Here is a 72,089-nt window from a genome sequence, read left to right as displayed (position 1 = left end):
GTGAAATGAGAGAGTTAAGACTATACCTGGGGATAAGTCATCAGTGTTCCAAGAGAAGCTGGAGCAAAAGAGTAGAATAAGACCAATTTAGATTGAGAACATGAGAAGGCTATTATTACTATGCAGCTGGTAGGTTCAGCAGAGCTATTCTGAAGGTGAGAGAGCTGAATATTGCTTCAGTTTTCCTGGAACTGAGAGGTTTCTGAGACTTCTGACCTTTGGAGCTAAAATTGGCAACCCCAGAACAAACCAGGATGGTTGATCACCCTAGGAGATCCTGAAGTAAATAATGAAGCAAGGAAGTCAGACTTTCCATAGATGTACTTGCAATTGACAGGAATTGGTAGGTAAGGTGATGCCTAGAGATATCCATAAGTATGAGTTGAAAAGAGGTGGGGATGCAGAGGACCCTCTGAACTTAACATCTGAAAGTAGAACCAGGGTTTGGCATCCAAGGTGGCTGTAAGTGATCTCCACCAGTAACATCCATTTAGCAAATATTCTATGCAGTATTTAGTTCTAGCTTCGGAGGGTAATGCTAAGGTAGTCAATGGCAGTCCCTGCATTCAAGGAAAGGCTGAACTATCTATCTAGCCAGAGTCATCTCCCAACTTCCCACCACCACACCACACCCCCAAACAGTTTTTCCCCCAGACTACCCTATTTTGGACAATGTTATCACCATTTTCCTGGTTGCCCAGGCTCAAAAACATGGGTTTCATATTTCAGTCTTCCCTATTCTTCACCTCAACATATGTATCCACTCACCAAGTCCTAACAATTGTACTATTGCAGTATCTATAAAATGTGTCACTTCCAGTCACAGTCCTGAGTCATTAGCACATGCCTCCTGGCTCTTTCAGTACTCTTCTAGCTGCTCCAGCCCCTATTCTCCATTCTCTTCTGTCACTGTTCTCCACTTAAAGGCTCAACTTAAGCCAGGCTCCACTTCTATCCATTCCCTCAGAGGCCCCTTTCATCATCCCACCTTGGCACCTCTTCTGAGAGAGCCTTAGACCCCTGGGCCACCCTCCTCTCTCTTACTAAAATCTGCCCAAGCCCCAAACCCCCAACAAGTCATCCATCATGCAGGAAACCTTTCCTGATCTTATGACCCCACAGTGATGGCTCTTACTTCTTACTCTGTAACACTACAAAACTCCTTTATGTTCTTCTCCCAGAAAGACTATGAAATCCTGGAAGGTGAAGGCTCTGCATGTATAAGCTCCTCAGAACCTCAAGCCTCAAACATTTTCCTACATACATAGAATGCAACCAATATACTTATTGGTTAATGAAATTGAAAAATCACACAACTATGATTACCTAAAGGAAAACAGATGAGGGTAGGGGTAGAGAAGACTTTATTTTATATTCCCTTTGTTCCTTTCTGTATGGTTAGAATTTTCTTTTTTTATTTTTATTTTTATTTATTTATTTATTTTTTGAGGCAGAGTCTCACTCTGTTGCCCAGACTGTAGTGCAGTAGTGCGATCTTGGCTCACTGCAACCTCTGCCTCCAAGGTTCAAGCGATTCTCCTGCCTCAGCCTCCCAAGTAGCTGGGATTACAGGCATGTGCCACCACAGGAAGACAGGGAGGACGCCATGTAAGTGTCTGGGAAAAGAATATTGTTCTGAGACAGTGTATTTCAGAAACAGCAAGGAGGCCAGTGTGACTGGAGAGGAGCAGGCAAGGGGGAGAATGATACATTTTTGTTTATTTGAGAAAATCTTACTTAGTACCTACCATGTACCTGACACTGTTCTAGGTACTTTACATGTATAAATTCATTTACTTCTTGCAACAACCCTATGAGACAGATATTATTATCCTAATTTGGTAGATGAGAAAACAGAGGCACAGAGAGGTTAGGTTGCTTGCCCTAGGTCACACAGCTGGTAAATGGTAGAACCAGGATTTGAATCCAGGTCATACGGCTCCAAAGTCTGCACTCTTAACCTCTATACACAGGATAAGTTGAGGTAAGGAGAACAGATCAAACATGGTCATGTTGGGTACTGGCTTCGGAATTTACTCAATGTGAGATAGGGAGTCACCAAAGAACTTTGATCTGATGTACATTTTAGTAGGTTCACCTTAGCTGCTGTGTAGATAACAGACCAGGGAGTGGGCAGGGGATGCCTACAGTAGAAGCAGGAAGACCAGTTTGGAAGCTCTACAATAAATCAGACGACGGATGATGGTGATTTGTCTCCAGGTGACAGCAAAGAAGATGGTGTTCCATGCCGGTATTGTTCCAAACTGAAAAAATATTGTATTTTTAAATAAAAATAAATAAGAACACACATGACACCAACATAAAGGCACATCCTGTGTTTGTCAGTGCTCAGACACTGGCCTTGATGCTGGGGATACTATAGTGAACAAGACCACAAGACCCAGTCCCTGCCCTTGAGCAGCTCACAGTGTTACAAGATAGTTACAGATATAAATAAGCACTTTGTATTCCAGGTGATGAATGTCATATTGAATGTATGAGTGAAATGCCTTTAGAACCAGCTGAGTGATAATTAATTCTGATGTTGGGGGTCAGAGGAAGCTGGGGGTGGAAAGTAGATTGTCAGGGAAAGTCACATAGAGTCATGTGACTGTTGAGCTGGGCCTTGAAGGCAGTCACATGTAGATGGAAGATGCAGGATGGGTACCACACAGAAACAGCATTTCAAGCAGTGGAAACACCAGAGGCAAGAGCATCAAAGTGTGGAAAGCATATGATGTGACAAGGTGATGGGATGGGGCAGAGTGGTAATGGCTGAAGATAAGGATGGAAGAGTTCTGGCCATTTTGTGAAGGGCCTTGTAGAAGAAGCCAAGAAGTTCTGATTCTAGCTAGTAGACAATGAGAAGTGATCGTATAGCTTAATCATTCAGTCATTCAACCAGTCAACCAGCTGACCACTTTTGTTGAGGACTTGCTATAGGCAGATACTGCTTTAGGTTCTGAGAATATAAAGGTGAACATGTTCAGCCTATAAGAAAAACATATATGTGGGGACAAAAACATAATCTGAGCATGTTTCTTTGAGCCTGGGAGTGACATGGTCAATTTTCTCTTTGATCACTTTGGAACCAGTGTGGGGGATGGATTGAAGACATGCAAGCCTTGATACTGGGAGATCAGTTGGGATACCTGTTGGCTGTGATGAGCAGGAGCAAACAAAGCCAACAGGTTTCATAGCCACAACATGCTGATTCAAGTAGATGTGGGTAGTGAGGAAACATCTAAGGATGACGCTTAGGTTTCCAGCTTGAGACACTAGTTGGGTGTGACACACTTTGCTAAGGTAAAACAGGCAAGAAGACTGGTTTGGAAGAAAACTAATGAATTCAATTGGTAAATTGTTAAAAATACCTGAGGAGTCAACAAAGGAGACTGAGAAGGAGGATGACAGAGAAAGATGAAAAAGCAGGAGAACGTGTATTCCAAAAGAAAAGGGGCACTGAACAATGAGATCACCTGGACTCGGGAAGGGGAACATCACACACCGGGGCCTATCATGGGGAGGGGGGAGGGGGGAGGGATTGCATTGGGAGTTATACCTGATGTAAATGACGAGTTGATGGGTGCTGACGAGTTGATGGGTGCAGCACACCAACATGGCACAAGTATACATATGTAACAAACCTGCACGTTATGCACATGTACCCTAGAACTTAAAGTATAATAATAATAAATAAAAAATAAATAAATAAAAAAGAAAAGGGGAGGGACCCGGTTGTTCACATCTGTAATCCCAACACTTTGAGAGGCCAAGGTGGGAGGATTGCTTGAGGCTAGGAATTCGGGACCAACCTGGGCAACATAGTGAGGCCCCCATTTCTACAAAAAATAAAAAATCCAGGCGTGGTGGTGTGAGCCTATGCTTGTTCCCAGCAATCTGATGCTTATGTAGACTCTTGAGGGATTGGAAAAAGAATCCCAAACTCTTCAGGAGGAGGAGGCCAAGTTGCCTCCAGGGGTGAGTATACCTTCTAAAAGACACACAAGAGATGTCCTTTTCCCGCCTGCCTGTCATCGTTCACCTTTCCTCCATGCCTAAGCCAATGCAGCAATTTTCCATACCTCAAGCAGCACAACTTTCAGAAGCTGCCAAGATTCTCGATGTGCTGATTAAAAAGCAGAATCTAGTTCCAGGGAAGAAAGGGAGAAAGTAGAGGGAAAAAGTGCTGGGGGAGCATATGACTCTAGTTCTAGTAGAACCCACCTGTAATCACAAATCACATTTACTCTAAATTCGTAATGTGAATTTCCCTTTGGCATGCAGGCCTAAAGGGCATGCTAGCTGGACTGAATCAAATGGGACGATCAGACCCAGTGGGAGGAGAAGTAGCACTGGGCAGATCTAACTGGAGCTGAATGTAAAAGTATTTTTCAGGGATAACAGGAACTTACCTAGAGCAGGAGTTCCCAGATGGTCATCACAATTTCACCTAGGCAGGTCAGTCGCCCCAAGCTAATGACTAGAGCCCACTCCCTGTTCTCCAAAAGATTCCTTGCATGGGCAGCTTTTACCCTCCTCTTATTCATTTTCACTATTTTGAGCCACAGTTTTCCTGGGGTGCTCTGTTGCCTGAGGTGAAGAAGGCAGTTACCGGGAGTGCTAGATGAAACACTGATCCAGGGTATAGGAGATGGTATACAGATTAGGGAAAGGAATGAGTGGGCCACAGCTCAAAGAAGCCAGATCACAGACACATGACACTGTAAAGACCAGAGCACATGAGTGCTCTGGGACAAGCTGATGGACAATACTAAGCTTCTAGAGAAGAAGCGCAGGATGGGTCTGTCTTGGCTCAGTTCACAATGATGTTGCATGAAGACTGTCAGCTTTCTACCCTGGAGTGGCAGGAGGTGGCATCCTTCTTGAGGGTGGATGCAGGTTTTCAAGGCTATAGGATGATGCTACACAGCTTGCATTCCATCTCTGGTCAGCAACTTACATTCTGGAGAGAACAGGTGGGACACATAGAGCTTGGCAGACCTGGGTTCAAATCCCAGTTCTTCCACTTGCTAACTGTAGAAAATTGGGCAATTTAATTACCTTCAATTAACTTTTTTGTGGTAGCCTTCCCAAGTTATGAAATGGTGATAATATCACCTCTTAGAGATCTTGCAAGGATTGTGATAAGAGGTATTACTAATATTAATAATAATATTATATTCTTTTCACATTCTAAATACTCCCAGCCATTGTTACAACCCCCCTGACCCCTTCTGCAACCCACAAATCTTACCCCCTAGTGAACTAAACCAGTTCTTCCTTAGGAAAAAGGTGGAAATCGCTTTCTGAGAGTTGGAGGGCTGCTATATAAAACTCAGCATGACCCCCTGACTAGTGTCTTGAAGAATGGACTTCAAGAAAGATTTTCAATGAAAAAAGCTAGAAACATTAATTGAATATATATTTTCTCCCCTCACCCCACCCCATTCCACAAGCCATAGACATTGACCAAAAAGGTATGTGTTTTTTTTACTCAACTCCTCTTCTGCAGGGGAAGGAAGGATTTCAGCCTACTAGTTGTAACTATGAGTCCTTTTTTTAATGGGGCAAGAAGGTTCTGAGTCCTGAGTGACAAATGAAAATGTCTTCAGGGACCATACTATGTCCCTGAAGAGCTCCTCTGGCTTGCATGAATCACACCTAAAATACAACAAAGTCGGAGCAATCCAGAAGTGTGAAGTGTCCTATTTATCCAGCTCGACAGGAGCAGAGCCTTTCCAAGGATTGCTTTCTCCCTGCAGAGTGCCCTCTGCTGGGCTTCCTGGCCACTGGCATTTTGGCATCTCAGGCCAACAATGATGCTCTTTCCTGGCTATGTAGGAACCAAATTGCAACCAAATGCCTCTTGGGCAGTAGCCACATTCAAGCAGCAATATAACCAGGACCCAGTTTTTGAATTGTCTCCACATACTAACCCTTGAAACCAATGTATTACTTTCCTGTTGCCGCTGTAACAAATTACCACAAACTTGGTGGCTTAAAACAACACAAATCTATTATCTTCTAGTTCTCGAGGTCAGAAGTCTGAAATCAGCTTCACCGGGCTAAAGTCAGAGTGTCGGCAGGGCTGATTCCTTCTGGAGGCTCTAGGAGAGGATTCCTTGCCTCGCCTTTTCTGACTTCCAGAGGCCTCTTGAATCCTTGACATGTGATCCCTTCCTTGCATCACTCCAACCACTGGCCTCTGTCATCACATCTCCAAAACTGCCTACTCTGATCTCCTGACTCCCTGTTGTAAGGACCCTTACAACACTGGGCTCACAGGGAAAATCCAGGATATTCTCTCCATCTCAAGATCCTTAGCTTAATCGTATCTGCAAACTAGATTTTGCCAAGTAAGGTCATATATTCATAGGTTCCAGGGATTCACATGTGGACATCTATGCGGGGGGCATTATTCAGCCTACCACACCCAGGGCTTCTGCAACATGGAATAGCAAAAAGACCATTGCACCAGGAGTAAGGAGAACTGGATTCCAAATCCCAGCTCTGCCGTCCCTTTCTAGTTTGGTAACCTGGGGCAGGTCCCTTTATCTCTCCAAGCCTCAACTTTTTTTTTTTTTTTTTTTTTTTTTTTTTTTTTTTTTTTTGAGAGGGAGTCTCACTCTGTCGCCCAGCCTGGAGTGCAGTGGCTCGATCTCGACTCACTGCAAGCTCTGCCTCCCTGGTTCATGCCATTCTCCTGCCTCAGTCACCCGAGTGGTTGGGACTACAGGCGCCTGCCACCACACCCGGCTAATATTTTTTGTATTTTTAGTAGAGACAGGGTTTCACCATGTTCGCCAGGATTGTCTCCATCTCCTGACCTTGTGATCTGCCTGCCTCGGCCTCCCAAAGTGCTGGGATTACAGGCGTGAGCCACCGCACCCGGTCCCAAGCCTCAGCTTCTTTACTTATGAAATGGAGATGAGATAATAACTCATAGTTCACAACATGTTATTGAATGTATGAAAAGCTCTTTCCTAGCATAGTAACTAACATAGAGTAGGCACTCCATAAACGTGCTGTATAGGCAATGTTTGTGTGGGGAGACAGAATGAGTAGTTAGAAGGCTACAGTAATAGTGCAGATGAAAGATAATAAAGTACTGAATGAAAAAGGCAATAGCAAGAATGGAAAGCAGGAGTGATAAGATAAATAGAGAGGTGCACATGAGTCCAGATTTATACATTTCCTTGGGCTTAGGATAAAATAGGCCTCATTTTCCATGATCATTGGACTTTATCAACAAAGAAAGGCTTCTACTACTTCTCAGCCTAACGACCTTAAAAAAACCCCAAAGTATAAAAGTGTCAACTTGAAGGCCAGCGGTGGTAGAATGTGCAAAGGCACAGAGACACAAACTGGTAACAAAAGGGGACAAGATGTAATCTCTATGGTTGACATGAGACGGGATGAACTCTTGGTGGCTGTCCACAGGTCTCACACAAGCTGCTGGCCTGTATGTCGATTTCCAACATCTTCCACTTACAAGTGGTGTAGCCCTGGGCAAATAAGTCACCCTCTCTGTGTGCCTTGATTTCCTCACCTGTAAAATCAAGGTATGAATAGTACCTACCTTACAGAATTGTCATGAAGGTTAAATGAAAATCCATGTTGTATATTTAGCACAGTACCTGGCACTTAAAGGCCCCATAAATGTTAGCTGGTATCATCCATTGCTGCAAGAAGAATCAGATGCCCCAGAAGGATAGGGTTATTTCCTCAAAGCACCTCCTACTCCAAGAAGAGCCTCAAATACTGATTCTTCCACCCTGTCATGTCCTACATTTCTTTCAATCCACACACACCTCTCTCTCTACAGTTGTACCCCAGGCCAGTAAAAGCAATATGAATAAAAGGAAACACAAATCCTCTCTATCTCTCTCTCGCTCTTTCTCTTTCATGTATGTATGTGTTATTTTAATATATGTAATGTGTGTACTATATAGTGTACATATGTATCTGTGTATTTTGTATATAACATATACATTACATATATAAAATAGTGTATATATGTATGTGTATATATAAATATATACAGTTCTGTGGCACATAATGATGTTTCAGTCAACAATGGACCACATATATGATGGTGGTCCCATAAGATTATAATACTGTATTCTTACTGTACCTTTCCTGTGTTTAGATATGTTTAGATACACAAATACTTACTATTGTATAATAATTACAGTATCCAGTACAGTAATAAGCTATAGGTTTGTAGCCTAGGAGCAATAGGCCATACCATATAGCCTAGATGTACAGTAGGCTATACCATCTAGGTTTGTGTAAGTACACTGTGATGTTCACACAATGACGAATTGCCTAATGATGCATTTCTTAGAACATATCTCTATCATTAAGAGATGTGTGACTATATATATTTGCATGGGTGTGCACTCACACACATATGCACTTTTGTGTTGTTTGGAAAATCCCTTTGCAAAATGGTGTCTGGGCTGGAACAGGGAGAGGTAGTTAAGGGGCATGTTTGTTTCTTTTGAAATTACATAGATACATTCTCACTGTGAAAATATATGACAAGTTATCCAGGTGCAGTGGCTCATGCCTGTAATCCCAGCACTTTGGGAGGCCGAGGCAGGCAGATCATCTGAGGTCAGGAGTTCGAGACCAGCTTGGCCAACATGGTGAAACCCCGTCTCTACTAAAAATATGAAAATTGGCCAGGCATGGTGGCGGGTGCCTGTAATCCCAGCTATTTGGGAGGCTGAGGCAGGAGAATTGCTTGAATCCGGGAAGCGGAGGCTGCAGTGAGCCAAGATTGTGCCACTGCACTGCAGCCTAAGTGACAGAATGAGACCCTGTCTCAAAATAATAATATAAAATATATATTTATATATATATTATATGACAAGTAAAAAGTATTCAAAGCAAATCGTGACTCTTCAGCCCCCAACAATCCCATTCCCCTCCTCAAAGTTATTCACTGTTTGTTAACAGTCTCTTTTCTATGCATTCTGTGCATTTACATTCACATATATTTGAGTTCGGGGGTTTTTTCATAAGTGAGCCAAGACTCTAGAAACTGATTTGTGATTTGTCAATCAACAACATATCTTGGAAGTCTCTTTATATCCATACATATAAACCTGTCCCATTATTTTCACACTGCTGCATAATATTTTATAGTAATATATGTACCAGTCTAGTCACTCAGGAAGAGGTATTTATTAAATGTCACTACACCTTTGTCCTTAGGCAAGATGCAGCTAAATCATCACAAGCAGATGGCTGGTCTAGGCACCATGAGAAATCAGGCCTGGCTTATCCTGACTACCTTCCTAGAGCTCCTCTCCTAGGAGCCTGGTTCCAATGGCAGACTCTGTTGAAGGGGGATTTGGGAGGGAAGAGATCCATGCAGCAGAGAATACCAGTGTGATAGATAGAAAAATGTCCCCCAACAAGGATGTCCATGTCTTAATCTTGGGAACCTGTGAATATGTGACTTCACATGGCAAAAGGTACTTGCAGATGTGATTAGGTTAAGGATCCTGAAATGGAGGAGTTATCCTGGATTGTCCAGGTGGACCCAATGTCATCACAAGGGTCCTTTAAAAAGGGAAACAGGGGGCTGAGTGCAGTGGCTCATGCCTGTAATCCCAGCACTTTGGGAGGCCATGGCGGGTGGATCACGAGGTCAGGAGTTCGAGACCAGCCTGACCAACATGGTGAAACCCCGTCTCTACTAAAAATACAAAAAAAAGTAGCTGAGCGTGGTGGCACACGCCTCTAATCCCAGCTACTCAGGAGGCTGAGGCAGGAGAATCGCTTGAACCCGGGAGGCGGAGGTTGCAGTGAACCAAGATGGCACCACTGCACTACAGTCTGGGCAACAGAGCGAGACTTTGTCTCAAAAAAAAGGTGGGGGCGGGGGGGAAAGAGAAAGGTCAGAGAAGAAGACGTGGCCATGGAGTGATGTGTCCAGGAGCCTAGGAGTGCAAGCAGCCTCTGGAAACTGAAAAAGATAAGGAAATGGACTCTTCCCTAGAGCCTCCCGAAGGAACACAGCTCAGCTGACACCTTGACTTCAGCCCTGTAAGACCCACTTTGGACTTCTGACCTTGAGAATTGTAAGATACTACATTCGTGTTAAGTCAGTTTGTGGTAGTTCATTACAGCAGCAAAGGAAAACTAATACAGCTAGACACCTGAGAGTAGGAGAGAGGCAAAGATAACTTAAATGTGCATGCAGATCACCTGGAGATCTTGTTAAACTGCAGACTGCTTCACTAGGTCTTGAATAAAGCCTGAGATTCTGCATTTCTTCTTTTCTGTCTTTCCTTTTTTTTTTTTTTTTTTTTTTTTGAGACATAGTATCACTCTATTACCCAGGCTGGAGTGCAGTGGTGCGATCTCGGCTCACGGCAACCTCTGCCTCCCAGGTTGAAGCAATTCTCCTGCCTCAGCCTGCCGAGTAGCTGGGATTACAGATGCCCACCACCATGCCCAGCTCATTTTCATATTTTTAGTAGAGACAGGGTTTCGCCATGTTGGCCAGGCTGGTCTTGAACTCCTGACCTCAGGTGATCTGACCGCCTCAGCCTCCCAAAGTGCTGGGATTACAGGCATGAGCCAGCGGGCCCGGCCGAGCCTCCGCATTTCTAAAAAGCTCTCGGGTCAGCCGGGCGCTGTGGCTCAAGCCTGTAATCCCAGCACTTTGGGAGGCCGAGACGGGTAGATCACAAGGTCAGGAGATCGAGACCATCCTGGCTAACATGGTGAAACCCCGTCTCTACTAAAAAATACAAAAAAAAAAAAAAAAAAAAAAAAAAAACTAGCCGGGTGAGGTGGCGTGCACCTGTAGTCCCAGCTACTCGGGAGGCTGAGGCAGGAGAATGGTGTGAACCCGGGAGGCGGAGCTTGCAGCGAGCTGAGATCCAGCCACTGCACTCCAGCCTGGGAGACAGAGCAAGACTCCGTCTCAAAAAAAAAAAAAAAACCTCTCAGGTCATACCAATGCTTCTGATACACACTTCGATTAACAGTGTGTTAATTTGATTAGCAGAGACTAGAAGACACTCAATACCCATGTAACATTTTACACTTTGTGAAGCCTTTTCATATCTATCACACCTCATTTTTTAAAATTTACTTTTATTATACTTTAAGTTCTGGAATACATATGCAGAACGTGCACGTTTGTTACATAGGTATACATGTGCCATGGTGGTTTGCTGCACCCATCAATCCATCATCTACGTTAGGCATTTCTCCTAATGCTATCCCTTCCCTTGCCCCCTACCCGCCCAATAGGCCCCTGGTGTGTGATGTTCCCCTCCCTGTGCCCATATGTTCTCATCATTGTTCAGCTCCCACTTATGAGTGAGAACATGTGGTGTTTGGTTTTCTGTTCCTGTGTTAGTTTGCTGAGAATGATGATTTCCAGCTTCATCCATGTCCCTGCAAAGGACATGAACTCATTCTTTTTTATGGCTGCACAGTATTCCATGGTGTATATGTGCCACATTTTCTTTATCCAGTCTAACATTGATGGGCATTTGGGTTGGTTCCAAGTCTTTGCTATTGTGAATAGTGCTGCAATAAACATGTGTGCACGTGTCTCTAGAGTAGAATGATTTATAATCCTTTGGGTATATACCCAGTAATGGAATTGCTGGGTCAAATGGTATTTCTAGTTCTAGATCCTTGAGGAATCGCCACACTGTCTTCCACAATGGCTGAACTAATTTACACTCCCACCAACAGTGTAAAAACATTCCTATTTCTCCGCATCCTCTCCAGCATCTGTTGTTTCCTGACTTTTTAATGATTGCCATTCTAACTGGCATGAGATGGTATCTCATTGTGGTTTTTATTTGCATTTCTCTAATGACCAGTGATGATGAGCCTTTTTTCATATGTTTGTTGGCTGCATAAATGTCTTCTTTTGAGAAGTGTCTTTTCATATCCTTTGCCCACTTTTTGATGGGGTTGTTTTATTCTTGTAAATTTGTTGAAGTTCCTTGTAGATTCTGGATATTAGCCCTTTGTCAGATGAATAGATTGTAAAAATTTTCTCCCATTCTGTAGGTTGCCTGTTCACTCTGATGATAGTTTCTTTTACTGTGCAGAAGCTCTTTAGTTTAATTAGATCCCATTTGTCAATTTTGGCTTTTGTTGCCATTGCTTTTTGTGTTTTAGTCATGAAGTCTTTGCCCATATCATACCTCATTTTATCATCCTCACAACCTTGTGATATAACTATGACTGTCTCCATGTTACACATGAGGAAACCAAGGACAGTGGTTCTCAACCCTGGCTGAATATTAGAATCACCCAAGGAACTTTTAAAACTCCCAGTGCACAGGTACCACCCCAGAATAGTTATGTTAGAATCTCTTGGTGTGTGGCCCAAACAGCAGTATTTTTTGGAATCACCAGGTGATTCCAATGCACAGCTAAGGGTAAGAATCATTACAGTACAGCAGTGCTTCTCAAAGTGTGGTCCCTAAGCAAGTAACAGCAGCATCTGGGAACTTGTTAGAAATGCAGATCTGGCCAGGCGCGGTGGCTCACGCCTGTAATCCCAGCACTTTGGGAGGCCGACACAGGTGGATCACCTGAGGCCAGGAGTTCGAGACCAGCTGGCCAACACAGTGAAACACCATCTCTACTGAAAATACAAAATTAGCTGGGCGTGGTGGCTGCACACCTGTAATCCCAGCTACTTGGGAAGCTGAGGCAGGAGAATTGCTTGAACCTGGGGGGTGGAGGTTGCAATGAGTCGAGATCACACCATTGCACTCCAGCCTGGGTGACAAGAGCGAAACTCCTTCTAAATAATATTAATAATAATAAAAGGAAGAAAGAAGGAAAGAAAGAAAGGAAGGAAGGAGGGAGGGAGGGAGGGAAAAAAAGAAAGAAAGAAAGAGAAAGAAAGAGAGAAAGAGAGAAAGAGAGAAAGAGAGAGAGAGAGAGAAAGAAAAAAAAGAAAGAAAGAAAGAAAAAGAAAGAAAGAAAGAAAGAAAGAAAGAAAGAAAGAAAGAAAGAAAGAAAGAAAAAGAAAGAAAGAAAGAAAGAAAGAAAAAGAAATGCAGATTCTCAGACTCACCAATGACCTGAAACTCTGGGAGTAGGGCCCAAGAACCTGGGTTTTAAGACACCCTCCAGGTGATTCTGATACACTCTCAAGTTTGAACATGGGCTTGAAAAGGGCTAACTTGACTCTGTGGAGTCAAGAGCTGGGGAAACCCAAGCACACCTTAGGTCCAGGTATAAAATTAGGCTAGGTTCTAAGCAGCTGGAATCAATCTCCCAATGGGCGTACACAAGAATAAGAACTGTTTTCAGGCTGGCAACTAGAATACTGAGTCCCCACAACACAGTCTTTCTGATCCTTTTTTAGGAGAGACATCTGCCAAAGGCCCTCTCAGACTGTCAAAACGTCCTGAAATATATTTGCGTCCAACTCTGCACCTTGCTCTCTACTCCCTCACTTCAAACACTAACCTTCCCCATTTGTGCTCTCACCTGAACTGAGTAAATAAGCTTCTAACCACTCTTCTCCCCACCCCTCTCTTCTTGGTATCCAAGATGAGAGTGGCAGGCGAAAGGTTAGTTCTAATGTACCCAAGCAAATAGATACACATCCTAAAACAGGAGTGACTTATGCAGCTGCCCCTCTGGAGTGCATCTTACCTGCTTCAGCAACACAGTCGCCCTTTGGTCTAACCTTCCCCCCTCAACCACCCCCACGTTCCTATTCCTGGAAAGTGGAAAATTCCATAGCCAAACATCAAACAGACACTTCCCAGAATGCAGCTCATCTCCTCTTCTCCTCCTCCCACAGAGGTACCTTGGGTCTATAGGATTAAGAAAGGCAAGCCCAGCAGCCACTATTCACTGACCAGAGACCTGGCCCAACATGCTGCAGAAATAATTATCAATGAGTATACTTGAGAGACAGCAGCGCAAGGTGGCGAATGGGCTCTAAACTGAATGACAGCTGTTAACAGTTTTTGGCCCTGTTTTTCCTGTCCTGAATCCTCAAATGGGTTCCAAGGGATGAGAAACGGGGGAACAGCACGCCCTACTTGAGAGAATTGGAATTTGAGGAGCTAGGAAGCAAAAGGAAAGAAACAGCTTAAATGTGTGGTAGCACTCTTGAAAGTATGCTGGGGCCCCTCAAAAAGCTCACCTGCCCTCACTTCCCACTTCAACTGATTGTGAGCATCTTGCTTGATTAAAAGCAATTCATAATAGTAACTGAGAATTAATTATTAAGAAAAAGTTTAATTAAGCTGAGATTAGTTATTTAAGCTGGTACTTGAGGTTTTGGAAGGAAAGTAGAAATTTAATGTCAAGATATAGAGGAAGAAAAAAGTATGATTGGAGTCAATTATATCTTTTGACAGACAGGAGACCTGATGAATGTCCCTGTCCCTCCAGAGTCCCTGAAGCACCATTGAAGGGAGAGGGCCTGGCGAGACAGCATGTACAGGTACTTGGGAGTTGTCTAGTAACTTGGTGGTTGGAGGGGGAGGGACTAGTTCAGGGACCAGGGGGAGGTCTGTACTGAGGTTGCTGCCTTTAGAGAGCTGGAGAGGCAGGAGGCTGAGGACTGAAAAGAGAGGGTGAGTAATTCTTCATGACCTGTAGGATCCCAAAGATGGCGAGCTGCCAGCCTGGACTGCCAGTGAAGGCTGGAATCGTGTTGTAGCTCTGAACCCACAGCTCTTCTTCTCCTGGCCCATGAGAATTTCGGCTGGAAAGACAGCATGCCCTGGTAAGTGAAGTCCTGCCACTTCAAGACATGGAGTCATCTTTCTCATTTGGAGTGATCCTTGCTGTCCTGGCCTCCCTCATCATTGCTACTAACACACTAGTGGCTGTGGCTGTGCTGCTGTTGATCCACAAGAGTGATGGTGTCAATCTCTGCTTCACCTTGAATCTGGCTGTGGCTGACACCTTGATTGGTGTGGCCATCTCAGGCCTACTCACAGAACAGCTCTCCAGCCCTTCTCGGCCCACACAGAAGACCCTGTGCAGCTTGCGGATGGCATTTGTCACTTCCTCTGCGGCTGCCTCTGTCCTCACAGTCATGCTGATCACCTTTGACAGGTACCTTGCCATCAAGCAGCCCCTCCGCTACTTGAAGATCATGAGTGGGTTCGTGGCCGGGGCCTGCATTGCCGGGCTGTGGTTGGTGTCTTACCTCATTGGCTTCCTCCCACTTGGAATCCCCATGTTCCAGCAGACCGCCTACAAAGGGTCCTGCAGCTTCTTTGCTGTATTTCACCCTTACTTCGTGCTGACCCTCTCCTGCGTTGGCTTCTTCCCAGCCATGCTCCTCTTTGTCTTCTTCTACTGCGACATGCTCAAGATTGCCTCCATGCACAGTCAGCAGATCCGAAAGATGGAACATGCAGGAGCCATGGCTGGAGGTTATCGACCCCCACGGACTCCCAGCGACTTCAAAGCTGTCCGCACTGTGTCTGTTCTCATTGGGAGCTTCACTCTATCCTGGACCCCCTTCCTTATCACTGGCATTGTGCAGGTGGCCTGCCAGGAGTGTCACCTCTACCTAGTGCTGGAACGGTACCTGTGGCTGCTTGGTGTGGGCAACTCCCTGCTCAACCCACTCATCTATGCCTATCGGCAGAAGGAGGTGCGACTGCAGCTCTATCACATGGCCCTGGGAGTGAAGAAGGCGCTCACCTCATTCCTCCTCTTTCTCTCGGCCAGGAATGGTGGCCCAGAGAGGCCCAGGGAAAGTTCCTGTCACATCGTCACTATCTCCAACTCAGAGTTTGATGGCTAAGACGGTAAGGGCAGAGAAGTTTCAAAGTGCCTTTCTCCTCCCCACTCTGGAGCCCCAACTAGATCAACAGGAGTTACGGGGATGAGAGCACTTGCTTCAGGCAACTGACCCCTGTCACAGCATCCCCCACCCCCAGACTGAGAGGTAACTGAGGCAGGGTCCTGACTTTCTTCTATAATTGGTTTCCCCATTTTCAAATCGCCACTCCTCCCTGTCCTTCTTTTGAAATGAGCCTGTCTCTGATGTATAGGTACACTTACTCAAAGCAAGAAATGTACTGCTAAAAAGATGCTTATAGATCAAATTCTATTTTTTAGTATACCAGAGCAGCACTGTCCAACAGAAATATAATGTGAGCCACATGCATAATTTTAAATGTTCTAGTAACCGTGTTATAAAGGTAAAAAGAAACAGGCAAAACTAATACTTTATTTATCCCAATGTAACCAATATATTGTTTTCAACATGTCATCAATATAAAAATTATGCTGTTTTTTTTTTTCATACTAAGTCCTTGAGATATGGTGTGTATTTTGCCCTTACAAAAAAATCTCAATTTAAACTAGCCATATTTCAAATGCTCAGTAGCCACATGTGGCTCGTGGCTCCCATACTGAACAGCACTAGAGAAATGAGTTTCTGTTATTTTTAACTGTTTACTATAGTGATTTACTACAGTAATTGCTTTGGCAAGGTTAGGAGTCCCTCCTCCTCCTGCCCTTACTGATATTAATCAGATATTTTATATGGTGAATGTGCCTAAAAGGTAGAAACCTCAATTCATCTAAAGCTTGTGTTTTCCCACACCTCATGATGTTCAAAATAGGCTATTTGCCAAAGAAACACTATCTTGTGATTACTTCTGCTGTTAACGGTCCCAATCCATCACCTTTTAACCCTCTGCTGCCCCTTCCCTTAAGATGGCCTCATATGTCACTTGTAGCTACTTGCTGATGACAATGCTGGATCACAAATTCTGAGGCACTGGGAGGGAAAGGGAGAGAATAAAGGTGGGTACCAAGACAGGCACAGCCAAGCTCTCCAGACTGGAGCCACTTTGCTCCTCGGGGCTCCTTCCACTTACTCCCCAATTTACATTTTCCTAAGAAACTGTTGCACGGGAGACCAGCTGAGGAGCAGGTGCCTCATCCTCCTTTCTGTGGGGTACAGAAAATGACAAGGTTGGCAGAGGGAAATTATGCTCAGTTTCCCTCTGGGCAACCTGGCAGCAAAAATTCAAGAACAGAATGGCGAAGACACTCAGAAACCGCTCTCTGCTTTCCTGAGCTTCCCTGTAACCCTCTCCAAAACCTCCTGGTCTCCACAGTGGATTGCTAGAGAGTTTGGCTCTCAAGACCTTAAACTGTAATACTGCCCCAGAAAGCTGCCAAGTTGACAGCAAAAGAAGGCAAGAAGAAACCAAACCAGTATGAATTAACTTGTCTAGGATTTGATACCGAAACAACCTTAGGTTGGTTAATCCCTCAATATCCCTAAATTAATGACTTGAGGATGCATTTGAATCCAACGTGTAATGGCTAACTCCAAGAGGCCCTTGAAAATTTTCATTCTAATCACAAATTATAATGTTTAGACCTGGATGGAATCCAGCCACCCTCCTTTCAAAGGATGTCACCACACCACTATGCTTTGCACTCGGATTTTCTTAATCCCCCATTCGTCTTAGATTAACTCTCAGCTTTCTTTCCTCAGTCATTCAGAGGATAATGATCATCCCTTTCGGTTTCCCTACTCTTGAAAATTTCCTTCTCCCTACCTTCACCCTGTATCTTCTTCAGCCCAAATGGTCTGTTTCTCATTGATCTATTCTACTACATACACATCAACCCACCTTTGGTAAATTTTTTGCAGTCGCTTTGCTTACCAGTCTGGCCCAGAGGAGAAACATACTTTCTTTCACCATAGCAAGCATCGTGTTCCTACAACTGAAGAACTTTTTGGCTCTCAAGTGGATGATGGAACCCAATATGCTTTGAAATGCTGAGCATCCAGCAAGTACCAGGCCAGCAATAAGGCACATTCTTGGATTGTATTATGAGTTACTGGGAACTAGGTAAAATATGAATAACTGGATTTTGGACAAAATTGAAAGCAGGCTCAAACCAATGTCCTCCTTACTGGTGGTTCAAAGCTTAAATCCTGGCCTTGCTACAAAGGACTGATCTTGTCAAGGTAATATAAGCAAAATGGAATGAAAATTAAAGTTAATTCTGAAGCCAAGGTCCTTTTAGGAAAAAAAAAAAAAAAGGCCAGACGCAGTGGCTCACGCCTGTAATCCCAGAACTTTGGGAGGCCAAGGCGGGCGGATCATGAGGTCAGGAGATCAAGACCATCCTGGCTAACATGGTGAAACCCTGTCTCTACTAAAAATACAAAAAAAAAAAAAAAATTAACCGGGCGTGGTGGCAGGCACCTGTAGTCCCAGCTACTCGGGAGGCTGAGGCAGAAGAATGGCGTGAACCCGGGAGGCAGAGCTTGCAGTGAGCCGAGATCGTGCCACTGTGGTCCAGCCTGGGTGACAGAGCGAGACTCTGTCTCAAAAAAAAAAAAAAGTAAATTAGTCTGATTTAATCATTCCACATTTTAAACATATATATATCAACATCACATTGTACCCCATGTAATATATACAATTATTTATCAATTAAAAATAAAAAATATATATATTTTTAAATACAGAAAAGCAGGAGGGGAGGGGAGGGGAGGTGATTAGTGTGTTGTTAGGTTCAATCTAAGAAACTCTGCTACCCCTGGGAGTCAGTATGTGCAGTGGAAAAATCACAGGTCTTGAAATCCAACAGACCAGTGTTCAAATGATAATTCAGTCATTTAAATTCTCAAACTAGATCCCTCATTCATCAAACTGGGGTAATAATGCCTACTTTACATGGTTATATTGAAGATTAACTCAGATAATATATATGTAAATATCTAGTAAACTACAGCACACTGTTAGTGCTCAAAAATGTCAGTTCTCTTCCTCTTCCTTAAACACCCTGAACTAAACAGTCAGTTGACCCATTTAAGGGAGTCCCTCATATTCAGATATTATGACATATAGAACAAGGACAATTGGACTCAGAACTATGAATTCCTCAACCCCTGAATAAGATTTTTAAAAATGAGTAATGAGAGGTGATTCAGGTTTAAAAAGACAAACAATAAATCTAATACCTTAGCAGTATCAAGACAGAGCAGATACAAACAAGGCATTGGCACTAGTATGGTAATTGGATTTAAGAGTAATCATAATTTAAAACACTGTGTTTCACCAGGCACGGTGGCTCACGCCTGTAATCCCAGCATGTTGGGAGGCTGAGGCAGGTGGATCATGAGGTCAGGAGCTCAAGACCAGCCTGACCAATATGGTGAAGCAGCCCATCTCTACTAAAAATACAAGAATTAGCCAGGCGCAATGGCAGGCGCCTGTAATCCCAGTTACTCAAGAGGCTAAGGCAGGAGAATCACTTGAACCTGGGCGGCCGAGGTTGCAGTGAGCCGAGATCACGCCACTGCACTCCAGCCTGGGTGACAGAGTGAGACTCCGTCTCAAAACACTGTGTTTAATAAGTCACCAAGAGCAGACATACAGGATGCTACGCAAAAGTCTAATGGCTTTCTTTGATGCAGGCTCCTTCACAGACAAGGGAATGTACTGAAAACATTTAGATTTCATTCACACATCTACTGTTATCTCCTGATGGGCTTACCAAGAAGCCAGATTTAGTTCAGCAAGGTGATCAAAACATCCCAGATATTAATACCTTGTAGGATGCAATGTAGGCCAATCAGTCCCATTTATTATTTCCATGAACAGCTTACTGTGAATTTGTGGTGTTTTTGTTTTAAGAGACAGGGTCTCACTCATCACCCAGGCTGGAGTGCAGTGTTGTGATCATGGCTCCCTATAGCTTCAACTTCCCAGACTCAAGCGATCCTCCCACCTCAGCTTCCTTAGTAACTGGGAACACAGGCACATGCCAGCATGCCCAGCTAATTTATTTATATTTTGTAGAGACAGGGTCTTCCTATGTTGTTCATGATCGTCTTGAGTGATCCTCCCACCTCAGCCTCTGAATGTGCTGTGATTACAGGAGGAAGCCACTGCACCAGGCTGAATTTGTAATAAAAATTGTAACATGACTAAGTTTTATATTAATTCCTTAGGTAGGAAATGTTATACATATCAACACCTCAATTTCAGAGGACTATTCTCGAAGAACATAAGGACACTATAGCCCTCTGTACAGAGGTGTTTCAAGTGGTTTCAGAAGTGTTAGAGGCAGGTTGCCCTGACCACCATATCCCTGCTTGTCCATATGTCCAGTGTGAGCCAGAGATAACCTTGGGATATCTCCTCCCTAGAAGGAGAAGTGTTAACTAGTTCAAATGGGAATTGAACTCATGACCTTGATTTCATTCTCACCATGCTCAGTCACTGGCCAAACTGAATAGAGACCAGTGAAAACAGCAGGCACAAGATACTTAAGGACACACATAGAATCAGCAGAAACAAGAATAGCAATGGACCCAATGACAGACCACAATTCCTCGGCTACTGTCAGTCACTCAATTTTGTGGTTCCTTCAGTACTTTCCACGTCATCCTTCAAACTGCTGAGTGGTCTGGAATTTTCTCCTTTTAATTAACAAATCTTCACTTGTTATTTCTGCAATCTTATAAATCAATGGTGGTGCCTACAAATGCCAATTGTCATTCATTCATTCATCTGTCTGTCCATCCACTTACCTATCTCACAAACATTTATTGAGAGCTATGTGCTAAAATTGCCCCAGCTTTGCTGGGATATCTTCTAGAGGTATAGATTGATATATAAATGATGTTTACTATTTCTTTTACAATTATAAAAACTTTTGTTCATTAAAAAAATTTTGCAAACATAGGAAATCACAAAAGTACCCATAATTATACTATCCAGAGATGACCACTGTTATTCTCCTTCATCTGTTTTTTTTCACTTAACATTATATTGTGTATATTTTCCTATGTCATCAAGTCTTTTTCAAAAACACAACTTGTAATGGTTGCATGCTTTTTCAACAAATGATACAATACTTTAACTATTTCCCTATAGTGTGCTAAAACTTAGGTTATTTCTAATTTCTGTTATAATACCATGATAAATATCTTTGTGTATAAATCATTGGCATGTCTCTGTCCCATTCCTTAGAATAAATTCACCAAGCAGTATTACTAGATCAAGGAGCATTAAATATTTATAAGTAATTTTTTTTGAGATGGAGTCTCACTCTGTTGCCCAGGCTGGAGTGCAGTGGCACGATCTTGGCTCACTGCAACCTCCACCTCTCAGGTTCAAGTGATTCTCCTGCCTCAGCCTCCTGTGTAGCTCTGACTACAGGTGCACACCACCACTCCCAGCTAATTTTTTGTATTTTTTTAGTAGAGACAACATTTCACCATATTGGCCAGGCTGGTCTTGAACTCCTAACCTCGTGATCTGCCCACTTCAGCCCCCCAAAGTGCTGGGATTACACGCATGAGCCACTGCACCGGGCCAAGAATTTTGATTCACATTTCTGCTGGCATTTCTTGAAGTATAACATTTCCCTGAGATATCTGCTAAGAGAAGTCATTAGTGAGCCATAAATGAACAGACCACACTGATAGGAATATCCCAAAGAGATAAAAGCACATGGCTTCCTGAAAGAATAAACCATACTAAGGAATTTAACCAGTTGCTTTTATTATTATTATTATTATTATTATTTTTACAAAAGAAAACTTTTTGATATGGCCTACTGCTAGGGTTCATCTGCCTTCTGCAAATTCAGAAATCTGAACTAACAGAACACAGTAGTTTAAGAATGCCTCTCACAGAGTACAACTTCATCATCAATACAGCACAGTGTGATATCCAGATATCGACTTCAGTGCTTTGGTTCTTAAAATTTTCGGACGTAGTTGCTCCATAAAATGCTAAGTAGACATGAGAATAAGAAAACATTTTCACACAGAGCTAGGAAACCATTCTTGAATTTGCTGAATGAAGCCTTGAAGCCATAGTCTTGCAGTTTGCTGAAAGGGCAAGATATGCTTCACCTAATGGATCAACCATGGCAGGGTAAAGTGCATGAGAGCTTAACATGCTACTACTCAGCCATATGTTCCCTGGATTTACAAGCTGTTGGGACCATAATCAGCCACTGGGCTCAAAGAGCCCTCTCATGAGGAGTCCTAGAAACGACTGATGCAGCTGCTAAGAGTCTAAGAGTCTGTTTTAATGCACAAAGCAGTTCCTGTTTGTTTCAAAGCGCCTTGTACACAATGGGGCAGACGGGATTCACTTGCTATCAAGCACTGGGGAAACTAAAACCCCGTAGGGCCAAGAGCCTGAGGGGCTCTCTTCATCTGCTTAGGTTTGTTTTTATTTGGTATATGTTGCCCAACAATCCCATGATTGAATCACAGTTCTCATTTACCATGATACATCCGTATCAGTTCCAGTTCTATCTCAATTGTGTTGACATTAAGCCACTAAAAAGCTGATAAACTTGCTGAGATAACACAGTCACAGGCCCAGTAAAATGCCATGCTGTCTAACAAAACTGTTCAATGTGCTTTTACTCACCAATCCCTCCTTAGTATTTTTGCAGATGTGTCCATTGAGCCATTCAACAAATATGAAAGCATTTCCTATAGAAAAGCAAATGGGTATTATATCATCTCAGAAGTAGTTAAAAAAAAAAAAAAAGGTGAGAAAACTAAACCAAGAAATCATAGCTGAATGGCTCTGAGATCATTTCAAATGTGAAAAACAGACTCATAATCCAAACATTTCTTATCCAAAATTCCAACCACCACTTTAATATTACCAGGTCCCTTAGTAATCTTATACAATGAAAGTGTTAAATGGTTTTTCTTATTTACAAAATAAATGGGAGACAAGGATGCATGAAGTGTTTATAGTAAGTAAAGCACAGCCCAAAATACAACTGAATTCTGATGCTGAGACACTGAATAGAGAGAAGAAATATCCGTTAACAGTGAAACCTCAGAAATAAGAATTATTGGCCAGGTGAAGTGGCTCACACCTGTAATCCTAGCACTTTTGGAGGGCGAGGTGGGTGGATCACCTGAGGTCAGGAGTTCAAGACCAGCCTGGCCAACATAGCGAAACCCCGTCTCTACTAAAAATACAAAAATTAGCCGAGTGTGGTGGCGCATGCCTGTAATCTCAGTTACTTGAGAGGCTGAGTGAGACAGGAGAATCATTTGAACCCAGGAGGCGGAGGGTGCAGTGAGCCAAGGTTGCACCACTGCACTCCAGCCTGGGCAACAGAGGGAGACTCCATCTCAAAAAAAAATATATATATATATATACACACACACACACACACACACACACACACACACACACACACATAGAGAGAGAGAGAGAGAGAGAAATGGCCATTTTGAGAAGACATGAAGATATTTATTTTTAATACCCAGTAATTTTATTACTTTAATTTACATGAAACATCCTGACTGGATTAGGCTAATAAAAATATTACCCCTTAAGTGACATGCTGTGGTGAATAGAGATTTAATTTATAATCAGGTTCATAGTAATCATTCCTCCTATAAATTTGTTTATAAGCATAAGAAAATTTTTCTTTCCATTGGAGGAGAAAGGGTGGAAAGCCTAGCCCCATGTCCAAATTACTAAATTTCAAACTAGTGGCATCTGTATCAATAATTCCACATTCTTCAACAAATGGTCTTACATAAAACAGTAAGAAGTTCATGTTGTTCTGGTGTGCCATCTCTGACTGCAAGACCCTCTTTTTGAACCCTGTTGTGCTGCCCCTAGTGAACTGTCCTCAGACTGGAGGAAGAAGGGGGTGGAGCAGTGAAGGAGGTCATGGAGAAGAAAGGCCAACAAAGGGAAGAGGGAGAAGTGGGAGAAAGTGGAGAAAGGGGAAGTGATGTATTTGCAGTCACAGGTCTCCAGGAAAATAATCTTAATCCAGTATTACTGTTAAGTGATAAAGAGTGACCAACCACAAAAACTATTGACCTGGCCGGGCGCGGTGGCTCAAGCCTGTAATCCCAGCACTTTGGGAGGCCGAGACGGGCGGATCACGAGGTCAGGAGATCGAGACCATCCTGGCTAACACGGTGAAACCCCGTCTCTATTAAGAAATACAAAAAAAACTAGCCGGGCGAGGTGGCGGGCGCCTGTAGTCCCAGCTACTTGGGAGGCTGAGGCCGGAGAATGGCGTGAACCCGGGAGGCGGAGCTTGCAGTGAGCTGAGATCCGGCCACTGCACTCCAGCCTGGGTGACAGAGCGAGACTCCGTCTCAAAAAAAAAAAAAAAAAAAAAAAAACTATTGACCTTCTTTCTCCCAGGGTGCTATAAAGATAGGGGAATTAATGAAATCAATATTCTTTACTGCTCACCTGCCATAAACTTTAAGTGACACTGGACAAAGTTAAGTCAGTACACTTCAAGCATAGTGATTGTAAGTATGGGATCATGAGCCAGACTGCCTGGGCTAGAATCCTGACTCTGTCATGTTTTAGAGGCAAAAGTATTTCACCTTTCTGTGCCTCAGTTTCTCATCTGAAAAAGCAGAATTGTACCTACTCTCATAGGGCTGGTTGTAAGGATGTAGACAGAGTATAAACACAATATACTTAAACAGTACCTGGCACATAATAAAACCCATACTCTGTATTACCTATTATTAATAGTTAATAATTATTTATTAAACTATTAATTAGCTATTATCTGAGTTGTTTCATTCTCCAGCCTCTCAGAAAAAGGGGGAAAAAGTTGAAAGTTTTTGCATCTTACAACCTACAAATTTTGGTTATCATTTTATCCCTTCAAATATGACTTGCTAGGGGAAAGGATGTGGGTTGTGGAAGAGAGCAAGCAGAATTAGGGATTACTTCAAGGCCTGAGCCACTAAAAGGGTTTTTAGGGGCAAATCCAGAATTTTGTTTTGTGAAGTGTCATTTAAGACTTTATTTTTTAGAGACAGGGTCTTGTTATGTTGTCCAGGTTGGCCTTGAGCTCCCGGGCTCAAGTGATCCTCCCACCTCTGCCTCCTGGGTTAGCTGGGACTACAGATGTGTGCCACTGAACCCAACTTGTGCCTATTAGACTTTATGAGTGATGTAAAATAAGCAGTGGGACATAGAAGTATGGAGTTCAAGGGAGAAGTATGGGCTGAGGATGTATATTTGGAAGTCACCAGCAGATATATAGTACTAAAACCATGGAAAACACTGCCCTACTTGCTCATACCTTTAGTAATCCTTAGCTTACAGCCATTTTCCTAATAATTCAAAATTTTTTTTTTTAATTTTTTGAGACGGGGTCTTGCTCTGTCATCCAGGCTGGAGTGCAGTGGCATGATTTTGGCTCACTGCAACCTCCGCCTCCCGGGTTCAAGCGATTCTCCTGCCTCAGCCTCCCTAGTAGCTGGGATTACAGGCCACCATGCCCAGTTAATCAAATTTTAATTTAATTCAATTTAAATTCCACAGTATTTGTTGAACCTTTCCTATGTTTTAGGCATTTAATCAGATCCTTTGGATACAGACCAATTCATTTACTCATTTGACAAATGTGTACTAAGTGCACATAACTGTATAAAGCACTGAGAACCCAGTAGTGAAAAAAACTGACATAATCCCTATTTTCATGGAACCCCAAATGATGGGAGATACAGAAATTAGTGAAATAATCACACACATATAATACAGATATAAATTCTGATATGTGGTATATGAAATTATAATGAGGAAAGTTATTTACATTGGGGGAGAGGAAATCACTGGAAGGTTTTTCTGAAGGAATAATATTTAGGTTGAGGTGAATTAAAGCCATTCTGCAATGGATATAAATCCTTCAAGAAACTATTTTCAGGCCAGGCACAGTGACTCACACCTGTAATCCCAGGACTTTGGAGGCCGAGGCGGACGGATCACCTGAGGTCAGGCGTTCGAGACCAGCCTGGTCAGCATAGTGAAACCCGGTCTCTACTGAAAATACAAAAAGATTAGCCAGGTATGTGGCGGGCGCCTGTAATCCCAGCTACTCAGGAGGCTGAAGCAGGAGAATCACTTGAACCCGGGAGGTGGAGGTTGCAGTGAGCCAAGATCACGCCACTGCACTCCATCCTGGGCAACAGAAAAAAAAAACTATTTTCAGCCTGCACTATTGTGAAAAATGGGTTCCCTTTTGCTAATTTGGGTATGAGTAGGGTATCTGATGGATATAGTAAATGTTTTTAAAAATTAATAATATAAACAATGAGATACCACTGCCCACCTATCAGAAGGGCCAAAATCCAAACTGATGACAGCACCAAAAGCTGGAGAAGATGTGGAGCAACAATAGCTCTCATTCATTGCTGCTGGGAATGCAAAATGGTACAGCCACTTCACAAGACAGTTTGGCAGTTTCTTACAAAACTAAACATACTCTTATCGTACCATCTAGCAATTGTGCTCCTTGGTATTATATTTACCTAAATGAGTTGAAAATGTCTATACAAAAACCTACACACAAATATTTATAGCAGTTTGATTCATAATTGTCAAAACTTGGAAGCAACTAAGATGTCCTTCAGTGGGTGAATGAATAAACTGGTACATCCAGACAGCGGAATATTATTCAGTACTAAAAAGAAATGACCTATCAAGCCATGAAAAGACATGGAGGAACCTTATATGCATATAAGTAAGTTTAAAAAGCCAGTCTGAAAAGTATGATTCCAACTATACGACATTCTGGAAAATGCAAAAACATGGAGACAGTAAAAAGCCTCAGTGGTTGCCAGAGGTTAGGGGAGAGGAAGGAATGAATAAGAGGAACATAGAGGATTTTTAGGGCAGTGAAACCATTCTATATGATTCTATAATGATAGATACATATTATACATTTGTCAAAATGTATAATGCCTTATCCTCATGGTAACATCGACTCTTGCTGTCTCAGCTCAAGTGTCATTTCTGCTATGAAGCCTTTGGCAAATCCTCTAGGTAAGGCTGTTCCTCCTCTGTGCTCCCACACAGCATTTTGTTTATCTCTTACATAGTATTTAGGTCCTACTGTAATTATTTACTTACAAATCTGTTCTTCCTCTATAATATGAGCTTGAAAACAGACACTATGTCTTAGTCATTTTATAGTCCCAGAATCTAGACATAATAGATACATAATAAATGTTGAACAACTTAATGAATGGATCAAGATGAAGAACTATTGATTCCACAAATATCTGAGTGCCTACAATGAACCGGCCTCTGTTCCAGTACAAAAAAAGTAGCCAGAACTTTACACCTGTAAGATGATTAGAACCCTGGGAGCAGGCTTCTATTTTAAGCCTTTTTTTTTAGCTTTTTACCTGTAGAAACTTCCAAATGAGCCACTTGCTTGTTTATTCATGTTTAAGAAAGAACCACCTGCCCAACGTTTAGCAGTGGCATTATGCCCATGAATGGCAGTGGGAAAACACAATGCACTCATTCTCATCTCATAAAAGTGCACTTTAAGAGTCCAGTCTCAATTTCATAGACATCTTCTTTTTATTACTCTCTGGAGAATGTAATTTCAAGAGTTGGCAAAGGAGAAAATAGTAAATGAAGACAAAGACAAAGTGATTCTGCCAATAAATACTTTAATGAGAACCGAGGTCTGTAACACATATAGCAATAACCACCCTGGCCTATGCCTTCTGCTCTAGCCCAAGTCTGGGGCTAACCAATTACATTTAACCACATTTGGAAAGCAGGCCGTTTTCAATGTCACCCATCAGTATCCATCTTCATAGAAGATACCAATCTGGGGCCAGAGTCTCAATGTTAACACTTTCTCTCGGGGAAAAGTTAACATGGTAACACAAACATAGAAATAACTTTGAATCACCCCACTGTTCTTCCATCAGGAGGCTCTTAGGAGACCAACGGCTTGGTAAACACTTACGACATTGTCAAAATACATCAGAACATGGGAAAAGGGCAAAGGAGTAGAAAGGCTGGCAGGGCTGGGCTCACATATAATTCAGTTCTTAGATTTGAAGCCTCTTTAGCTGCTCGTATGTAATAAAAAACTGGAGTAAGTCAAGGAAGATCACCAGGTTGATACTGAAAGCCAAAGCTAGTTCTAAAATTAGCATTGCATTCTCTTAAATTAGTCTATGCTATTCTAAGCTTCATTTGCTTTAAAATCTTTTTTAAAACACCACCTGTCAAATCAAGCATGTGTTGCGTGCCTACCATGTGCCCATTTAGATCACTAGCATCGAACAACATAAACAGAGTAAAACTCTTAATATATCTGTAGTCTTCAGGGGGAAACAGGACAAACACACACACACACACACACACACACACACACACACACACAGTAACCAAGAACATCAATGATAACATATAAGATCAGAGTGATTCCAAGAGGGAACGAGATACCCTCTCTCTGTCTACAGACCCCACAAGGGCAGGGAATTACTTTCCAACGCTGTGGTGCTTGCCATTATACACACAACACCACACACAGTATCCAATACATGGCTCTGCACTTAGGAGGCACTCTAAACACAACTGAAGGAGACAGATTCACCCATGAAGAAAGAAGCCTACTTGGCTGTGGATTCCGTCACCCCATGAATGTCTTCTGTCCTGTTTTTATTTCCCGGCTATTTTGGTCCTACAGTTAGGGGTAGGAAATCTGAACCACCTCAGCATGGACTTTCCTGTAGGCTTCTTCCATCAGGGTTCCTAAAAACTTCATAGCCCCTTCCAGATTAGCTGTGTTTGTTGTCATTTTGTTTTAAAGAGTAAAGTTTGACATATCTTTTCCATCCCCTTTAGTTTGTATTAGCCTCCAATTGAAAGCTGTTTCTCTACTTAATTCCATTCTCAAGGGTCACCAATGGGATGCTTGAGTTTCTCACTAGCCTAAAAGGCTTTAATAATCAAATTTTCCTTCCCATAGGCTAGAATTATCTGGGAGCTTGAAGCACTTGCTTTCATCCTCTCAAAGGATACAATGATGTTCCAGGGTCCAAGCCGAAGCCAGTTTGGCCAAAATCCTTTATAGAGTGCAAAAAAGCCCTCATGTTTCCACATCTGCAGGAAAGATATAACCAAAAACAGAGTGAATTCACCTTTCTCTACATTTGACATCACCTTCCACTCCCACCTCAGAGCAACTTATGGCTCCATGAATAGTCTTTTCTCTGAAGGTCCATTTTAAATTCATCTGTAGTCTAAATCCATCCACCCACTTAATCAATAAATATTTACCTACCATACATATGCAAAGCACCATTCTTGATGTTGGGAATATACTAATAAACAAGACAGAAGAAGTGTCTATGGTAGCCAGCCTCCAAGATGGCCCCCAATGAACCCTACCTCCAGTTATTTGTACCCTTGTGTAGCCTCCACCTCATAGTATTTGGTCTGTGTCACCAACAGAATACAGTAGTAGTGAACATATGTCACTTCTATTGCTAGGTTATAAAATATATATTATATATAATAAAGCATCTGTCTTATTCTCTCTTGGATTCATTCACTCTAGAGGAAACCATCTGCTATATGATGAAGAGAGGACTACATGGTGAGGAACTGAGGGCTCCAGCCAACAGCTGCACAAGTGATCATTGAAGCAGCTATCCCAGCCTGTCAAGCCTTTAGATGGCAGCAACCCTAGTTGACATATGAACTACAACCTCAGGAGACAGCCTAAGCTAGAATCAGCTAAGCTGCGTTGCAATCCCTGGCCCATAGAAATTGCAAAATAACAAATGTTTAAGGCAGTGAGTTTTGGAGTAATGTGTTACACAGCAATAGGTAACCTACACAGCAGTCTCTACCCTCATGGAGTGTATATTCTAGTGGGGCTGACAAATACACAAATTGATATATATTATATCCAAAAATAAGTGCTACAAAGAAAACTAAAGCAGGGTAAGAAAATAGAAAGTTGGGCAAGTTATTATTCTTCTCTGAGTCTGTTTCATCATTATAAATTCTATATAATGCCATGGCCTACCTCATGTGAATGCTTTGAGGATTACATGAAGAAAAATGTGAAGTGTTTTGAGTTTTGGTTTCCTACTTTATACAACAGGGATCTTATATACATGGTTATGAGAATTAAATGATAAATTACACATAAACATTATAAACTGGTGGCATGTGCTGAATTTAGCCAGCAGAAATGGTTCATATATAATGGACAAATATCTATTAAGTAACTACAGTGTGTTAGGCATTGTGTCAGACATTGAAAAATGTTATTTGGCCTTTCCAATAGTGAAGTGAAACCCACCACAATTCTAAAAAAAGGAAATATTTGTATAAGACAATAATATGAGAAGCCAGAGTTGTAAATATCCTTTATCCCATCCTGTTCATTAAGTATACTAGAGATAATTATCCTTACTAACCACTTTTGGGAACAAACAGTAAAATAATAAGCACAATATTTATGAAGATATAGTGGTAATATGTTTCCCCCAGTGGATCTTCAGCAAATAGTAAAGGTCTGAGACCAAAACTGATGTTGGAAAATTGTGAAAATCACCCCAAATAAAGCCTAGATGTGAATAACCTAGAACCTAGACTGTTAAATGACAAGAGACCTCTGAGAGACCATCCAATCTCATAATCTCTTACCTGGACTACCACAATAGACTTTTAATTGGTCTAAAATCTCTACCTAGAAGCTAGAACAATCTTTTAAAATTATAAATCAGAGCATATCACTTCCTGCTTAAAGCTCTCAAATGGCTTCCTGGTGGATTTCATTCTAATTACAAATTCTCTGCAAAGACCTGTAGGATCCTACATGATTTAGCTGCTGCCTTTCTCTCCAGTTTCATTTCCTACTAGTTTCTCCCTTTATTCACCACACATTCAGCCACACTAGCTTTCTTTCTAACCCTTGAACATGTCCAGCTTATTTCCAACTCAGACCTTTAGTAACCTGTTCCCTCTTTATGAAATGCTTTTCTCCCAGCTCTCATGGCCAATTCATCATCATTCAGATCTCAGCTCAAATGTCACCTCCTCAGAGGTTTTTCTTGACCATCCTTGCTGAAGTCGTTCCCCACTACTGAGTCACTACTGCAATATGCTGTTGTTTTCTGCATAGCATCTATTTCTATCTAAAATTATACTGTGCATTGTGTGTTTATTGTGTCTCCCTCAACTAGAATGTAATCTCCAAGAGATCAGAAACTAGCTTTGTTTGTTCACCATTGTGTCACCACCACCTAACACAGTGTCTGGCACAAGAAATTTTCCCGTAAGTATTTGTTGAAGAGGTGAACACAAAAACAGTAAGGGTCTCTAATACTCTTATGAGCCATCTGGATCTTTTTTTTTTTTTTAATTAAGAAACATGGTCTTGCTCTGTCGCCTAGACTGGAGTGCAGTGGCAAGCCTACGTAGCTCACTGCAGCCTCAAACTCTGACTCAAGCAATCCTCCCGAGTAGCTAAGACTACAGGATGCAAGCCACAGCACCCAGCTTGAATCTTTATAAATTTCCAAAAACAGTGACCAATTTCTTCACAACATGAGAACTGGGGAGGCACCTTTTGGCATAAGGCAGTTGTGTGAAAACAAAGAACTTCTATAGACAAGCATAGACAAAATAATAAAGTATGATGCTATTACACATAATGGCAAAATAGAACAAAGTCATTTTTAAAAAATGACTGCTATTAAAAATTTTTAGTAGCACATAAGTAAATGACTGAGCAAATGTAAGTACTTAAAGGTTACTACCAACATAAAAACATGTTTCTGCAGATTCAAAACAGCATAGTGGTTGTAAGTAGAAACTTTGGAATGAGACAGATTGTGGATTAAGTCTCAGATCTGCCTCTTATTAGCTATGTAATCTTGTGTAAGTTATTATTTAGCTACTCTGAACCTAAGTTTCCTCCTTTATAAAATAGGAAAGATAATATTTACTCCACAGTGTTGCTGTGAGAGTTAAAGGATATACTCCATGTACAGTGCCTGGGACAGAATAAGCATTCAATAAATATTAGCTATTACTATATTATTGTATAGTAAATCTTTTAGCCAATCTTCTTGAAACAGTGCTCTTACACCTGTCTATCTATTATTACTTCCTGTGTTTATCTCCTTCTATTAGAATCCAAGTGTCATAAAGACAGGGACATTATGGTTTATTTACCAATACATCCTCAACAACCTAGAACAGTGCTTAGCACATAAGACAAACATTTCTTTCATTTTTTGGTGGCGGCGGGGGTGCTCTTCAAGCGTCAGCTTGATTTTTTTATTTTTTATTACTTGAATGAATAATCAAACACACTCCTCAATGCACAGCAACTGGCTTTTGCAAACACCAATTCACCAAACCTTCTAAAAAATATTAAATCCAACAGACGCTTTGCAGTCCTTATCATATTAGATCTCTATTGTATGTGACATTAAGTAACCACTCATTCCTTCTTGAAACTCCTCCTTTGGCTCCCATGACACTACTCTCTAAGTTTCCTCATCTTTGGTGTCTTTCCTAGGTTCCTCATCTGCCAAGATCTTAAAAATTGGTATTCCGGGCAGGGCACGGTGGCTTACACCTGTAATCCCAACACTTTGGGAGGCCAAGGCAGGCGGATCATGAGGTTAGGAGCTCGAGACCAGCCTGACCAACATGGTGCAACCCTGTCTCTACTAAAAATACAAAAATAAGCCAGGTGTGGTGGAGGGTGCCTGTAATCCCAGCTCCTCAGGAGGCTGAGGCAGGAGAATTGCTTGAACCCAGGAGGCAGAGGTTGCAGTGAGACGAGATCGCACCACTGCACTCCAGTCTGGGCATAAATAAATAAATAAATAAATAAATAAATAAATAAATAAATATTGGTATTCCGCAGTGTTCTTTCCTTGGCCCAGTGCTCTTCCCTCTACACCAGTGATTGTCAAATGCAGAAATACCAACGGGGGCTTTTGCCAAACTATACTTTCCAGGGTCTGAGAATTGCTGCCTCAGTCAATCATTATTACAGGAAAGAACTTTATAGTACTCCAGTATGCTGGGAAGGCAAAAAGGTTGTGAACTCTTCTACCTAGTCTCCTTGGTCAACTCTCTCCACAGTTATATACCACCTGTGTGCTAATGACTCCATGGGCTTTTATCTATATCCACGAACCCTGTCTTGAGTCAGGGCTAGAATATCCAAATGTATCCACTGGATTTTCCTCATGCATATCAAACTGAGTATCCAAAACTATGATGTCTCCCCCAAGACCTGCTCCTCTTGTGATGCCTCTGTCAATGAATGTCACCACCTGGTCACCAACTCCAAAAACCCAGAATTTATCTTTGACACCTCCTTTCTCCCACACCTCTCCACATCTAGTCAACCAAATCCTGTTGACTCTATCAACTCATTCTTTCTTGACTCTGTCCCACCTTCTATATCTCCATTATCATGCTCAAGTTCAGGCCTTCATCCCCTCTTTCTCAGATTACAAGAGCCTTCTATTCAGTTTCCCTATCTGTAGGTCAGTGGTTCTCAAAGTGTGGTCTCCAGACTAGCAGCATCAGTATTGCATGGGAATTTGTTAAAAATGCAAATTTCCAGGTCCCACTCCATACTTACTAAATCAGAATCTGGAGATGGGTCCAAGTGAACGGCAGTTTAACAAGCCCTCCAGGTGATTCTGATGCATGTTAAACTTTTAAGAATCACTGCTCCAGGCTTATCCCCTTAGTAGTCTTCAACCTTGGGTGAACATTGCAGTCACCTGATATAGTTTAAAATATTGACACCTGGACCTTACTCCGCAGGTTTTGAGTTAATTGGTCTAAGGTAGAGGAGGGAGCTGAGAAAGTTCCCCCAAGTGATTCCAATGTGTACCCAAGATGAGGAACCACTGTGGTAGATCTAGTCTCCACAAAGCCAAAGTGATCTATTTAATGCAAAGCTAATCTGATTAAAAACTTTCAACAGCTCCCTGACAAGTTAAAAAAAAATTTCAAGCACCTCAATATAGCATTCAGTATCCTTTATAATCTAACCCTTGGCCACCAATATGAGGAAAGCACCATAATGGAGAGGTAAATGTCAGTTTGAGGTCAAATGATCCGAGTTTAAATTCCAGTTCTACTTAGTGGCTGTGAAACCTTAGGCAGCTTAATTTTTCAGTGCTTCAGTGTCTACCTCGTGGGGTAATGGTGAGGATTCAATGAACGAATACACGTAAGTCTCATAAGGACAGTTCCTGACACACAAAAAAGCACTAAGTGGATGTGAGTTATTGTTATTCAAGATGCCACCATCTACAGGGAGCCTATCTCAATGCTTCCAAATTGAGAACTCTGAGTTTATCACTTATTAGGCTATACTGATTATCTGTTTGTATACCTATAGTACTTTTGTAATATCTGTAATTTCTCTCTAACTACTAAAATGGTCTCTAATATGTAATATTGTTAAACAAAACTGATAATAGGAGAGAAACCATATGGCAACATCATATTTTAGCCTCAATTTGTTTTCAGTAGCAATAATATCACCAGTAATTACGTAATACTTTTAGAATATTCAGTTCCCACAAACACAACAGCAGGAACTTTCAAAGCCAGAGTGAACAACAGCATAACCCTGAACTGAAATAAAGTACAGGCTTTTTTCCTTAAGTACTGAGTTATCTATTGCAGGGTCTCTGTGTTGTATGAAGTAGGCAAATGGGGGATATACTGTCTTTTCTATCACTAATTCTACATGATACTATTAATAAAAGTATCCTGTATTTTAAAGCATTCAAATGGGAATCATTATATTAAATACCACTGCAAATTAGCAGATTGCTAAGGAGACAGCTTTTCTACCTGGGAATAACTGAGAAGCTACTAAAAAATATGATTCTTTCATCTTCAAAATGGTATGTAGCAACTAATAATAAGAACTGAAGGAAGGTCTAAGACATCAAAGAAAACCAAATTGTAACCCAAATCCACAATGTACTTACCTTTAAAATACCATCAACGGTGCCCTTATAGAGATCCACATGTCCCACGATTGCCCTCTGGTTCATCATGCGAGTTCGCACCACATCAACCGGGTTGGAAGCCAGAGCCCCAGCCAAACCACATGTAAAGCTGGAACTGAAAGGAAAAGTTTAAGTAGATTGACCCCACTTCCACTCCCTGCCCACTTAAACAGAAATTAGGCTAAATGTAAACTGTACAATATAAGTCAGACCCATCAGATAAAACCTGGCACTTGGCCTTTCATTACAATCTAAAGAGACAGGAAATTTTTCTAAAGAGACATCATTCAAAGGCTTCAGTTTTCAATCTGAAACTCAGCCTCTTTTTAAAAGGAGAGTTTCTAAACCTAATAAGATTCCTAAGTAGAAAGCATCATGCACCACCTATTAGTTACATAAATTTTTCAAACCACAGCATCATATGCCAAATGCATCTGAGTAACAAAATTATCATAAGGGTTGCAAGACAAAGAAAACGTAAAGTGAGATTAGCAACAGTCTTTAGCCAAAAAACTGTGCTTTAGTTTCACAGACCTTATTTACCCCTTTTTTTCTGATTCCCATTGAGAAAAGTTTGCTTTCTCAAACAAAATTAACCAAAGCAAATAATAGATGTGCTTATTAGATATAGAGGCTGTGTATGGACAAATGTAAATCAGACAGACCTCTGATAGGCTGCTGTATTAGAAAATATTCCCAAGTACCCAAGCCCCCACAGCACCTGGGATTTCTGTGAAGTATAAAGTGTTCACAAGGCTTGAAGTTCTGATAATAGAAGAGACAAGGGTATTTAGGCCATACGTACCAGTTATCAAATTCCACCTGAGGATTTCAGTAAAAGAGACTTTTTGTACTCAAAATGCTGGAAATAAAATGAGCACATCCCATCCTACTTACACAAAGTGAGTTAAAATTGTATCACCCATCATTCCTGACAATATTAAGTGCTTCTTAGTAATATCATAGACTGGTAGCTCTACTCCCACAACGATGGCAGCACGCTGAGCAGTTGGAACCACACCCTACAAAACACAAGTGACATTAGGCACCAAGGAAATATAAAGGGAATGATGTCTTAGAGTGAACAAAATAGGTCAGGAGTTGAAAAGTAACAGAAAAATACAAGTCTGAAGTACACAGGTCACTCTTTCAAATCAATGACTAATAAGGGAACATTTACAAATTTCCAATTCACTTGCTATACTAAAAATAAAATAATTGATATGACACCCAAAGCACAAAAGACAAAAGAAAGAAAAAGATCAACTGGACTTCATCACAATTAAAAACTTTTGTGACTCAAAAGACACCACCAAGAAAGTGAAGAGCCAACACACACAAGGAAAAAAACATTTGCCACTCATATATCTGATAAGGGACTGGTGTCAAGAATATATAAAGAACTCTTACAACAAAAAAGGCAAACGATCCAATTTTAAAACGGCCAAAAGACCTGAAGATATTTCCTTCAAAAAAGATACACAAATGGCCAATAAGCAGATGAAAAGATGCTAAACATCATTAGTCACTAGGGAAATGCAAATCAAAACCACAAGGACATTCCACTTCATACCTACTAGGAGGACTATAATGATTTTTCTTTTAAGTAAAAGAAGGCTAGGTGCAGTGGCTTATGCCTGTAATCCCAGCACTTTGGGAGACTGAGGCAGGAGGATCACTTGAGCAGGAATTCTAGACAAACCTGGGCAATACAGTAAGACTCTATCTCTTAAAAAGATTTTAAAATTAGCCAGGCATGGTGGCATGTGCCTGTAGTCACAGCTACTTGAGATGCTGAGGTGGGAGGATCACCTGAGCCTGGGAGGCTGAGGCTGCAGTGAGCCATGATCGCACCACTGCATTCCAGCTTGGGCAACACAGCAAGATCCTGCCTCGAAAAAAAAAAATTAATTAATAAATAAATAAGTAAAAGAGCAAGCGTTGGTGAGGAAGTGAAGAAATAGGAACCCTTACATGCTATGGGGCAGCCACTGTAGAAAACAATTTGGCATTTCCTCAAAAAGTTAAACACAGATTACCATATGAGCAAGCGATTTTACACCTAGGTATATACCCAAGAGAACTGAAAATATATGTTCATACAAAAATGTGTACAGAAATGTTCATAGCAGTATTTATAATAGCTAAAATGTGCGAAGAACCCAAATGCTCATTAATTGATGAAGGGACAAATACAATATGGCATATCCACACAATGGAATTAATATTCAGCCATAAAAAAGAATAAAGTACTGATACATGCTGCAACATGGATAAACCTTAAAATCAGTATGCTAAGTGGAAGAAGCCAGTCACAAAAGTCTACATATTGCCTGATTCCATTTACATGAAATACCTAGAACAGGCAAATCTATAGAGACAGAAAGTAGAGTAGTGGTTCTCTGCAGCTAGGAGGGCTGGGAGAAATGAGAAGTGATGGGTAAAGGGTAAGGGTTTCTTTTTGGTAATGAAAATTTTTTTTTTTCTTCTTCTTCTTTTTTTTTTGAGACGGAGTCTTGCTCAGTCGCCCAGGCTGGAGTGCAGTGGCACGATCTCGGCTCACTGCAACCTCCGCCTCCCGGGTTCACGCCATTCTCCTGCCTCAGCCTCCCAAGTAGCTGGGACTACAGGCGCCCGCCACTACGCCCGGCTATTTTTTTTTTTTTTTTTTTTTTTTTGTATTTTTAGTAGAGACGGGGTTTCACCTTGTTAGCCAGGATGGTCTTGATCTCCTGACCTCGTGATCTGCCCATCTCGGCCTCCCAGTGAAAATGTTCTAAACTTAGACAATGGTAATGGCTGCACAAATCTGTGAATACACTAAAAACAATTAAATCGCATACTTTTATGTGAATTATCCCAATAAAGAATTTGGGAATTATCATTATAATATGTGAATTTTCCCAATAAAGCTGTTATAAATAAAATCATGAAGCAAAAATCAGTGGGGGGAAGACAGCTTTCAAGTTTAACTCACAGAATTTTCAGATGTGCAGAAAGGACAAACACTAGGGTGACAGCAAAGGTATGAAGAAGCAAGAGAAAAAGTCAAGGGAAAGTGGTCCTTTGCTAACAACTCCTGCTGTGGTAACATTACCAGGGTTTCACTCGCTAGCATGATGTTCCTATCACAGCTCCCATTACAACACAGGGTTGCTAGTACATTAAAAGACACATTTATTAACGACACAAGAAAATGCTTATGATAGCATGTTAAATAAAGCAAGGCATAAAATCATATATAGTATTATTCTATCTTCAGGGGAAAAGGTATACACGCACATGCCAAATTCTTAGAAAGGATTAGAATGAAATACATCAAAATATTTTTTTCCTCTGGTATTAGGATAAGAGATGTTAATTTTCATTTTTATGCCTATCTATTTCTTTTCACATTTTCACAATGAATGTTTTACTTTTACAATTGTGTTTAGGTGTCATTTAAAGTTGAAAATAACATACCATGTGGACATCTGCTTTCTGGGATAATTACTATATTAAAAAGTTTTCAGTTATCTCTAAGTTCCCAAACTCAATTTATAAAGTGGGGCTGCTCTGCCTATGGAGTAGCCATTCTTTATTCCTTTACTTAATAAACTTGCTTTCACTTTAAAAACTAATAATAATAATCCCAGCTACTCAGGAGACTGAGGCAGGAGAATCGCTTAAACCCAGGAGGTGGAGGTTGCAGTGAGCTGAGATCGTGCCACTGCACTCCAGCCTGGCGACATAGCGAGACTCCGTCTAAATAAATAAATAAATAAATAAATAAAATGAAGTGGAAGTGACACAGCTGTGCCAAGATGCTTGATTGTGCTGATATGGCTGGCTAGCTGAAGGGTGCCTTCCTTGCTGGCTCTTTGACCTGCTTCTCATAAAGAGGGCACCCTTCACAGAAGACTGCTTTGGTGAACAAAGGCCCCAAACTGGAGCCCACAGTCCAAAATCAGGCTATAGACATGTTTTGAGTGGCCCACAGTGTTTCCAAAAGACTGAATTGGCTGTTAATATGTAAAAATCAGGATATTTCACACAGAAATGCAGATTTCCAGCATCTCTTGAAAGGCCAGAAAATTTGACCACACTGGGCTCACCGTCAACGCATGGCAGCAATGGGCTGGAGCTAAGGAGTAGCTGTCCTCTCTCAATGGGGACTGTGCTTTCCAGGACCACAGTCCCCACCACGCTACTCTCTCTCCAAATCTGTGGTAAGTGCTAGTTATACCTTGTTATTGTACTCGTGCTATTTTTTCTTACAATGAAGTTAGGAAGAAAGTGAAATGTTTTCATTATTCATGTTACAATCAGAGCGAGAAGATAAAACAAACAAAGATGAGCATGTTTGAAGAAAAATGCAAACATATTTTCTTGTTGAAATGAAAACTAAGTCCTGTATTTTTAACATGCAAATAAAACATGTCTGTCTCAGAAGAATACATTCAACAATGTACTTTGCTTCTTTATGTTAGGTGCCTAGATCATGTAAGTAGCCTGGATCATAAAAACAGTTATGTTCAGTTTCTCGAAATATAAACATAGATTTACCACATAATCCAGCAATTCCACTTTTGACTATATAACCAAAAGAATTGAAAGCAGGGTCTAAAAAAGATATTTGCACACCCATTTACCCAGCAGCATTATTCACAATAGGCAAAAGGCAGAAGCCATTCAAATGTCCATCAATGGTTGAATGGATAAACAAAATGTGGTATATACATACAATGGAATATTATTCAGCCTTAAAAAGGAAGAAATTCTGACACATGCTACTGCATGGATGAACCTTGAGAATATTATGCTAAATAAAATCAGCCAGTCACAAAAAGATAAATATTATATGATTCCACTTACATGAAGTACCTATAATAATCAAATTGATAGAGACAGAAAATAGAATGGGGTTGGCAGGGGCTAGGGGAAGGAGAAATGGGGAACTGCTTCATGGGTATAGAGTTTCAGTTTTACAAGACCTAAAGAGTTCTGGAGATCAGTTGTACAACAATGTGAATGTACTTAACACTACTGAACCATCGAAAATGGTTAAGATGGCAAATTTTATGTTATGCCTACTTTTTACTACAATAAAATATAAAGTAGCTATGCTCCTGTGAAAAAATCTCCAATTCTATTTATTCCTCTGTTTTTGTTCCTTATCATCAGTTTATGAGAAAGTTCTAGTTAGTTCTATTTTCTGGCTTTAAATTAGATATATCAAGAAAGTGTACCCTGCTATTACCAAAAAGCAAACCTCAAGGACCATTAATGGATGCAAAGACCATTAGTTAGATGAAAGGTGATTAGATATTAGGATATATGCACGTTACTAGAATATTATCACCTCACAGATTACTTGCTAATTGCAAAGGAGGGAAAAAAAAAAAAAAACTTATGTTTTACAATGGCGAGATCTGGTGGACGTTATCTTACCAAATAATCAAACTTGGTACCACTAATCATGGGACAAACTAATATTATGTGCCTCTTGCTGTGATGCGGTATGAAATACACAGCATCACCTATGAAGCACCCTTATCAAAAACGTTTAACATGAATCTAATCAAGCCAATATACCCTACTTACAGTTTATAGGAAATACAAAAGACAGAGAAACAACTTAAACACAATCAGGAAACATTTTATAAGAAAACTAGCCTGGCCAGGCATGGTGGCTCACATCTGTTAAGGCCAAGGCCAGAGGATCACTTGAAGCCAGGAGATCAAGACCAGCCCAGGCAACAAAGCGAGACTCTGTCAAATAAAAAAAAAAAAAGAAGGAAGGAAGAAAATAAATTTTGAATTAGCCTGGTCTCATTAACAGGAAATTCTAATATGGGCTAGATATTAGGTATTAGGGACTTGTTAATTTTCTTAGATATGATAATGGTATTATTATGTAGAAGAATATCCTTATTCTTAGGAGATGCATAATTAAGTATTTAATTGAGTGCCATGATGTCTGCAACCTACTTTCATTTAGCTTAGCTTAAAAGAGAGAGTGTTTGTGTGTATACACATAAACAGATAAAGCAAATACGACCAAACTTTAACAGTCATCGAATCCAGCTCACAGGTATGTATTTCATAGTTGTATTCTTTCTTTTTTTTTTTTTTTTTTTTTGAGACGGAGTCTCGCTCTGTCGCCCAGGCTGGAGTGCAGTGGCCGGATCTCAGCTCACTGCAAGCTCCGCCTCCCGGGTTCACGCCATTCTCCTGCCTCAGCCTCCCGAGTAGCTGGGACCACAGGCGCCCGCCACCTCGCCTGGCTAGTTTTTTGTATTTTTTTTAGTAGAGATGGGGTTTCACCGTGTTAGCCAGGATGGTCTCGATCTCCTGACCTCGCGATCCACCCGCCTCGGCCTCCCAAAGTGCTGGGATTACAGGCTTGAGCCACCGCGCCCAGCAGTTCTATTCTTTCAATTTTTCCTTATGCTTGAAATTTTTGTTATGAAAAATTATAAAGGAAGAAAAATAGCAAAGCTCTCATTTTTATTTAAAAGTCTATTAAAGATTTCCCATTCCACTCTCTCTGTATATTCTACTAATAATCTTATTAATATTACAACACTTAGGGATTAAAAAGTTAGAGCAACAGTGATGCAAAGCAAAGTATAGATAGAAGACTGAAAGATAATATGACAAAAAGTTTAACAGAAATTATCTCTAGGCAGTGGGACTACTGGATTTTTTTCTTTTTACTTTTCTATATTTTCTCAATATTTTTCAGTACATGTTATACTTTTTAGGTTAAAAAATTGTTTAAGGTAACAGCTCTTTTTTTTTTTTTTTTGAGACAGAGTCTCGCCCTGTCACCCAGGCTGGAGTGCAGTGGCATGATCTTGGCTCACTACAACCTCCACCTCCAGGGCTCAAGCAATTCTCCTGCCTCAGCCTCCTGAGTAGCTGGGACTACAGCCGTACACTGCCATGTCTGGCTAATTTTTGTATTTTTAGTTGAGATGGGCTTTCACCATGTTGGCCAGGCTGGTCTCGAACTCCTGACCTCAAGTGATCCACCCGCTTTGGCCTCCCAAAGTGCTGGGATTACAGGCATGAGCCACAGCACACGGCCAGTAACAGCTTTTGAACACAAACACTACAAAGACATACATCATCGTGTTAGTACAAAACTGGCAAAAAAAATACACTGAACAACTACATTCACTGTGAATATGATCAAAATGACCATCTCAAATAATGTAATAACTTTCCCCACCTATATAATCCCTAAAAATTATGCAGAAATAAAAGGCCAATGATAAGTTTTGGGCCTTTCAAAGGAGATGAGGAGTTTCTTACCTTAGTTTCTGGATTATAATTCACGATTTTATGTCTTTATATTAAAAAAGTATTCTTTGCAAATTATAGGAACTGAGGAGTGTAGAATAATAGCAGGAAAAGAGTACTTACCCTCCACAGACCCCTGGTGCCTTCTTGTTGGTATATATCGATAAAGCTTCCAATCATGCTCCCTTGGAACAAGCTTCCTTGAGCCTGCATTCGAATCTAAAATGAAAAGAGGTGAACATTTTATTTTGTCAGAGAGAACCAAAATGCTAAATTCATTTTAAATTCCTTTAAATTCATTTTAAATTTATCTAAAATGTAAAAAGCAGTATTCGGGAATCCCAGAAAAATATCTGCTATTATGATAAAGTTAATTAGTTAAACTGTATAGAAAAAGAATTTGTGTCAAAGTGTATTTTATAAAGATGATTTTCATCAGCCTCACATTCCTCACACTAAGTCTATTATTTCTGGAGCTAGAAGAAAATCTGGGGAAAAGAAAGAACAAGTGCTCAGCAGGACTAAAAAATGACTCATTTAGTGAAAAATTAGAAACAACTTAATATCCAAAAACAACAACTACACAGATTGGTTACAGAAATTATACATTCATTTAATAGAATACTATGGAGCCATAAAATTTTGTTGTACGATGGTATTTGCTGACACTGAAAGATATCAAAAATTGCTAACCAGAAAAAAAAATATTGCAAAGTACTATATCATTTTTATTAAAAAATGTAAACTTAAAAATATCCATAAGCACAGCAAAGAGACGAGGTGAACATATAAAACTAAATACTTACAGTGGTTTATGTCTGAGTGGTGAGGCTACAAGTAAGCATTTTTCTCTTTTGTGTTTTTTCTGCCTTCCACATTTTTCTACATTAAACATGCATTGCTTATGTAATTATAAAAAGGAAAAATGTGTTTTAAAATATAATTTTATGTTTATGAGACCTTAAGTTGAGTTCTATTTATAAAAAGCATGATATTATATTCTGCCAAGTGGCCTTTCAGAGCTGCAAGAAAGGAAAGATAGCATTAAATGGCCGTGTAAAAGGTTTGGTACAATTCCCCACAGACTCTGCACACATACAATCCTAGTAGTCAGTCACTAAATACTAGTGGCCCAAATGTAGGCCTGATTTTTATGCTACCATTCTAGGTTTCAACAAATGTATTTAGTAAGTCATGTAATGGCAACATGCTTTTATGCAGAAAGTTAACTGTTACTACTAAGAGTTTTAAAATATAATTATAAAAACCTAAACCCATTAAATCAAGATACAAACTGTCACAAAGACAAATCAAAACTACTAATACACTGTGGTAAGTAGAACACTTCTTTAAGGAGGTGATTCCTGAGCAACACAGGGACTAGCATGAGGCAAGTGAAGTGCTTTTCTTAGGCATGAAATGTAAGGGAGTGCAAGAAAACCTCAGTAATCAAGATAAATGACATCTCAATATGATATTTTTTAACCAAAATTAATCTTTTCTTAGGCATGAAATGTTAGGGAGTGCAAGAAAAACTCAGTAATCAAGATAAATGATGTCTCAATACGATATTTTTAACCAAAATTAATCCACAAAAAGCCATGATGAATCAAATATCAAATTTAACTAAAGCTAGGAATCAACAGGGCCAGGATTAGGGTGAGGTGAATGAGATGAGTTATATGAAATCTTGGTATCTGGTTCATCATGAATTTTTTGCATTAATTTTGATTACTTTAAAATACTGCATACAAATGTTGTTTATATTGATTACTGAGTTTTGTGGCACCTTCTTACATTCTGCATCAAAGGGGACTGCCTTACTTGTTTTGCCCTAGTCCTGGCCCTGTTTATGAGCCTTGTCTTGAAGGACAAATTCACCAGGAAAATGAGAAAGACATTTCAGGAAGAAAGTGCTACATGCACAAAGGCAAAGAAGCAGTACATAGTAGATCAGATATGGATTTAGATAGATCTTTCTAGCTTCACCTGGGGATGGGTTGAGGAAGTGGAGTACACACTAGAGTGAAGGGACAAGTTAGGAGGCTACTGAGATGAGGCCCTACAAGAGGAATGGTGTGGAAAGGACAGGGTTGAGAAAGATAGATGAGGCAAAATCTGTAGAAACTTGGTATGTAATCCAATACTAGAAGGAAGCAAAGATAGAGAAGAATCAAAGATGATCTAGGTTTCTAGTTTAGATGACCCAGCAGGTCTGGGTAGTGTGGTAGATATGAGTTGTCTCCCAAAATCTACTCTCCTTTCTTGCAGCTAGATGTAGCCATAGAACTAAGTCTTTCAGAATGGAACATGAACAGAAATAATGGTTGAAACTTCCCAGTGTCTTACTTAGAAGGAAATCACCTGTATTTCAGAATAGCCAAACGCCCTACTAAATGAGAAAAAGTTGTCCTTGGCCGCCTATAATCCCAACACTTTGGGAGGCCAAGGTGGGCAGATCACCTGAGGTCAGTAGTTTGAGACCAGCCTGGCCAACATAGCGAAACCCCGTCTCTACTAAAAATACAAAAATTAGCCAGGCGTGGTGGTGTGCACCTGTATAATCCCAGTTACTCGAGAGGCTGAGGCAGAATTGCTTGAACCCAGGAAATGGAGGTTGCAGTGAGCTGAGATCACGCCATTGCACTCCAGCCTGGGCGACAGAGCAAGACTCCATCTCAAAAAAAAAGAAAAAAAAAGAAAGGTTGTCCTTGCAGAAGAATTCTAGCTAAGAAACATGGATGGAATGATGGAATCAGAAAATCACCACTTTGCGACCTTAAATGAAACAATTGATTCAGGTAATAGTCACCAATGGATGAAACCATTAGATGAAGGATTGACAGGAAACTACAAAGGAGAAATCGGACTGTCACGCCTGAACCCACTGATCAATCTTAACATACCTATATTGGGACAACTAAACACTGTGTGCCTCCTCACATGACTCAGTATGACCTTTACAGAAACCTTCCTTTTACAGAGATAGAAGATTTAGAGGACTAAATTACAAAAGACAAATCCAAAACTTGGGAATTCTAAAGGAGAGCTGATCCCATTTATTTGACAAGTTAATGGCAAAAAGCAAATAAATAAATAAATAAATAAAAGGTATATGGACAGGAGTAGGGTACTCTAGAATAAAAGGGACTTAAGAAACATAACAATTAAATATAATGCATAGGCTTTGGAACCCAAGTTAAACAAATCAACTGTAAAATATAAGACAGTCTGGAAACGTGAACACAGATTATTAGATGTTATTAATGAATGTTAATTTTGTTCAATGTAACAATAGCATCGCGGTTATATAGAAAAATATTCCTTTTATGAGATGCACATCGAAGTATAGGGGGGAAAAATGACAACGTCTGGAATGTGCCTTAAAATAATTCAGAAAAAGGGAATAAAAAAGCACGTCTAGCAAAATCTCAAGCTATCTCGGTGATGTGTACAAAGATGTTCAATGTACTATGTTATTTTCTACTCACTCATATGTTTGGAATTGCTTATCAAAAACTACATATTTAAAGATTTAAACTGTTAAAGATAAAAATGGAGGCGACAATTGAGATAAAGCCCAAGACCAGACACCCATCATCAGGGAACCGAAACTTAAGTCTTCCTATTTCTTCAGAACTGCTATCTCTAATCATAACAACAAAACATAAGCTTTATATCTTTGTCAGAATGCTTCAGTGAAATGAAACCAATAACTATAGACAATCACCTTACACAGCTGTTTGCCTTTAAAAGAAGGATAATTTATAACAGTCGATCACAAAAAAGGTCAAAATGTTTCTGCCCTTCTGCTTTATAAACTGTACTGTAAGATAAGTTTGTTATCACTCAGCTTGAAGTATCCTGGATCAAGATCTGTACTTTCTCTTATTGCATACAATAAACTTTAAAACTTTTCCTGATTTTATTTTTGACAAATCAAAAGGAAACTGCTTTCCCTTTACTCTCTCCCATGGGCTGGAATGAAGGTTTGATGGTGCTCCAACCTCAACTATACAGATTAAAATAATACCACAGGACAGGGGTCAACAAACATTTTCTATAAGGGTCCAGACAGTAAATATATTAGACTTTGCAGGGCTTATAACTTCTGTTGTGACTACTCAGCTCTGCCACTGAAGCACAAAAGCTTTAAGACAATAAATAAACAAATGGAGTGGCTGCGTTCCAATAAAACTTTATTTACAACAGGGAGTGGGTCAGATTTGGCCCACAGACAGTAGTTTGCCAATCCCTGCCCTAGGAGATGGCAGTGCAACAAAAATGAAGAAAACTGGATCCTGGATGAATACATGAAGTAGTGCTGCCTTACCAGCATTAACTGCAGTCCTCTAGATGGTTACATGAGAGAGAAATAAACTTGTATATGGAGACGTTTTATTTTTGAGTTTCTTTGTGACAGTAGCTTAGCCTATAACCTAACTGGTACAGTGAGAGCTAAAGTATTAAGAATGAAAAAGGCAGTCGGGCACAGTGGCTCACGCCTGTAATCCCAGCACTTTGGGAGGCCGAGGCAGGCAGATCACGAGGTCAGGAGATCGAGACCATCCTGGCTAACATGGTGAAACCCTGTCTCTACTAAAAATACAAAAAATTAGCCGGGCGTGGTGGCAGGCACCTGTACTCCCAGCTACTTGGGAGGCTGGGGCAGGAGAATGGCATGAACCCAGGAGGCACGGCTTGCAGTGAGCCCAGACTGTGCCACCGCACTCCAGCCTGGGCAACAGAGTGAGACTCTATCTCAATAATAATAATAATAATAACAATAATATTTTTAAAAAGAATGAAAAAGGCCACCAGGGAAAGACTGAAGAGGAGAAAAGAGCTAAAGATGGAACCTTGGGTGGAAGAAGAAAAAGATTTAAAGTATATGCATAAAAAGGAAGCCCACAAATGAAACTAAGGAATAGGAAAACTAGAAGAATCTAAATAGTGTAGTAACAAAACCAAAAAAGAACTTCAAGTAGAAGTAATTAGTCAAAATAGGTTAAGTAAGATGAGAACTAAAATGTCCACTGGATTGGATAATGAGGACATTACTGATGACCCTGCGGAGAGTGATTTCAATCAAGTAGCAGGAGTGATTACAGCAGGTTATGGAGGAAATGTGAAATGTAAAGATTACTCTTGTAAAATCTGAATGAGAAGGTAAGGAAAGAGATAGCATGGTGTTTTGAAGTCAGAGGGTCAAGAAAATATTTTAGGATAGAGCGATTTGACCATAGTTATCATTTGAGAGCAGATAACCAGTAAAGAGGAAGACACTGAAGAGAAAGAGGACAAATGATAGAGAAAGGTCCCTGATGAAACAGAAGTGAATAAAAGTAGAGTAACCAGGTTTTTTTTTAAACTTAAGCATGTATCAAAATCACTTGAAGGGCTTGTCAAACCAGACTGCTGGGCCCCATCCTACCCTTTCTGATACAGTAGGTGTGGGATGGGGCCTGATAATTTGCATTTCTAACAAGTTCCCAGGTAATACTGGTCTGGTCTGGAAAACCACTACAGTAAGACAAGATGAGGATGGGTATAGATGGAAGTTTACACATGTAGGGTAGAAAGGACACGAAATTGAGAGGTATAAGGCCAGGCCATAGGAGGTCGGGTTGTCTGCTGAGAGTAAGAGGAACAAGGAACTCTTCAATTAAATTATCTTCATAAATACTTGTTCTAAGTCAACAAAAATAAGCATGGGGAAAGGACTCCCTATTCAATAAATGGTGCTGGGATAGCTGACCAGCTATATGCAGAAGAATAAAACTGGGCCCCTACCTTTCACCATATACAAAAATTAACTCAAGACAGATTAAAGATTTAAATGTAAGACCTCAAATTATAAGAATCCTAAAAGAAAACCTAGGACACACCATTCTGGGCATTGGCCTTGGGAAAGAATGTATGACTAAGTCCTCAAAAGCAATTGCAACAAAACAAAAAATTGACAAGTGGGACCTGATTTAACTAAAAAGCTTCTTCACAACAACAAAAAAAAACTATCAACAGAGTAAACAGACAACCTACAGAATGGGAGAAAATATTCACAAACTATGCATCTGATGAAAATCTGGTATCCAGCATCTATAAGGAATTTAATTCAACAAGCAAAAACCACATAACACCATTAAAAAGTGGGCAAAAGAGATGAATGGACACTTCTCAAAAGAAGACATACAAGCAGCCAACAAACATGAAAAGATGCACAGTATCACTAATCATCAGAGAAATGTAAATCAAAACCACAACAAGATACCATCTCACACCAGTCAGCATGGTTGTTATTAAAAAGCAAAAACAACAGACGCTGGCGAGGCTGCAGAGAAAAGGGAATGCTTAGACACCGTTGGTGGGAATGTAAATTAGTTCAGCCACTTTGGAAAGCAATTTGGAGACTTCTTAAGGAACTTAAAACAGAGTCACCATTCAACCCAGCAATCCCATTACTGGGTATATATCCAAAAGAAAATAAATAATTCTACCAAAAAGACACACACACTCCTATGTTCATCACAGCGCTATTCACAATAGCAAAGACATGGAATCAACCTAGGTGCCCACCAACGTTGGATTGGATAAAGAAAATGCGGTACATATACACCATGGAATACTATGCAGTCATAAAAGAGAACAAAATCATGTCCTTTGCAGCAACATGGATTGAGCTAGAGGCTATTATCCTAAATGAATTAGTGTAGGAACAGAAAATCAAATACAGCATGTTCTCATTTGTAAGTGGGAGCTAAATATTGCATACTCATGGACAAAGATGGCAACAATAGACATCAGGGAATAATAAGAGGGGGGAGAGAAGGAGGGGAAAAGCGTTGAAAAACTGTTGGGCACTGTGCTCACTATCTGGGTGATGGGATCATTCATATCCCAAACCTCAGCATCATATAATACACCCATGTAATAAACCTGCACATGTACTCCCTGAATCTAAACACTGAAAAAAAAAAAAACACCTTGTTCTGTAAATCTAAAATGATATAAAAATTCTGTAAATTACTATCATTTTAGTCCAGAAAGACTGTCTCATATTTTTAATCCATCAACCACCAGTGGTTTATTTCATATGTGTTGTTTTTCAAGTCATTCTCTCAGTTCTCAAACCCCTCTCTGAACTGCAATAAACAGATCTCACCTTTGCTAACCTAGCCACTTGTGGTTTCACTAGTGGTCAAATTTTAAAAGGCATGTGTCCTCTTACTTTTTTCTCACAATCCCCTTAAAATAATTTTAAAATAATTTTTTAAAACTTTGGGTTCCCCTCACTTATTTTAATTCTATATTTAGTGCTTTTAACTAATCATAAGTTTAAACACGTTAACAAGTAGAAAATATTTACCATTTTTATGAAATAAGATGAAATTTTATATTAAAAGAAATGTTTCAGTCTGTGACTTGATAAAACCTTAAAGAAATCCAATTATACTCTTAGTAAGTCAGCACCACCAACCTATACTGTTCTAGTTCTGAATTCAGAATATTCCAATACAGTCCAAAATATACCATTTTAAAGCCAAATCTAACCCTTAATAGAAATATTAATAAAACAGGAAAAGACAGAAGCATGACAGACTTAAGGTACCCAAATTAGTTATTAAAGTAAGCTTCTCCAAAAACTATATTTCAATTTACCCCTCTGTTTGGCATCCTAGATTATACCACAGGTCAACATACCATACCAAGATTTAGAATAGGCAGGGACATGCCTTTCTTTTGTAAAACTGAGTAAGGGCTATTATGTACAGATTCATTCTTGGACCAATTTTAAGATGGAGTACAAATGGATGTGAGAGATCTGGAAATTGATTCCTATAAAACTGCATAGCCCTTGGAAAGAACCTACAGGGCCTTGCATACCCCAGTGTGAGGACCAGTGGATTAATGCATATCGTAATAAACTGACTGCCATTTATTGAGCATCTACTACACCAAGTACAATGATAGGCAGTGTATATATATATATATATATATATATAATCGCTAATCCTTTACAACTCTATGTTATAAACACTGTATTATCTTTGTTTTTCAAATGATGAAATTGAGGCTTAATGCAGTTAACTGATTTGCCCAAGGTTCTACAGCTGGCAAGTGACACAGCGAGAATCTGAACCCAAATCTGACTCAAAGTTTATGCTCTTTTCAAATCACACTGTGTCTCTCTTACCTTTAGAACATCGGTGGGATTGGCTATAGTGGAAGATATCACTCCTGACACTACCCCACAGATCATATTAATTAAAAGAGTTTCATCTGTGAAAAGGAAAAGAAAAAGAAAGGTCTGCTTGTATTAGGTACCAGTTTGAGAACACAGTACTGACCTACTGGAGAAAGGGAAACTTGGTTAGAGAGATGACTTTAGAAATGAACCAAAATGCTTAGGAAAATAAAGAAACTCAAATATTTCTACATCTCAATTCAGTGCTAAAATATGTTAAAACTTGTAAAATATAAATCATTTCTAAAAACATCATTATTTCGGCCAGGTGCAGTGGCTCACACCTGTAATCCCAGCACTTTGGGAGGCCGAGGTGGGTGGATCACAAGGTCAGGAGTTCGAGACCATCCTGGCTAACACGGTGAAACCCCGTCTCTACTAAAAAATACAAAAAGTTAGCCAGGTGTGGTGGCGGGCGCCTGTCGTCCCAGCTACTTGGGAGGCTGAGGCAGGAGAATGGCGTGAATCCGGGAGGCGGAGCTTGCAGTGAGCCAAGATGGTGCCACTGAACTCTAGGCTGAGCAACAGAGCAAGACTCTGTCTCAAAAAAAAAATCATTATTTCTAAAGGACACTGGCTGGAACACGTCCTTTTCTTCTTCATAACTATCAATATCCCACACACGAATTCAGAAGGTGGTATTTCCCCTTTGATCTTTTCAAACATCTAACATGCTTTTTAAGTATTTTTCTGGGTAATCGTCAACTCTAAAGATTCGGGAACTGAATGTTAAAAGAGAAAGTCTTCTGTCTAATACAAAAAACTTATCTGAATATTAATTTTGATAGGCCTGAGATCTCTCCTAGCCTCTGTTAATTTACAAAAGATTTCTGTAGTCAAATATGAAAAAACAATCATTTAGAACTAAATCTCCTCAGCAAGAAAAAAGAACAAAGAAACCAAAGAGCACATTGTTCTATAGTGAAATTCAATCTTTACCGCTCCTTCACACCATGAAGACCCCACAAATAGAAACTAAATAAACCCAAGTGAAGAATCTATGAAAGAAAAGTATTTCAGAAAGAGGTGGAAGAGAACCCTTCACGATCCCCCAAAAAAGGCTTCAGAAAAAGTTGATTTTAGGACAATAAAGTGATTCAAAGGACATTACTAACCGAAAGGCTTTCCAGCTGTCCCCAAACATCCAATAGCCCCAGGCCTGTGGTAAAATAACCATTTAGTGTAGTATCATGATGGAAAATGCTACAGCAGCAAACAGACATATGATAATGCTGAATATTCGTAAGGTAGTCATAAGTACATCAGAATTTAGAAAGTAGCCTAATAAAAGCTTATCAAAATTGCCAGCTAGAAAATGCCTTACAGTTGAAGTCCTCTTATTGATGAAGATAGCATTAATTTTCTGGACAAGATTGTTCCATGTTTCTTTTGGGATGATCACGTGCCTTGTTTGTTGCTAGGAAAAGGGACAAAATTTGAAGAAAAGGTCTCTCTAACTCGTATATCACCTCTGCAAAGATTTATTCCAAGTTAGAACAAGCTCACTTTGTCTTTGCAGTGACTCTCCTGTATTCTCAGGCACCTCATGACCAACACTTCTCACTAAGCATGATTTCAACAATCCCTTTGAGTATCACCTCAAAAGAGGGTGAGTATACTGACCTTCTAAACGTTCTACAAATAAGCGCTTCAAGCTTTGGTAAATCCCAATTTTAATGGTGCCATATGATGCTTGTCTTAGCAATGCAGGAGCAATTCTGCAAAAAAAAAAAAAAAAAAAAAAAGTAAAAAAGTTATTCTCAACATGTATTTGCAGATTATACATATCTACACAGCCTACTTATTTGCACTACCCATCTCATTCCACCCAACAACAGCAGAATATGATTTTTCTTCAAGCACTCATGAAACACTCACCAAGAAACTCAACATTCTCGATCATAAAACCAACCTCAACACATTTTAAAGAACTGAAATCATATACAATATGTTATCTGAAGATAATGGTATCAAACCAGAAATCAATAAGAAAAATCCTCAAACATTTAGAAATTAAACAACATACTTCTAAACAATCTATTGGTCAGACCAAGTGTCTGTCAAAGGAAACTTTTTAAATTCACAGGTCTAAATGACAACAAAATTCAACCTACTAAAATTTATGAGATGCAGCCAAAGCAGTGCTGAGGGAAATTTATAGCATGAAAAGCTTAAATTAAAAAAAAAAAAGGGAGGGGGGAGTCTGAAATCAATAATCTATGCTCCTACCTCAAGAAACTAGAAAAAGAAGAGCAAAATAAACCCAAAGCAAGCAAAAGGAAGAAAATAATAAAAAGCACAAGTCAATGAAATTGAAAATAGGAAAATAGAGAAAAATCAATGAAACAAAAAGTTGGCTCTTTAAAAAAAACCAACAAAATTGATAAACCTCTAGCAAGACTCACAAAGATAAAAAGAAGATGCAAATAAAAAATGAAACGGGGACTAGCACTACAATCCCTGTAGCCATTAAAAGGACAATAAGAGTATGGTATAAACAACTTTATACTCATAAATTCAACACCTTAGAAGAAATGGACAAATTCCTTGAAAACCACAAGCTACCAAAACTCAACTAGATAAAACAGATAATCTGAATAACACTCATACCCACTTCAATGGACTCAATGTTTGTACCATCCCCAAATCAAGATCTTAAAATCCTAACCCCCAATATGATGGTAATAGGAGGTGATTAGGTCATGAGGGTAAAGCCCTCATGAATAGGATTTGTGCCCTTATAAAAGGGATCCCAGAGAACTCCCTCACTCTCTTTCTGCCATGTGAGGATACAATGAGAAGTCTTGGCAGTCTGCAACCCAGAAAAGAGACCTCAGCAGAACCTGACCATACTGGCGCCCTGATCTCAGATTTCCTGCCTCCAGAGCTGTGAGAAATAAATTCTGGTTGTTTACAAGTCACCCAGTCTATGGTATTTTGTTATAGCACCCCAAACTATGATAACCTTAAAGAATTTGCATTCTGAATTTAGATGCTCCCCAAAAAGAAATATTCAGCCCCAGATAATTTCACTGGGGAATTCTACAAAACATTTAAAATTAACACCAAGTTACACAGTTCCTTCCAGAAAACAGAAGAGGGAATGCTTCCCAACTTATTTTGCCTAGTATTACCCTGATACCAAAACCAGACAAAAACAGTACAAAAAAGGAAAACCACAGACTAATGTCTCTCATGAACTTAGATGCAAAACTCCGTAAGAAAATATTGGTAAATTGAATCCAGCAATGTATAAAAAGAATTATACATCATTACTCACCTGATAAAGATTTTTTTAAAAAAATCAACCTCTACTTCCTAACAGTTGCAGATACGTCTTTAATCATATCAACAAGGAGGCACTAGAGCCAAACTTCCACCCTATTTAAGTTCTCCTTTAAACTGGAGACATTCTCATTCATACCTCCTTTGGGATTCTTCCAAATTGCAGAACTATACTGTAGGAGGTATAAATAGAAAGACAGCAGCAGCTCAAATGGTTAGGATTTTTAAATGATGACTAAATATGCACATTTTGACTTTATTCCTTGCTATCAGAAAAGAAAATATCTTGTGATTATACATGCTGATGAAAGAACAAGGTGAAACAGATGATCCACAAATCAGGATGGTGGATCATCTTCAGGATGCTTCAGGATATACCACTTGATTTTTCCCCCAAGAAAATTACCTTTTAAATTAAGTCTAACATAGTTTAACGATGTAACATAGTTTAACGATAACACTGATATCTATTCTCTGAGTAATAAACCGGTAGCCTAGACGCAGGAGTGGCCTAGGAAACTGGCAACAGATGAACGACAAACTAGACAGTAAACCACAAATGGCTAATCAAAAGGTGATGATAAAGATGGGTCTCCCTCTCTCTCATTATGCACTTTCTGTTTAAACTGCAAGGATAATATTTTTTTCAAAAAGGATAATTTTAAAGGAAGTCAGAATTTGCCAACTCAGGAGGGATATCACAAAAAGATATATAATTAATTGGTGCTGTTTTTAACAGTGGCTATTATGACTCTCGGGAAATCCGCAGAAAGTCTATGCTGCAACGACATATCCATTTTAAAATGTTATTATCACTTATAGCCAAATGAACACAAAATCCAAAGCTCAAGACTTATAAGGAGGAGAAATATAAACTGGCATATCAATACTGAATTACAAGTTGAAATAGTGACTATGAAACAGACACAAACTATCAGACAGCTGAAAACTATGGCTTCTTTAAAAAGCATTTCTGCTAATGATATAAGGAAAGAATCAGTCTTACCCTGAATAGAGAGCCAATACACCTTCCTCTTTACAGATGCGAAACAGTGCGTGGAACATCCCTCTATATTTTATCTCTTTGAAACGGGCATCAATGCTTTGGCCTTGAACCTGAAGTCGTGTTTTGGTAAGGTCCACAGGGAAAGTCCCTATAAAGGAACACTCATTTATAAGTATGTCCAAAGAATCACAGTTAAGTTGTTGCTAAATATAAGCCAAGGACAATATTTGAATCCTAAGACAAAGTCCTTTTTAATAACACATAGAAGAGCTCTAGTAGAATACCACTGTCAGAGGACATGAGTTGCATGTGGTAAGTGAAATGCATTATACTATACATAGGCAGCACCAACTGACCCACAATATACTTCAAACTGTAATATGATAAAATGCTTTAAGATTGCCCTATTATAAATGCAAAATAATTAAATGTTGTTTTTTATTTCATCTGTAACGTTCAATCTGGCATTTATCAGTCTCCCTCCTGCCCCTTCCCACCCCAAGTGTCCCCACCGCTGTGTCTCATAAAATCTCCCCAAATTTTCACAAAGATAGGAAAGCATGGGATTGCTGCTCCAGATGCTCTTATATAGTGCTACAAAGTTTTGTGGGGTTTTTCTTTTATCTGTTTACAAGAAACAAATAGTCCCCTAATATTATGAAAGATAATGGCAAAGCCCTATTTGGTTCTCCTCATCCTGGTCCCTTAGGTAATTCAGGACTAATACCAGCAGAGTGTTTGGGGGGAAAGTTTCTTTAACCAAACCTCTTACATCAACAAACAGAAGTGGTCATCACATTGACAAAATATATTTCAGGGTGTAAAACTAACAAGATGATTAGGTAGCTCTGGTCACTGATGACCCGAATATCACAACACCACAGGATATGCCAAGAACGTCAGTAGTCATTCATGAATAGTTTAGAAAAGAGAATATCTGGAAGATGAAAAAACAACAATCTAAAAATATTTCAAAATTAAAATCATGTAGAAGAGACTCTTGTTTGATCTTGTGAGTATATTTTCTTCTAAAATAGGACAGAGGTTTGAAAAAAAGGACTTTCAGTACAAATAAACTTATAAACAATTTAGCATAAAAGACTATTAATACAGAAATATAGCAAAAACCCTTAAGACATATCAACTCCCTCTATATATTCATGTATTTTACTTAAGCCTAGCAAATTAACAAATCACTAAACTACCAAAAAAGCTTTCCTTAGTTTGACTTTTCTTAACTCATCTGCCATAATATTAGTAGTACTTTCCCCGAAATATTACTTCATGGCTTTGAGACAATTTTCAAAATAACGTGAGCTTCTTATTTTTTATCTGGCTTTCACCAAAAATAACCATCACCATAAGCTAGCATCTATACCATATAATGCAGATTTGTCCTTTCTCGCATTCTTACCAAACTCAGCCACGATAGAGGCAAGGCCGCCATATACAAAGGGTTTCCAATTCAGACCAGACATCTCATGACTTACAGTGGTACTTTTCTGGTGCTAAAAATAAACACAAATCAGAACAAGGCACAAGAGTGAGGAGCATTTGTTAGCATCCGATCATATAATTTAGATAAACAAAATTGGCAAATAAAACAGAGGTAGAGGAAAAACCCCACCAAGTGGAATGACACAAAATAGGGGATCCTGTTTTATGTGCTGGATGATCATGAGTTTGTTCTTTACTGACATTTTGTAGGGGTAGGCGTGTGATTCACTCAGAGATCAACCTGTGCCCTTCATTCTCTTCAGTTTCTTTAATGTTATATTTGTCCCCTCCCAGAGAAGAGGCTTCAGTCCATCCAGCACACCCAACTTTGACATTCAACTAGATAATTACAAATGAAGGAACCCGGAATTCAAATTATGTAGGCTGAGGCATCTCATAAAAGCAGTTTATGGTATTCAGTTAGCTTGATTCAGGTACAAAGCACAGGCTTACACTACTACCCTCTCATATTCTTAGCCCTCCTATCTCTCCACTATAGGGTTTCTAGCTATATATAACTTTGTCCCCCCAACCAGGCCCAGGCTGAGCTAAGAACCTTTACACCTTCCTTCTAGCCCCCAAAGGAAAGATAGCAATATGCTGTCTCTCTTCCCTCTGACATTTAACGTACACCCATCTAGTGGATCTCGTTTGCCTTCCTCTTGGCCTTTTAAAACACACACATACAAATACTGTTCTTCTTTTATGTTCTAGTTATTTAATGATGTATTCTGCTCCCAGCCTCCCTTTTCTCCTTCCCTATCCCACCCCCGTTAGACCTGTCATCGTCAGTCTTTTCAGCTTTACTCTCTTTTTATGCCACTTTCAGCTTGTTCTCTCTTGGATTTTATTTTTTTCCACAGCTCTGGCCTCTAGGTTTTGCAAATTTTAGCATGTATTAGAATCATCCAGAAGGCCTATTAAAACATAGATTGTTGGGCCTCTCCCCCAGAGTTTCTGATTGGTGGTGTGGCCCTGAGAATTTGCAAGATCCCAAATAACGCTGATGCTTCCACACTTAAGAACTGCTCTAGGCATTGCCTACTAAATCCTGGTTCACCTGAAAGTAGTATCTGTTCTTAGCATGGACTCTCAGATTTCTTTCAAATATTCCTTTTTCAGAGCTTCATAGTATGTATACTTCTGAATTTCAAAAGCAACTTCCAAGTGGTTTATGGTCAGGAATGCAGACTCCTGAAGTCAGACTGTTAAAATTTAAATGCTAACTCCAGATTCATTTCCTGACTCCACCACTTACTAGTTCTGTGACCTTGGGCAAGTTATTTAATCTCTCTATGTCTCCACTTTCTGAACTGTAAAATGGAACTAACAATAAAAACTATATCATAGGGTTGTTGTGAAAATTAAATATCAAAAACACCTTGAAAAGTGCCTGGCACGCAGTTCGATAATTGTTAGTTAACTATCATTATTACATTTTTAAAAATTTAAGTACCCAAATTTACATCTTAACAGATATTACTTGCTACCCACCCCTCCCTCCCATTGCCCAATCTGGGGTTAGCAGCTATGAGTCACAGTATCCCTTTAAACGTTTTGCTTTGCTTCCACATAAGGAATTCTCTGTAACTAAGCAAAATACAATTTTCCAGAGAAGATAGCAAACATGCTGATTAAATGTTCTAGTTACAGGCCACAAAAATCATTATGGAGTCTTTCTTTCAAGCATAGTACATATAGAGTCTGGGATAGATAACCCTTTTGGGGGAAAGTTGTTGAAAAGAATTCTAATGAGCAAAGCAGGAATAGCCACTTCAAATATCAATTGCAGCTGGAAATAAGAGTCTTGAAGACTAAATACTACCTTATCACCATTTCTAGCTATGCCCGCATTTTCCGATTAGAATTGATAGTAAAATATGACACATATAGTGAGAGTAGAGATGGAAAAGCAAGACCATGGCATATCCCCTCTTTGAGTTTGTGAGGAAAAAATTAACTCTCCATTCACAAATTTAGAGATTGCCCCAAATAGTCTTAAAGGTTTCAGACAGCTACTTTTACATAAAGTTGTCTCTCCAAAGCTTTCTCTTTACAACTTTTTTCAATTCTTTGTATTACAGAGAAAGCCTCTATCGGAACTTTACAACCTGCTACCAGCCCCTTAATAAAGAAAATGTGCTCAGCGTTCAGGGAGCGATGATGAATCAGTGAAAGGCAGGGAGCAGGGAGGACATGGCAGGAAGATGAAAGACCAGTTGCTGAATCTTTCGACAGCCCAGTGGTTCCCTAATGAAGTTCCCACAATTCTAAGGTGAAATGAAAAAAATAAGGGCATTTAGTGCTTTTTTTTTTTCAGCTAAATGTATTTAATTTAGGGACTGTCTATTATTAACAGATCACATTCTTCTCATGCCTGGAGCATAGGCTAACTAGCCTGTATTTGTGTACGCTCCCCACACTTTCATTTACATTTTACTGGCCCATGAAATCCAAAAATCTGGGGACCACAGGCAAAACCCACCATTGCCACAATCACTACTTCCCTACCCCCATCTGATAGTAAAATCTCTTTCACTCCAATGTTAGGAAAAAATCTTATGAAGAAATCCTGGATCATCTTTGATTAGATCTGTTTTTAGACACTCCCTCCTCATATTGAGCCAAAAGTCTGTCTTCCTCTAATTCGTACCCAGTCTTTGGACAAATGCATTCTTTTTTCCCTAGGCAAGCCCTTCAAATATTTAAAGACAGCTATGATGTTCTCTTACATCTTATGTTTCTCAAGCTAAATATCCATGATCTTTCTCTTCATTCGACACATTATACTTCAATTACTAGAGCTTAAACTTGCACTCACTTTTTTGGGAGCCACATCACACTATCAAATCATTAAACTGTCAGCTGAAACCTCCAAGTCTTTTACATAAAGTTGTCTACATGCATGCATGTTGTGTCACACCTATTCTACAGGTGTGCAATATTTTTTGAACCTTCTTTTATCCCTTCTATATCTTAATCTCAGGCATAAAAATAATGACTAGGATGAGGGTCAACTTCAAGATGTCCAATGTTATTTCCTCTCTTAACTAAGTAAGATCCCCGAGGGAAGATACTATATCTCACAGTACTTTTTTTAACCCCCATTATAGCTTGCATAGAATTGAGTACACATCCATTCAATACTTAGTTGGTTTTGCAGTGTGACGTCCTTTACCTATGTATGCAGCCTGTATATAAAACATTGCAGGGGAAACCAGGAAGGTAACTTGCTGGACCTGACCAATGCTACACACCCTGTGTATGACACTATCTTGATCCCCAGATATTCTCTGCCTATGAACCCTGTTCCCTTGCTTTTGTTGCAAGGAATTACTTAAGTAAAATACCCCCAAGCCCTCTAAAAATTATTTTAACTTGTAGGGGCTAACCCCAGATATGGGTAAAAGTAGTCATATCTAAGGTAAAATAAAAATATAGTACCCTAAATATTTTTACTGTATAAAGAAACCAATGAAAATTGTCTTCAAAATGCCAACATTTATTCTGAAGATCTGACTTCGGAGAATTTGATAGACTAATGAGTGAAAGTAAGAATGTCCTACAATACAAGTTACATTGCCCTATACTACTCCCAAGATCTGGTCGGGAAACTCTGGGTGCCTTTCCTGCTTTCTCCTTTAAGAAAGACTAGAAATTAGAGATTCTCAGATCCAGAAGGTAACAATGGAGAGCCAAGCAGATATTTATCGAAGGCGTGCTAAATGCCCAAACCTGCAATGCACTTTGGGTATAATCATGTTTGAAAAACACAGATATTCGTTCTAGAACCAAAACAATATTTACCATTCAACCTATCTTTCCTGAATAACCAATGAGATGGGACAGGGGAAAAAGTACAAAATACAGTACTTGCCTTTCAAGAGCTTATAATCTGGTGAAAGAAATCAAAGTAGTTCGCTAGAGAAAAATTAAGTGCTAAACTGTGTGGTACAAACTTTAAGAGCAAGAGGAGCATAGAAAAGACTACAACCAGCATGGGCTTGACTAATTTGAAAATTGCGGAGGTGAGAGAACCTAAACTGAACCTTGAGAGATGGTAGGTACAACCTGGTTAGGTGCAGGTAAGGGAGAGAGGCAGGGAAGAGACAGAATGAACAGAAACACAAATGTGAGAACAAGCACAGCATGTAGAAGCAGGCATCAGTATGGTTTGTGCTAAGAAGAAAGGAACCTAACTGGAACAGAGAATTCCCTTGTTGACTGAAACAGTATCAGACAAGAAGTGTGATAAGGAGCATGTTATGTTGAAAGGCTTGAAACCAAGGGGTGGGGGTGGGGGGCGTAAGAGGGGGCTGCATGTTTTGCTTGTGTGTGTGCGTTTAACAGAGAAGTGACTTGAGGAAATCCACATTTTAGCCTATTAGGGCTGCAGCAAACACAGTGGATTACATTACAAACGGGAGAGGCAGGGAGACTAGCTTAGGATGGTGCAAAGTACAGCAGACAAAGATGCTTGTTGGCACTGAGGTTAGAGATAGACTTCCCCAATGAAGACACAAAGAACTCGATGATGTAGGGAATGAAGACGAGGGAAGAGTTCATGATAACATTAAGCATCTCTAGCCTGGGGGGGGGGGAAACAACAACAACAAGGAATCACTGACAGGAAACTATAAATGTCCCTGCTGTTATCTTGTCTGAGAAACTAATTCATGTTGATAACAGCTGTCATGCCAATCAAGTAACTGAACTGCATTTTAATAGATGCCTTCAATGCCTTGACCTCAGGAGTGACAGGGGGTAGAAACCGAAGGGGAGCATCTTTCAACAGCATCCCTCACACTAATACAATGGAGGTGTTTGCTTACTCCGCTTACAATCACCGCCGCCGTTGCAAACTTCACCCTTAGAAAAATTAGGATTATTCCGGGAAAGATACCCATTCACCCTCTGGGTAGCAGGATCTTGCCAGTTCCTCAGCTGTCAGAGCGAGCTCGTGGAGAGAAGGGAGGCGCCTGAAGGAGGCAGCCTCCCAGGGGGGTCGAGGAAGCAGGGTTCAATCGAAGAAGTAAAACCACCGATGCCAGAAGAGTGAAAGACAGGGAAGGGACTCAGCTGAGGGGAGAGAGAGACCAGAGGACCGTTAAGCCCTTCCCAGGTCGGGAACCAGGCCAGCCCGGCCCCACGCGGCCTGGCGCGGCCCAGCCCCGCTCCCCAGCCTGGAAGTCCAGGAGCTCCCCCTCACCTGCTCGGGCTCATCGGACGACTGGGAAGCTGAGGCTCCCACAGTCGGAAACGCCACTGCAGCGCCAACCCGGAAGCATTGAAATCAACGGAAGTAACCAAGGCGTTGCTTCGGCAACGGCGGCGCAACCATTTCAACTCCGCCCCTTCCCAACCTGAAAACAAAGGCGCGAAATAAAAGGCGGAAGCGGCAGGGGTCTAAAGGCGAGGGTCAGAACCATTGTGGGCGCAGAGGCCTAGAGGGGCAACTGGGCTTGCGGGAGGTGGAGGCAGGGCACCTAAGGCGTGAGAATTTGGCAGCTTCCCCAGTTAACGTGCTCGCCGGAGAGGAAAGAGGTGTCGCCTCGTCACCGCCAAACCCACCCACCTAGCGCGTGGAAGGACTAGAAAAGGAAGGGGCCTCTCCCCGGTATCAGGGCTTGCGGAGTTGGGCAAGGGGAGTGGTGGGCGTGGTGCCCTGCGAGCGCAGTAGGAAAAAGGCGGCAACGTGAAGCTGCTGGGGCAAAGGCTTCAAAACAAAAGTAGGAAAATGAGACATATGGGTGAGCCGAATTTAGTGAGGTGCCTGGGCTCAATAAGAAAATAAAGGTCAAGGCCAGGCGCGGTGGCTCACGCCTGTAATCCCAACACTTTGAGGGTCCGGGCGCATCACTTGATGCCAGGAGTTTGAGACCAGCCTCACCAACATGATGAAATCCCGTCTCTACTAAAAATGCAAAAAAATTAGCTGGGTGTGGTGGCACGCACCTGTGGTCCCAGCTACTCGGGAGGCTGAGGCAGGAGAATCACTTGAACCCCGGAGGTGGAGGTTGCAGTGAGCTGAGATCATGCCACTGCACTCTAGCCTGGGTGACAGAGCAAGACTCCATCAAAGAAAGGAGAGAAAGAGAGAGAGAGAAAGGAAGGGGGAGAGAGAGAGAGAAAGGGAGGGAGAGGAAGGAGGGAGGGAGAGGAAGGGAGGGAGAATGAACGCGAAAGCACCTACTGGACGTCAGACATTAACGAGTGAAAAGTTACGGTCAGGCCCCTTACTTGAAGCTCTTGCTTTAATCAGAAACTTCACTTAAGAAAGAGCAAGTTGGATACCAAAAAGGGGACCATAAAAAGCTAAACGGATAAGGCAGAAAAACACCAACAGGGGAAATCCCAGTTAATCCAAACCTCATAATCTGCCAGCAGATGACAAGAGTCCAACCCCCAGCTTCCGACTCTGGCCCCTATGGCTGCTGGAAGGGGACACCGCAAAGCCCCCTGGGTGATTCAGTTAGCCAACGGGCTATGACGTCCGATTTTTGAGCCCCTTAACAACGTTCCCTAATCACGTGAGAGTACGCAATAGTAGGGTTTATTGCTTCTGTGCTATAAGGAAAAGTCAGTGCAAGGCATTTGGCCCTATATGGTTATTTGTTGAATGAATAAATATTTGGAACTGTGTTCTTCCAAAAGGATATTTCTCATTTTAGTTCACCTTGTTTTATTTTGCTGCGTTATTTTGTTTGTTTCTTTTTGGACAGAGTGGCACTCTGTGGTCCAGGCTGGAGTGCAGTGGTGCGATCTCGGCTCACTGCAACCTCCGCCTCCCAGGTTCAAGCGATTCTCCTGCCTCAGCCTCCTGAGTAGCTGAGATGACAGGTGCCTGCTACCACACCCAGCTATATTTTGTATTTTTAGTAGAGATGGGGTTTCGCCATGTTGGCCATGCTGATCGCAAACTCCTGGCCTCAGGTGATCCACCCGCCTTGGTCCCTCAAAGTGCTGGGATTACAGGCGTGAGCCACCGAGCCCGGCCTATGTTTTTGTTTGTTTTGTTTTCCATTTAAAAATTTCTTCAGGCAGCACACATGATCATAATATTAGCTGACATTGTGGAGTACCTACCATGTACCAAGGGTGGTGCCAAGAGCTTTTTGTGTTCCTAACTACCAGATAAGACAGGTACTATTATTTTCCCCCTTTGACGGTTGAGAACACTGAGGCCATAAAAGGTTAGGAGAGTAATTTAGTAAATGACAGAGCTGGAATTGCTCTTAAGCACTATGCTATATTGCTCTCATCTATACTATAGTTGGGAAGCCGAGGCAGGAACATCGCTTGAGCCCAGGAGGTCGAGACCAGCCTGGGCAATATAAGGAAACACCCGCCTCTACCAAAAATTTAAAAATTAGCCATGACTGTAATCCCAGTTACTCCGGAGGATGAAGAGAATCACTTGAGACCGAGAGGTCGAGGCTGCAGTGAGCCGTGATCGCGCCACTGTGCTCCAGCCTCAAATTTTTTTTGGTGGGGTGCGGTAGCTCACGCCTGTAATTCCAGCACTTTGGGAGGCTGAGACGGGTGGATCACCTGAGGTCATGAGTTTGAGACCAGCCTGGCCAACATGGTAAAACCCCGTCTCTACTAAATATACAAAAATTAGCCAGGCGTGGTGGCACATGCCTGTGATCCCAGCTACTCGGGAAGCTGAGGCAGGAGAATCACTTGAACCTGGGAGGCAGAGGTTGCAGTGAGCGAGACTGAGCCGTTGCACTCCAGCCTAGGCAACAAGTGCGAAACTCCGTCTCAAAAAAAAAAAAGTATATATATATATATATATAATTTTTTATTTTTTAATAAAAAAATTTAAAAACATACACATACCACACTTTGGTTAACATGTTAGCAATTTAACTGCTTACTTATGGTTTTTCCAACATTCTCCAAAACTATAACATAAAAAATATAATCCTTATTATCAAAGTTGGTCATATTCCTTATAAATTGCCTCCTATTTGTAGTCTCTACCATAAAGACCAGTATTTGACTATACTGTCTCTTATGTTATGCTTGAATTCTGATCTCTCCAAGAGATAAGCTATTCAAGAGTATAGAATCATGTAATCTAATGGTTGGAGGGAAACTTAGAGGTCCCTTCTATAGTAGTCATTATAGACAGCTGTCCAGTCTCTGCTGGAATACTTCTAGGGTAAGCATACAACATAAGTCAGCCCATTACATTATTGGATAACTCTTAGAAAGTTCCCACATGTATTAACCACAGTGCACTTTCCATTTTCTACTCTCCCCAGAGAAACAGCTGGTCTTAAAGAATGAAAAGAGCACTGTAGTTGAAGCTTGAAAACCGTTTTTTATTAATTGAGGCGAAGTTCACATGATGTTAAATTAGCCATTTAAAGTGAACAATTTAGTGGTGTTTAATACATTGACACTATTGTGCAACCATTTTCATCACCTAACATTTTCAAACCCCACATCCATTAAGCACTTGCTCGCCATTCCTCCCTCCCCAGATCCCCTGGCAACCACCAATCTGCTTTCTTTCTCTATGAACTTACCTATTCAGAAAATTTCATATTAATGGAATCATACAATATGTGACCTTTTGCATCTGGCTTTTTCACTTAACATAAGTTTTTGAGGTTCATTCAAGTTGTAGTGTCAGTACTTCATTCCTTTTTATAGCTAAGTAATATTCCACTCTATGTATACACTACAATTTTGTATCCATTCACTCACTGGTAAATATTTGAGATGTTTTCAAGTTTTGGATATTGTGAATAATGCTGCTATAAATATGTGTGTAAAAGTATTTGAGTATCAGTGTTCAATTCTGTGGGGTATATGCCTAGGAGTGAAATTGCCAGAAGATCTTCTTGAGGTCAGACTCTGTCATTTTCTATCTCTGGTGACTCTGGGTAAATTACTTAATTTTTCTGAGCTTCAGTTTCCTTATCCAAAGATTAAATATTCTAATACTCCTAGCACAGAGTCAGGCACTTAGTACATGCTTAACAAGAGTTAATTGCCTTTCTTTCTTTGTTCTCTCCTTAATAGTCCTCTGATGTATCAGCAACCCCAGCAGTGTTTTCTTCCACAAGCTTAACGTCCCCTCAATCAGTTTTCATAAGGCATGCTTTCCAGACCTCCCACCATATTAATTATCCTACTCCTGGAAGATGTCAGGAGAGAAAAACTTTTCCTCTAACCTCTTAGGGTCAGTGCCTGCAGGCTGTAAATTAAACTAAAAACAGATGAAAAGGAGAAAAGGCACGCACTTTTTATGAATATTTATGTGCACAGTTCACAGAAAAGAAGTGAAACTCAAAGTGGATAGACTCAGAGGCTTATATACCTTTTTAACAAAGCAAAGAGGGTTTTGGCTTCCAGAGATGATAAATTTTGGAGAAGTAACTAGGAAATATATGAGAGAAGAATAGAAGATAAGGCCTAATGGAAGATAAGGGCTATTTTAGTAAGGTCTGTTTATGCCAGTTCATTTTGGCTTCATCTTCCCATCTCCAATGACAAGTAAGAGTTGCTCTTTTCTCCCTAGTATAGGGGGACACCTTCCTCAAAGGGAAATTTATGTCCTGCTTTTAGACTGATAAGGAGAGGACAGAGAACTCTTCCTGCCCCTGTAGATGCACAATTATGTTTAGCTCAAAATAATCCTTATGCCAAAGTGACATATATTGGGGTGGCATATTCTGATCCCCTTCAAAGACAAATAAAGGTAAATTCATAAATAGTTAGCATCGCCTATTTGGTGGGGAAGGAGAGCATCTGTTAGATGTTAGGGATTGGAAACTACACCTAAGATGTGTTTTTTGAATTTAAAATTGGGAAAATTTTTGTTTTCATTAGAAGTCACCATTAAGGGCCGGGTGCGGTGGCTCATGCCTGTAATCCCAGCACTTTGGGAGGCCGAGGCAGGTAGATCATGAGGTCAGGAGTTCGAGACCATCCTGGCTAACACGGTGAAACTCCATCTCTACTAAAAATACAAAAAATTAGCTGGGCGTGGTGACACGCGCCTGTAGTCCCAGCTACTCAGGAGGCTGCGTCAGGAAGGAGAATCGCTTGAACCCAGGAGACAGAGGTTGCATTGAGCTGAGATTGTGCCACTGCACTCCAGCCTGGGCGACAAGAGTGAGACTCCGTTCCCCGTCCCCCAAAAAAGAAGTCACCATTAAGAAGAGTGAAAAGGCAAGCCCCACAATGGTAGATTTTTAATCCATGTATCCTACAAAATTAAAATCACAATACACACCCACCAGCGTGGCCAAAGTTAAAAGGACTGAGGGTTGGCAAGGATGTAAAGTATTTCAAATTCTCACATACTGCTAGTAGGAGTGTGTGTTAATTTTCTATTGCTGCATTAAAAATTTGCCACAAATTCAGCAGCTTAGAACAACACACATGTACTGTCTCACAGTTTCTGTAGATCAAGAGTCCAGGCATGACTTCACTGGGTCCTGTGCTCTGGGATCTCACAAGGCTACAATCAAGGCGTTGGCCAGACTCATATATTTAAGACTTGACTGAGTGAAAATCCACTTCCACACTCACCCAGATTGTTGCAGAATTTATTTCCTTGTACCTATAGCACTGAGGGCTTCAGTTTCTTTCTGGCTATTGACCAGAGGCCACTCTCAGCTGCTGAGGCTGCCCCCATTTTCCTGAAACGTGACTCTTTCCACAGACAGTTCACAATATGGCCACTGCTTCTTCCAGGCCAGTAGGAGAATGAGAGCCTAAGATGTGATTTTATCAGTGCAGTGTACAGTGGGACTATTACTTTCTTTGGTGAAGACTATACATAGTTTTCAAAATTACAATAGCTTTATTATTTTTTCTGATTATAAAAAATGCATAGTTATTATAAAACACTAAAATATACACAAAAGTGGAAGGAAGGTAGCAATCACCTGAAATCCAAACATCCACTGCTACTCTTGATAGTCAAGAGCCTCCTCCTAGTCCTCACCATGCATACACACATGCTTATCCTATAATTCTTGAGATAGATGTGTTCATGTCATGTGCTTCTGGAGAGTGGCCTTATGTCCTTGTGTACTGGAGTCAGTGGCCTGGCTATTCCTAACTTATGGTCCTCCTACATCAGGAAGCAGATTTTCTGCTTTTGTTTTCATAACAAGTAATACTCCCTCGCCTGGCCCCAATTTTAAAGTGATGCATCTTCATGGAGGGGAAAGGAAAACACAAAAGAAAATTTTCAAACACACACAAAAAAGATAAAAACACAAAAGAGGTTGGGCGCAGTAGCTCACACCTGTAATCCTAGCACTTTGGGAGGCTGAGGCAGGCCTGAGGTCAGGAGTTTGAGACCAGCCTGACCAACATGGTGAAACCCCGTCTCTACTTTAAAATACAAAAAACAGTCAGGCGTGGTGGTGCACGTCTGTGATCCCAACGACTCAGGAGGCTAAGGCAGGAAAATTGCTTGAACCCCGGAGGCGGCAGTTGCAGTGAGCCAAGATCAAGCCACTGCACTCCAGTCTGGGCAACAGAGTGAGACTCCATCTCAAAAAAAACTACCAATACACACACACACACACACACACACACACACACACACACACACACACACACACACATAAAAGTAAAATGTAAGCGTCATCCCCACTACCCAGATACCAGCATTAACATTTTTCCATCTTTCATATATTCATATAAATGCTGCATAAACCTAGTCTTACCTGTGCCTTCTTGCAGACCTCACTCACTCCTCCTTGCTGTCCTGGAGAGCCACCTTCCCTCTCCATTTATCTTTCCTATCAGCTTCACATTCTTCCTAGGCTACCACAAAAAGAAAATCTTCTAACCCGGTGTCACCCTCTAGATTCTGCTTGATCTCCTTCCATTAATAGCCCTTTAAATTTTTTTTTTTTTTTTTTTTTTTGAGATGGGGTCTATCTCTGTCACCCAGGCTGGAAAGCAATGGCACTATCATAGCTCACTGCAGCATCAACCTCCTGGGTCCAAGTAATTCTCTACCTCAGCCTCCTGAGTGGCTGAGACCATAGCCATGCACTACCACACTTGACTGGGTTTTTATTTTTTATTTTGTAGAAAGGGTTCCTCCCTATGTTGCCCAGGCTGGTCTCAAACTTCTGGGCTCAAGGGGTCCCAATATTAATATTCTTTGGCTCACGCCTATAATCCCAAAACTTTGGGAGGCCAAGATGGGCAGATCACTTGAAGTTAGTAGTTTGAGACCAGCCTGGCCAACATTGTGAAAACCCATCTCTACTAAAATTTTTTAAAAATTAGCTGGGTGTGGTAGTGGGCACCTGTAATCCCAGCTACTTGGAAGGCTGAGGCAGGAGAATCGCTTGAACCCGGGAGACAAAGTTTGCAGTGAGCCAAGATCATGCCACTGAGCTGCAGCCCAGGTGACAGAGCAAGACTCCCCCTCAAAAATAAAATATATACATCTATATATGAAATATCTATATTCTGTATATTGTATTTAGCTCAATACATCTAAAAATATCATTTCAGCATGTAATCAATATAAAAATTACTAATTAAATATTTTAGTTTATTTCCATACTAAGTTTTTGTGTATTTTACACTCACAGCACATCTCAATTTGGACTAGCCACATTTCAAATGCTCAATAACCACATGTGGTGAGTGGCTCCCGCAGTAGGCTGCAGAGATCTATCTCATTGCTCCATCTGATGAATTATCACGTAGCTTCTCCAGCATCCCCCTAAGGAATTATCTAGCCTCCTGCTACTCAAGTGTGCTCCACTGGCAACATCAATATAACCTGGAGCTTGCTAAAAATGTAGACTCTCAGGCCTCAGCCAGAATCTATTTAAATAAGAATCTGCATTTTAACACTATGTCCAGATGATTTGTTTGCATATGAAACTTTAAGAAGTCTGTTCTGCCCCTGTTAAACGCTTCCAGTAGCAGGGAGCTCACTATTCCACCCCCAAAGAAGCTCATTCTATAGTTAAATGGTTCTAAATTATTAGAAAAACATTTATCTTTCCTTTACTGAGTATTCCCTATGATCCTGGCACTGTGCTAAGCACCTCACGCAAATTATCTCATTCAAGCCCGGCAGTCTATGAGATAGAGGCTAATTTTGGCTCCTTTTGTTATCATTATGGTTTTTTTTTTTAATTTTTCATTTTTTTGAGACAGAGTCTCACTCTATTGCCCAGGCTGGAGCCCAGTGGTGTGATCTCAGCTCACTGTAACTTCTGCCTCCCAGGTTCAAGTGATTCTCCTGCCTCAGCCTCCTGAGTAGCTGGGATTACAAGCGTGTGCCATCACGCCCGGCTAATTTTTGTATTTTCAGTAGAGACAGGATTTCACAATGTTGGCCAGGCTGGCCTCAAACTCCTGACCTCAGGTGATCCGTCTTCCTCAGCCTCCTAAAGTGCTGGGATTACAGGCATGAGCCACTGCGCCTGGCCCGTTGTTGTTTTACTGTAGAAAAATGTACATTACAGCCAGGAGCAGTGGCTCATATCTGTAATCCCAGCACTTTGAGAGGCCAAGGCGGGTGGATCACTTGAGGTCAGGAGTTCAAGACCAGCCTGACCAACATGGTGAAACCCCGTCTTTACTAAAAATACAAAATTAGCCAGGCATGGTGGTGCACGTCTGTAGTTCCGGCTACTCGGAAGGCTGAGGCAGGAGAATCACTTGAACCTGGGAGGCGGAGGTTGCCGTGAGCCAAGATCATGCCACTGTACTTCAGTCTGGACAACAGAGTGAGACTCCGACTCAAAAAAAAAAAAAGGACATTACATTAAACTTACCATTTTAACCATTTTTAAGCAGACAATTTTATGGCATTAAGTACATTCCCAATATTGTGTAACCATCACCACTGTCTATTTCCAGAAATGTTTCATCTTCCCAAACAGAAGCCTATTAATCACTTCCCCTCTCCCCTCTCCCAGCCCCTGGTCACTACTATTCTACTTTCTCCATGAATTTGCCTATTCTTGGTACCTGATATAAGGGAAATCATACAACATTTGTCCTTTTGTGTCTGGCCTATTTCGATTAACATAATGTTTTCAAGGTTCATCTACATTAGGCCCTGTATCAGAATTTCCTTATTAAGGCTGATTCATATTCCATTGTATGTACAGAGCACGTTTTGTTTATCCATTCTTCTATAGATGAATATTAGGGTAGTTTCCACATTTTGGCTATTATACATGTTATGAACACTGGTGTACAAGAATCTGTTTGAGTCCTTGCTTTCACTTTTTGGGGTATATACCTACGAGAGGAATTGCTGGATCATATGGTAATTCTATGTTCAACTTTTTAAAGAACTGCCAAACTGTTTTCCACAGTGACAGCATTGTTTCATCACAGCCCTCAAAAATACAGCAGTTATTGTGGCTACTTTTATGATCAGAAAAATGTTTAAACATGCTGTTTTATGAAAACTGAAATATAGACAACTTTTTTCCTTTATTGGAAATATTTATTTAACAGTAACAACAAAAAAAAACAGAATACAAAGAGTGGTCCTAACAAACTAGTGGTCTTTAATTTTTAGTGGCAATCCATATTTCTAGTGATGCTTTTAGAAAACAATGTAACAAACATTTAAAAGTCATGCTAATATTACTAATATTTACACCTTTCATCGCAGTTGGGTAAGTATCCAATTGGATACATATCCTAGTAAATTTTTAGCTACCAAACAAAAATTGAACTGATATTCATATTTTTCCTGGCTATCACGTGCCTTATATTTTTATAATGAAAAAGGGTACCAATTGTTTAAATGTCTTTAAAAACTACCCATCTACCTATATAGCAAGTTTTAACATGATTCTTCGAGTCATCCCTTACCCAAGAAATTCATCTGATTCTCTACCCTGTAATGTATACTTCATATAAACTTCTATAATCCTTTATTCATCACCTTCTATAATGTTATCAGTAACCTCACTGGCCTCACTTTGGTGTTTTCTTCTTTAAATCTGCTACTCTAAAACAAAGGTCAGCCATTTTTTTTCTTTTAAATGGCAAGATATTAAATATTTTAGGCTGTACCTGTCACTTGATCTGCGCAACTACTCAAAGTTGCCACTGTAGCACCAATGCAACCACAGATCACATGTAATAAGTGAACATGGTTGTGTTCCAATAAAATTTCGGGCCAGATATGTTACCAACCCCTGCTCTAAAGAAATCCTAAACTAGTATTGTTTAGGCAGAACTAGCAGTTGAGACTAGAATAAAATAGGATATAATTAAATATCAGAAAATTAAATGGTCCTACTTGCAGACCACAATGTATGATTTAAATATTATACTTCAAAATTTACAAGAATGTGTGAACTGAACTGATAAGCTAAAAAATTCCTAGGTTAAAAAAAAATCAAATGTGCACACCTATTCAATGAAAAATTGTCTTACTCTGCGGAAGAGCTTGGGACAACGATCAGATTCCACCACCTGCTTGCAACCAAGCCCATGCAATTACTAGAAAATGTTGGATACTGGCCAGGCGCAGTGGCTCACACCTGTAATCCCAGCACTTTGGGAGTCCAAGGCGGGCAGATCACCTGAGGTCGGGAGTTCAATACCAGCCTGGACAACATGACAAAATCCTATATCTGCTAAAAGTACAAAAATTAGCTAGGCAGTGGCATGCACCTGTAATCCCAGCTACTCGAGAGGCTGAGGCAGGAGAATGGCTTGAACACTGGAAGCAGAGGCTGTGGTGAGTTGAGATCAAGCCACTGTACTCCAGCCTGGGTGACTGAGACAGACCCTTTAGAAAAAAAAAAAAACTGAAAATATTGGGTATAAATGATTCAACAAAGGAGAATTTCTCAGAAATTTTCTGTTTGTCTCCTTGGATTTAAACTCAAAATGGTGGCATAAATAGACCTAATTAATTCAAGTTGAGGGGTAATACTGCAAAAAGACATAAA

At 40.5% G+C, this 72,089-nt stretch overlaps 2 protein-coding genes across 7 annotated transcripts; one reads left to right on the top strand and one right to left on the bottom strand.

The window, feature by feature from the left end:
- Window positions 1-14,667: 14,667 nt before the first annotated feature.
- Window positions 14,668-15,919, top strand: GPR119 (G protein-coupled receptor 119). The gene has a single exon (XM_001093395.5). The coding sequence runs from the start codon at window positions 14,780-14,782 to the stop codon at window positions 15,785-15,787; it is 1,008 nt and encodes a 335-aa protein (XP_001093395.1). The 5' UTR covers window positions 14,668-14,779; the 3' UTR covers window positions 15,788-15,919.
- Window positions 15,920-27,449: 11,530 nt separating this feature from the next.
- SLC25A14 (solute carrier family 25 member 14) lies at window positions 27,450-61,429 on the bottom strand. 6 transcript variants are annotated; one of them, XM_015128173.3, is made up of 11 exons: window positions 61,361-61,429; window positions 60,984-61,230; window positions 56,069-56,162; window positions 54,655-54,802; window positions 51,987-52,081; window positions 50,313-50,398; window positions 42,242-42,337; window positions 35,729-35,853; window positions 34,811-34,946; window positions 28,836-28,916; window positions 27,450-27,898 (listed from the first exon to the last, which is right to left on the bottom strand). In XM_015128173.3, the coding sequence occupies exons 2-11, from the start codon at window positions 61,056-61,058 to the stop codon at window positions 27,857-27,859; spliced, it is 978 nt and encodes a 325-aa protein (XP_014983659.1). In that variant the 5' UTR covers window positions 61,059-61,230; window positions 61,361-61,429; the 3' UTR covers window positions 27,450-27,856. The 6 variants fall into 6 exon arrangements, with proteins under 6 accessions (XP_014983659.1, XP_014983658.2, XP_077843854.1 ...); XM_015128172.3 differs by lacking the exon at window positions 60,984-61,230; XM_077987728.1 differs by lacking the exon at window positions 60,984-61,230 and having other exon boundaries at window positions 56,145-56,162.
- Window positions 61,430-72,089: the final 10,660 nt, after the last annotated feature.

The sequence above is a fragment of the Macaca mulatta genome, chromosome X (assembly GCF_049350105.2).
Source record: "Macaca mulatta isolate MMU2019108-1 chromosome X, T2T-MMU8v2.0, whole genome shotgun sequence".
NCBI lineage: Eukaryota > Metazoa > Chordata > Mammalia > Primates > Cercopithecidae > Macaca > Macaca mulatta.
The sequence above is the reverse complement of the archived record's forward strand: the minus strand, read 5'-3'. Positions and strand labels throughout refer to the sequence as shown.

Coding starts and splice junctions, on each gene's coding strand:
- GPR119 (XM_001093395.5), top strand. CDS start 14,780: ATGGAGTCATCTTTCTCATTTGGAGTGATCCTTGCTGTCCTGGCCTCC.
- SLC25A14 (XM_015128173.3), bottom strand. CDS start 61,058: ATGGGTATCTTTCCCGGAATAATCCTAATTTTTCTAAGGGTGAAGTTT. Junction 50,399..51,986: donor ATTTGTAGAACGTTTAGAAG/GTCAGTATACTC, acceptor TCCTTTTCACAG/ATGAAACTCTTTTAATTAAT. Junction 34,947..35,728: donor ACAATTTTAACTCACTTTGT/GTAAGTAGGATG, acceptor TTTTCCTTTCAG/TTCCAGCTTTACATGTGGTT.